Source organism: Oryzias latipes, chromosome 11 (genome assembly GCF_053564925.1).
Source record: "Oryzias latipes strain Hd-rR chromosome 11, Olatipes_Hd-rR_3.1".
In the NCBI taxonomy this organism is placed as follows: Eukaryota; Metazoa; Chordata; class Actinopteri; order Beloniformes; family Adrianichthyidae; genus Oryzias; species Oryzias latipes.
The window spans coordinates 17,519,172-17,591,260 of record NC_136247.1 but is presented as its reverse complement, the minus strand read 5'-3'; the positions used below and the strand labels follow the sequence as shown (position 1 = coordinate 17,591,260).

At 39.3% G+C, this 72,089-nt stretch overlaps 1 long non-coding RNA gene and 1 pseudogene across 4 annotated transcripts; one reads left to right on the top strand and one right to left on the bottom strand.

The window, feature by feature from the left end:
- The first annotated feature begins 18,965 nt into the window (after positions 1-18,965).
- LOC144995554 (general transcription factor II-I repeat domain-containing protein 2B-like) lies at positions 18,966-22,788 on the top strand (annotated as a pseudogene).
- Positions 22,789-42,485: 19,697 nt separating this feature from the next.
- Positions 42,486-46,858, bottom strand: LOC144995301 (uncharacterized). Of its 4 annotated transcripts, XR_013658886.1 has the most exons (8): positions 46,773-46,835; positions 45,970-46,051; positions 45,687-45,769; positions 45,295-45,388; positions 44,837-44,948; positions 43,262-43,289; positions 43,036-43,155; positions 42,486-42,606 (listed from the first exon to the last, which is right to left on the bottom strand). It is a non-coding gene; the product is annotated as an uncharacterized LOC144995301 (long non-coding RNA). The 4 variants fall into 4 exon arrangements; XR_013658885.1 differs by lacking the exon at positions 45,970-46,051 and having other exon boundaries at positions 43,249-43,289; positions 46,773-46,858; XR_013658883.1 differs by lacking the exon at positions 45,970-46,051 and having other exon boundaries at positions 46,773-46,858.
- Between the last annotated feature and the right edge of the window lie 25,231 nt (positions 46,859-72,089).

Sequence of the window (72,089 nt, the reverse complement as noted above, 5' to 3'; positions counted from 1 at the left end):
ACTGTTCCCTTTTAACTTATCAAAATAAAAGCACTATGAATTTGCTTTGATAAACGCAACTTATATATGAGATACAGTTGCAGTGCTTAACATTATGATCGTTAAATAAACTGAATTTGACCATTTTATTACAGCGGAAGACATTAGAATGCAGGTACAGTTTTTTTCGAAGTCATATATAAAGAAAAAAAAAGAAAGAAAATATGTTTTGGTAAATTATCGGGATACGTATCGCGGGGCGCATATTGGGATACGTATCGTATCACCAGACTCTTGCCAATACACACCCCTACTAAATAACCAAAAATATGACTGTTGATATTTGACTATGCAGCTTTACAAACTGCATCCCATACAAATCAATAAAAACAATAATAAAATGAGGAGAAAAAAAAAAATTTCTACATTTAATGTGCAATGTTCCGCTCTCCCAGCAGTGTTATACTGGCTTAATGCACCAGGTACATGGACCTCCAGTTTCTGACAAGGTGAAAGCATGTGCTGCTTCCTGTTTGTTCGTGTGACTATGGGTAAATTGCCACTTCTAGGCTGTGGCAAACACAAAAACAGAAATAAAATGGCATTTCATACTACTTTTGAGCCAAGCCACAAAACTATTTTTCAAATCTGTCTTCTTGACTAGTAGAACAAACATGGACTATCAATAATCACAGTTTGAGTGCTTTGATCTCTTTTTTACTTTGTGTTTTTCTCTATTCTGTACAGCTCTAATTTGTTATGTTTTATTAAACGTACATTATTTGAATTCAAACTAGCCTGTTTAAAACTGGTTGTCTCAAAGCAAAACAAAAGGAAGGAAGCATCACACAGAGGTAAAAAAATGATAATTGTTTTAGTCCAGATCATTCCAAACCATTGAGATCAAATGGATTCTATATATGATATACATATAGTACTTTTTCAGTCTCTGGACCCCACCACTTCCTGGATAATGGAATCCTCCACCCTCCGATCTTATGACTAAAACATCACACATGCAGGTGTGCAAACATGAAGTGACTCCATATTCAGTTTTTTTTTTTTTTGGCTTGTATGTTTGTTTCCTTTTACATGTCACTGCTGGGTTTGTTCGAACACATTTGGCATTGATGCCAAGAGAAGACAATACCTCAACTGTCATTGTCTTAAAAAGAAAACAGCAGGTTCCACAACAGACTTTTTGCATTATGCCATGACACCTGTGGCTTCCAGTCAAGTTTTTTTTAACCAACCCCCCCCCCCCCCCCCCCCGTCTCTTCTTTCAGAGAACACCTCCAACTGAATCTCCTGCAGCGAAAAATGTGACAAACAGAAACTGTGGAGAGTCAGGATCCGTGTTGGCATGGCCTATAAAAATACCCCCAGTGTTCATGTTAAAATCAGTGTGTTTCAATAAATCGGTGGTGGTATATATATATACTGTCTGCTGATACTGTGAGGTTTTTGTTGTTGAAACGTACTATTAGGATTTTCAGTGGTGAATTTTAGTTTTAAATAGTTTTACCTTTGCTGTCATTTCTAAATGTGTAAGAAAGTGGGCGGTTTAAGACTAAAGTAAAATAAAAGTATGCAATTTTATTAAAATTTTTGCCCTTTTAATGTTTGTATGCTATGTTTACCAAATTTTAATGCCGCAGTTAATCTTTACCCTTAGTCACATACACCTATACGGGTGTATGTGTGCCTTTGGGGTGTATGGGCCCGTGGAGAGTCATAGAGGGGAGTGTATGGTGTCAATTCAGCACCTGATGTATTGCACATCACAACCGTAAAAACGTGAATCAAAACCCCAAATCCGCGAATCAAAATGCATAAATTGAGATTGACGTGTCGCTGATTTTATGTGTGCAGGTTTTAGAATTGAAACCTCTAAAAATAAAAACACGACGGTTTTGGGGTTTTGTTTCGTGTTTTCACAGTTTTGATGCGCAACACATTAGGCACTGAATTGACACCATAGGAGTGGCTGCCCTTGTGCTATCCTGTGGGGTCCAGATGACCTGATCCTTACATTGACGTGTTCTCCCTAGCATGACAAAGGTGAAGAGGATTTCATGTAATCCATAGACACCAGTGAAGATCACAAATCATTAAAGAAAAAAGGTTCAGCGCACTGTCTTGTGGGTCTAGAGCAGGGGTCGGCAACCCATGGCTCCGGAGCCACATGTGGCTCTTTCATCCATCTGTTGTGGCTCCCTGTGACTTTGGAAAATAATGAGTATTTTATAATAATTAAATTTTATTTTAGTTTTTTTTATTTTTCATGGCATTTCAAAGGCGCTGCTGGCTCTGCACGAAGCGCGAGCCACATGAGAAACAGCTTCGTAATGAGCTCGTATTTATCGGGCGAGACCTGCAGAGCTGATAGCAGGAGGACACACGCGGGGCGGCTTCAATAAACAGTCCGATCTTCTGCCGGGAACTTGACGTACCCCGGGGCAGAGACTGATGACAGACTGAGAGTTCGCGCCAGCGTTGCCAAATAGAGTCACAGGTTTCCAGCCGAAAAGTCATCTGAAAACTGCCAGACCCAGCCAAAAACCGCCCAACACAACTTTTGTTGATGTTTTTTTTCGTACTGGACTGATAAAATAAAAGAGTTTTATAAATAAAAATTAGTTCAGACTAATAATAAAATGTGTACAATATTGAATATTTCTTCAGCGGAGCGCCTTCTTCCATTCATTTGCTTAACCCGCTCTATCCCCTCTATAACCTGTGTCCGGCTCTTTCATCCTTGTGCGGTGCTGGAGCGCCCCGACTACCGTATTTTGCGCTCTCTGTGTAGGACACACTGAGGAGCACGGGGGAAACCAACTCTCAGCTGCAGAGGATGTGAACAGGTGAACAGGTAGAGAGGAAAAGCAGGTGGAGAGGCGGCAGGAGTTGAAGCAGAGACTTTCCCTGGGATGATTTTATGAACTCAAACATGGAAACATGCTTACCAAGTAGAACTCTTCAAAATAATAAACCTGATCTCTCCACATTCTCAGTGTCTACCATGCATTGATAAACACATCGCTCCATGCAGCGATCAGACCAGAACTAGTAAGTCCTCCCACACGCTGCCGCGGTATCATCCTTTAAAGAAAGTAATGTGCATTTGCAGCGACGTATGCTTCAGACGATTGCCCAATCTACATGTCAATCAAGTCCCGTACTTCTCAGTGAGGATTTTGATTGGCTGGTGGATTTTAAAGAAGTACTTTCTTTTTTTTTTTTTTATCTTTTCTGGCCCGCGATCTACACTCATGTCATTGAAGATCGACCCGTAGATCGCGATCACCTTTGAATAATATATACATACATAATATAAATAATGATGTCAAAACGGGTTGTGGCTCCGGGTGCTTTCTTTTTTATTAGGGGCGGTCCCAAATGGCTCTTTGAGTAAAAACGGTTGCCGACCCCTGGTCTAGATGACCCAACTCCTAATGTTAAAGTGCCTAGGATAGCACAAGGGTTAAAGAGAGCGCAGGTTTGTCTTGTTGTTCCCTTGAGGTTTTGCAACCACCTTAAGGGACGTCATGTAAATGGAACGTACCATTGTTGTGCGTGTTGTAAGTATAACATAAGGTATTTGTAAGGATATTGTAATTTACATGAGGTTAAGACATGCAGGTGAGGATGGAGTACGGTGCCCTCATGCCATATCTGTTGAGTTTAGTAAGATAGGAGTAAACACAAATGCTGCATGCACGTTATGTGCAGGTGGTAGGTGTTCATAGGATGCCCATACAAACTACCTACACAACCACGCTGCTGCCAGACCACCATGTCTGACACTCAGAACGCCTCGCAGGACCTCTGACCGCATCTGTACATTGACTTAACATTGCAAGTGGATGCCTCTGAGGCATGAAACATGTTCGGTGTGAATGGCTTATGACTTCAAATTAAATATGTTCAAGTGTCATTCAATACTTAGGGAATCTTTCAGCTGTTCCTTTTTTTAACAAGTAGTTTAGCAAGAAAAATGCTTTTAATTAAGGCTACTCTTTTATATGTACAATTTTGGATGTTCTTCAATCTTCTGCATGCTATTTTAATTTTCTTTTCAATGCAAGAACAAATAAAAGCTTTGCATTCTTGAATAACTTTAGGTTTAGCAAAACTTTGGGAAACCCAGACTTACTTTCCATTTAACAGAATTCTGTGCTGGTGGCAGTCAGGTTAGCTAATAAATATACAATAGATTTGAATGTGATCTGATTTCAAACTGGTACCTAATACCCAATTTAAAAAGCAAATGTCTCCCCCATCTCCTATCACAGATCAATGGTCACTAAGATGCTGACCTTTATTATACAGAAATGTAAAAATACATTTTTAACTCACAGCCTCTTTGAGATGGTTTTACTTCTTCTGAACTGATCAGAAGGAGAGTTTTTCTTTGCGAACCAAACACAAAGGACAGATGGAGCTGTTGAGAGAGCTCCAAAACAAGACCTTCACAGAAAAAAACTCAGTTTGGTTAGACAGGTGAGTCAAAGGATAACCAGCTCAAGCATAAGAACACAAACTTCTCCACAGGACTCCCAAAAGACCCGCTCTCTACTCAGCTGAATGTACAGCAGGAGGAAAAAAGGAGGTGTGTGGACAAGCTCGCGTGTGGGGATCTTTCCTCACACAGTCATGTTTCGCGGTTTCCCACTCGGGGAGACGACATTTTCTTCCATACTTGGACTTTCACAAGCTCGGCCATGACTGTCCTGTCACAGCACACGCTCGCTTCCTCGCTCTAACAGAATCTCGTTTCCTCCATGTCTGCAGAAGCTCTCCCTGTAACTTTTACTGGGTCAGACCCTTAAGGTTGGCCTCAACTTCTGCTTCAGAATGCATATTTCTAGATCTTTGCAGTCTAATTAGGTAAAGAACAAAAAGACCATTCTCTCTTGTACCTAGCGTTTCTAATTAGAGGAAATACCTAATTTTTCCCTCATACCTATTCATGACTAAAATAGACATCTAAGAGGAAATAACGCCTTAAAGTACAAAGCAAAAAGTAATCTGCCTCAAGTGATTCGTCTCTGCCCAGGGGCCTGGGCCCACTCACTCTTAAGGACTATAAAAGATTTTTACTCACTTTCACAGTCATTTTTATACTTCTGTCTGTTATCCTTAAATAGAAGTCGGGATAAGAAAGGAAAAAAAAAAGATTTTATCTCTTGAGCCACTGCAGCGATTTTTTTTTTTTTTTTGGACAATCAATTTTGTCGCTCATTTAGCAGAAACGTGAAGTGGGTCCAATGTCTGGGAAACATCACACTGACTAAAGGGTGAGCCAGAACCTTTGGGGCACTTTGATTAGTACTTTTAGGGACCAGAAATGTTTAACTAGGAAGTTCTAGTGGCTCGGAGTACAGCTACGTTCACATTGCCATCGGCAAGGACCGTTCAAGCGAGACGGACGCTGGCTGCAGACAAGAGGGCGTCTGATATCATCGGCAGGAAGTGAAAATTGTACAACTAACCCCAACCAGAGTTATATACAAAAAAAATATTAAAGCTTAAAAGAGGAAAAACCGCAACTGCTAAGGTCAGCAGTTAAAGTAAAGCTTTTTTCACGCAATACGGGAGGACTTCAAGTTCTGGCTGATACCTGCAGCCAGGTCCTCTTGGTTCAAGTGGCCATTTCCAATGAAAAGTCTATGTTGATATGTTTTGGGCTTCTGCGTTCCAAACTCACTTTTACGTATAGCTAAGTTTCCATAACCGTTTTCGGGCTCTACGTACAAAACATACAGCCATTGAACGCACGTTAAAAGTTAAACCAGGTCGAACTTTGACAAATCAGGGACACAGTTTTGGTAGTGATGAATAAATGGCATCCCTTTTTATTCACAGAAGTGCCAACTGTTTGAAAATTGATCATGGAGGAGAAATGAATAATTGCAGTTTGAATTCTACGATACCGAGGCTGTGAAAGAAGAAGCCTGGACCAAAATTCGCAAGATTTGCACAACTTCCACATTTCACACCAAGCCTCTTACAGCTGTAGGTGGCGGACATGTGCTAGTAAACAGTAGAAAAGAAAGAAGACCCTCCTTACTTGTCCAGTGTGAACAACATGGGCTAAACGAGTGTTACATGCCCGTTGTGTTCGTAGCTAGACAGATAGCAAGTAAAAGTTAGAGGTGAGGTCTGGGGCCACAGAATGTGTCAAGAGAAGGATAAATAAGTACCGTTGTGACAGAAATCCCCTGACATTATCTCACCAGAGAACAAAGGGTAATGTATTGGACAGATCTGAGAATCACTCTCTCTCAAAGACAGCAGCACTGATTCAGAGCTGGAACAATGCTCGACTAATAATGAGCCTGAGCCAGAGAGGCTGCCTCTGGTGATGCTTCTCACTGCGATCCACCTCCTATATGCCTCCAACACCCAACTCCCTAATGTTTACCTTCTAATCAAATCCTGTTGTGGAACTGACAGTGTTGCTATTTTCACTGAAATCTATTTACTTTGCTTCACCCTCTGTTCATTTCTCACCCAGAAGTTTTAGTTACAGGCAAGGTGAAAGTGAAAGCAACTGGCTTTCCAGAAAATGATTTTCCAAATCCAAAGAAGTTTCAGGCCGGATAATTCAATCTAATTTGCTGCCTTTCGGTGTGAGCCGGAGTTTGTGATTTTGTGAAGATCCACTTTTGTAACAGGACAAACAAAACCTATTTATTTTAATTTCAGAATGGCAGGGTGCTATAAGAAAATCAATATGTAATGTGTTTTTAGAGGATAGGACTATTTTTGTTATAATTTTTTTCAAAAATAAATTAAGCCAAACCCTTTTTTTAATCAATATGCATATGAAAATGAAATGCTGATGGTTTTTGTTCCTGTTAAGTCTGTGTTCACAAAAAACAGCAAGCTACTAAAGAAACAACAAAGGGAGAACAACACAAACAGCAAGGTTTTCGAGCAGATTTCAGCTCCAAGCGTCAGGAGTGGAGATATCGACTCGTCTGATCTTTCTTTCACCTATGCAGCTGATATGAAACACCTGAGATCAAAATGAGCAGAGAGCACAGCAGAGTGGCAGGCTTGATGTAAGTGATGTCTCGCAAAAGCGCCGCCAATACATTTGATACAGAATTCAAGCAAAAACTAATTTGTGAAATCTATCCTGAGTCCTCAGTACTTCTGTGAGCTAAAAGCACCATTTATGCAGGAAGAAATACCAAAGGAAAGAAAGAATTTGATGTTTCTGCTGAAAACATACATCTTATTTCCCCAATTACTTCTGATCTGATCTGTTCATAAGACATAAATCAAATATTGGAAAAATTCTACTTGGCTGGGAAAGAGGTGGGGGAATGAATAAAAACCTATTAAGAAAGCAAGGCTTCAGTTTTATAGTTATGAAGGACTTGTGTCTTTCTTGGTGTGGTGGACGAACCACTCTCCATCAATCAGGTGTTAGTATTTTATGTCCTGCAGCAGTTGTGGACACCAAGGACCAGACTGTTTTCACAATTCTTCTTTCTAAAATGCAAAAACTAAGCAATATTTGTGTTACTCTTTAACACACAACTCCGTACTGTTATTTCATATTCATATAGTTTATTTTCTTTTGTTGAGTACCGATGATTTTTATGTGGACAATGATCGTATGTTGACAAAGAATCTCTTTTTATTCATTAAAAAATGATTTTAAGTCTTAAATTAGTGAGATATAATCACGTAAATTTAGGACTTAAAATCTCGTAATTTACCAGTTATGACTTTCTTACTCGTAAATTTACGATTTAAAAGTCGTAATTAAAAAAAAATATTTTTTGTAAACTGGCCCTAATGCTCCATCGTAAACCACAATTATCATTAGATATAGACAATATTGGCAAATTTCTGCGTTCTAGTTTTTACATGGCAGCACAAAGACAGACCCACATGTAATTTTTCAGATGCCACGTGTTGTTAAACTCCAGGCCAAGGTTTAAAAAAGGGGGAATCATTGATGAGCGGATGGGATAACTAGCTCCTGTTGATGCAATGAATTCTGAAATGTTAAGTTTGAAAAGAGAGAGGGGAGCAAGTTCCCCTTAAAACACAAGCCTGTTTAAATTAATCACATCTCACACAAAAATATGCTGCAGCACCTTGTATTTCTAACATTTTATTATTTTTCCTCCATGTCCAGCATGGGTCTATGTTCACATGCAACCTTTTGGAGAGGAAAAGAAAAAAGTCAGAGACACAAAGTTTAGCTTCATTAGATGGGTTCAAGCAGCAAATCATCTTCAAATGTTTAAAATAAAAGCTTGCATCATCGACTATAAATAAAAACGTTTATTTTCCCTTGTGTGTGAAAGATGAATCAGTTCTAGAAAGAAAAGATAGACATAAAGGACAGACACTTTGAACGGAAAACAAAAGCTAAAAATGATGCAAGAGGTATCACTGAAGACAAAACCGGCTCCCTAAGAAGAAGGGGCAAAATTACCCAATAAAAGACGACAAGATGGGAATCTTTAGAGCGAGGATAGGAGGTTGGAGATTCGACTTAAGTAATAAGACAACAGCTCCATTCTCCTGGGAGCCGCTGCCTCCACAGGAAACGCAGAAATCGTGTGCTTCAAAAGCGCTTCCCTCTAAAGTTCCCCGACTCTAAGGAATTAATTAATAACAGTCTTGTTAAATAATCCCATACTTCCTCTCAAATACAGGAAAAAAGACTGTTTGTTTTAATGCTTTCTCAAGAAGCTTGATTGCAGAAAGACTGGTCGTTTCCTGCTTGTGCTTTCATCAAACTATTCCATTTTTTTCGTTGCTAAACTTGAAAAACTTTTGAAAGCCTTTTCAGATCCTCTTTATTTACAGTTTATTTATTTTATCTATTATATTTTTATGGCTCGCAGCAGTCAAGGACTGCAAGGTCCACACTAATTTCAGAATTAAATAAACATGACCAGTGTGTAGTAAAACAAAAAATACACACTGAGACAGTCAGTCCTAACAGCAAAAACATCTTTATTTTTTATACTTTGTTTAATTATTATGGCCTGTAGCAGTCATGACTGCAAGGACCATATTTCTGCGGCTTTGAGCGACATTCTGACCCCCGCCACATGAACGAAAAGTCACAAAAGTTACCACCCTGCAAAAATGACTGTTCAGCATAGTGAACGACCCCCCCAGACGATAATATCGCAGCGATACCTTGACGCAGAGTAATGGGCTGAAAATTGCTTATGGAGCCAACAGATAAAAACATTTAAATTCAAAAAGCAGCAATGGCACCAAAACACACGTGTTGGTTACTGTATATCCAAAGAAAGTTTTGAAGTTTTGATGGCCAAACGACCTACGGCTAGCACTTTTAGCCACATTAGCATAACTAGCATAATGGCCGCTCAGCAGGTAAGGTCGGATCAAAGGTGGGTGTTGAGAGCGGCGGTTGCGCCCAGACCCAGGTGGAAAGGGCAGCACTGGTGAATAGAGGTGGGCAGCGAGGGCAGGTGGGGTGTAAAGGAGGGTAGCAAGGGCGATAGTGCCTGCAGGCCTTACAATGCCACCCGTGACCTTAATTCTCTATGATTCTAAAACATTTTCAGAATGCGAGTCACTTTTGAAATAACCGGCTCCAAAGGCTCTTCATGTTGTTAATATATGATTTGAATTTTTCCTATTTATGTACTCAGATACACAAGCAGTTGGATGGCTCAGTTGGCTGCATGCAGGAGTGGCGCATGGGAAACCAGGGTTTGAGCTGAATCCATGTTTGTGTCCTTAGGCAAGACCCTTTACATAACTGCTTAACGATGGGGGCCCAAGTCTGGATCCCCCTGTGCCGGTCCCCAGCCCAGATGAAATACAGAGTTGTGTTGGGCAGGGCATCCTGCATAAAAATCTCTGCCAAACCACCTTTGCGAATCCTGTGGTGCAGAAAGAAACAAAAAACATGTACTTATGTACACAGACTAATTTTAATAAGCATTTTAAAGTGAATTAAACTGTTTTTTTAATTAAAAGTTAATACATTTAGATGAATATGTGAGATTAAAACATGATAAAAAGTTCCTTTGTCACTTTTTTTTTAACAGGTTGTTAAATTGAACCTGTGTGTTTACAGTCGTGATGTCTGTGTGTGTGTTCTGTTCGCGGTTCTGTTTGAGCCACTGATATGGGGCGAGTCAAGAAAGAAAAAGGTACATCAGAAGCTACATCCACAGCTAGGAGTATGAAGCTGAATGCTCACACCTCTCTGAAGATGAGGAGGCAGAAAAACTCCTTACCTCTTTGGAAGAGTGTAGCGCTCAGTATAGTTTAACACATGTCCAGTTGCTCACAATCAATGCATTGGGTTCTGCAGTAAAAGATGCAGAATAGCTCCAGTGAGGAAGACAGCTTGGGCCTATCGGGGATTTACTTCTCTCAGCAAATGAGTAAAGTTTCAGGTTTGGCTGTGTTTTGCTTGCTGTGATACAGGCGGAACAATAAATGGATTCTCAGAACACTGTAGTTCAGAGAGCACACCCCATTAAAGTTGCTGATGAATCAACTCTTTACATCTTGCCATTAGCAGCTTGGGAAATCAATCCTCTGCTAGGACATCTGTAACTTTTGACAGTTTTGTTTCTTCAAAGTCAGCAAAGTTAACCCATTCAGTTATTGTCAATGTGGCCCCATTGATTTTTTTTTTTTTTTTGTTCCTTTACAACCAGTTTTGTTGGAACACTTTTCTACAACAGCCGGCAGAACATTTTGTAAAAAAAGTGATTGCAACAAATAATCTGACTGTAACGGCTGGAAAGGAGGTATTAGGGGACAAAACAGGGAAAAAAGACAGGGATAAAAGCCAAAGATCACGGATGAGTGGAAGCAGAATGACACTCCACGGTCCGTTTTCAGGAAGAGGCATTGAATGGGAAGACCGAAGTGAGCTGATTCAGGCTGGATGAGAAAGGAAGCTGATTATCCACCATCCTTTTGTCTGTGGGATCAGGATCAGTAGCCAAATCCTCCACCCAGAGAGCAGACAGAAGCATTGAAGGAGGAGTGACAGGTGAAGAAAACAATGAACAAGGAGGAATATAATCCATCTTTCATTTTGAATTTGTTTTTCTTTTTTTAAGCTAAACCTTAGCAATGAGAATGTTGTTCTTAAACTATATTAAAACACAATTTTAGGTCTAAAAACCATAATATTTAATCAGTATGCTTTATTGATTTAAAAAAAGTTTAACAATACAAGCACACAAAAATACAGAAAACATGTTAAGAATTGGCTGACTGCAACAAATAAACACTGTGATCAGGTCTAGCTTTTTTTTCAGATGCGATGTCTGACTAGGATTAAATCTTTTATATCAACTACAAACCTTGAAATTGTCACCCAGACTAAATTATTGCAGCTCTTTGTATTCTGGGACACCCATGGCTTCAATAGCCAGGCTGCAGCTGATCCAAAATACAGCAGCCAGATTTTTTTGTGGGGCAAAGCAGTTTTACCAAATAACACAAATCTTGGTCTCTTTGAACTGGCTGCAAGTGCATTACTTGCTTTTTATTAAAATGCTGGCCCTTACTTTTAAGTCCCTAGGAGGTACTGCACCTTCTTACCTCTCTAGTCTGCTTATAAAATCTTCTTCTTCCTCTTTCGGCTTCTCCCATCAGGGGTTGCCACAGCGAACAAGTCGCATGGTAAACTTGGCAATGTTTTACGCCGGATGCCCTTCCTGACGCAACCTTCTCAAACCGGGCTTGGAACCGGCACAGGGGTAGAGAAGGGAACAGGGAGCAGCCCGGAGTCGAACCCTGGTTTCACGGACGGAAGGCGCCGCAAACCAGCATGAGCTAAACCGGCTTATAAAATATTCTCCCCTAAAGTCCTTATGCTCCTCTAACCAGTTTGTGTTAATGATTCCCAGAACCAAACGTAGGATTTTGTGGGAATCCTGCGTTTGCTGTGTTGGCTCCTAAATTATGGAATCCATTGCCACCGGCTATTAGAGGAGCCACGCTCTTAAAGAGTTTAAAAAAATTATTTTTCCTCAATTTTAGCGCCTTAGCATCAGCCCTGATTATAATCTCTTTTAAATTGGTTTCATGCTTTTTGTTTTTTTCTATTGACGTCTCTACAATGTTTTAATTTGGTTTCATGCTTTTAATTCGTTGATGTTATGTTCTCCTTGTATACAGCACTTTGGGTCTCTAAATGATGAGGATGATGGTGGTTAAAAGTGTAAATTCACTAAAAAGTGTTCAGGAATGTCACAGAGAGCTTTTCTCAGCATTTTGTATTGACCCTGGAAAAAACAACAGGACTATTAAAAGCTGTGAAGTTAGGCAACAACTTTACCCTCTTGCTTGAATTTATTTCCAATCACCAATAAAATAAATATAACCTGCAATGTCTTTTTCTTTCAAGGTGAGGCTAAATTAAGTGAAGTCTGGGATTAAACAACACGGTTTGAATTAGTGACATATGGTGTAAGTTAGTGATATGCGGTGAAGAGGTTAGGGGTTAAAGGGTAACTAAACAGTAAATTAACTTTTTTCACCTGTTTACCTGTAGAAATTGGGCTTTAAAAGTGCTGACTATTGGTTCTTGCCAAATTTTTATTTACAGTCTAAAACTGTCTTTGTGCTGCCCCGTACAGGTCAAAATTAGGTAAAAAACTTGTACTTTGTGATTCATTTACCGATGGAAGTCCCATGTTATTTAAGAAGTTTCATGCTCTGCAGCTCCGATCTAAAAGCCCCGCCGATCTTTGAACCATGAGCGCCTGATCGGTAGAAGGTGGAGGAGAAAAATTCTCCTTTCAATTCCCGCACGGTAGCAGATAGAGAAAAACCTTCTGCAGGGAAATCACATCCGCCACCCAGGCCAGGGCCAGCAGGACTGCCACAGGGGCCCCCAATGCCAGAGAGCAGGGAGGCATAGGGGGACAGCTCCAGCCCAACCAGAACAGCAGCCCCCCACCATGCCCGGAGGGTCCAACGCAGGGTCCTTCCCCGGGAGAGCACCCCCAGCCCCAGACAAGCACCTCACCACCACCCAGCAGTTTTGAGCTTCCCCCCACCCCAACCCCAGGCATGAGCCAGGGCCCCCTAAGAGAAACCCGCCAAACGCTCCAGGCAGCCATCCACCCAGCCCACAGTTGGTCCAGGAGAGAGCAAGGCAGGGGCCGACCACCCCCGCCCAGGAGGAGGACGCCAGAGAAAATTGGGGGTCCACAAGAGTGTTACAAACATGGCCCGACCAGCCAAACCCACAGTTGGAATTTTGGAGAAGGCCGGCGCTTTAGGGCAAGGACCAGAACCCACACTGCAGGGACACGGACACCCCCAGGCTCAGATGTGATGTGATCCCTGGCTCATGGTCTTGTCAGAGAACTCAGGGATCCCTCTCCCCGCGTGGAGTGAGGTCTGCAGGGCCCAGGAAGCCAGCCCCCAAGGGACACGCCTGCCGTTGCCGAGGGCCCGGCACCCCCTGCCTGGGATGAGGTAGGGTACAGAAGATCAGAGGTCCCTTCTTCCTTGTGTATTGTATGTGTGTTTATGAGAATGTGTGCGTGTGTGTGTATGGGTGTGTGTCTTGGAGTGTATTTTTTTTTTGTGGGGTAAAGGGTGTGTACTAAAGGGTGCAGTTAAAATTGTCGGGAAGGGCGCTGAGAGGACATCTTCTGCTCGCTGGCAGTGATATACAAGCAATCCCCCCATACCAAGAATCCTACATGTCTAAGGTGTTAAGGTGCTAGGTGTAAGGTGTTAAAAAGAAAAAATAAACAAATATGTGGTGTCTTGCAAATCACTTAGTGGTTATGGGCTTTCCCACTGGAATAAACACAGTTGCTGGTGAAGTGGCGCTCACAAGTTACAACACACAACAACACAGGCAAAATCTTGTCAATGATAACAACATGGTGGTTTGTGTTATAAATTACTTCCAATTTCTACAAAGTGATAAAAGAGGATGTGACGGAAATTCCAGAAGGTTCCGAACTTCTGACCGGCCAGGCCACATGAATCCGACCCATACGCCATTGATACGCTACAAACATCATAAGTCTGCATTGAAATAGGCGGAACTAGAACATAAACAACAACCACGGCAGACGATGCAGCTGAGACCAGTCAGTGGAAGAGAAGCAAAGTCACCGATTGGATTAATATTTGGGGTGACAGCTCTATTCAGGCCAAACTCAAGGGCTCTTATCACAACAGGGCGTTTTTTTTTAAATTTACAGCGAAATGGCCGAGCGTGGTGTTGAACCTTTCCTGTGATGACTTTTTTTTTTCTCCCTTTCCGACCGTGGTCAGAAGCACGGGGGACCCAAGGCAGATCGTCCTTCGGGGTTCACTTCCCCGTTCTGAACCTTAGGTTCTCCAGAACGGGTTAATAAAGAGTCAATAGCATTTATTCTGGGGGAAGCCTTCTTTAATTATCGTTCTCCGTCCTCCCTAACACACAACATGAATGCGCGCCCACACTGCCCCCCTCATTCTCTACCTTGCTGCACGCGCGCGCGCGGCCCCAGCACATTCACATCCCCATTCCACAACAGTGGGTCCAGACGATCCCGGCTCCAATGCCTTCTTAAAATGAGAAGATTGTAATTGTGCTGGCTCCTTCGTGAAAATAAACGTATTAATGCAAAAAGAGCTCCGCTGTTGAGAACACTGTTGTTGACATCCATTGTCAACGTTAGCTACTTACGCAAACAACAGTGACGTCGTTCACCGTGGAGTACTCTTTTGCGCATGCGGGTCACTTCTGGGTCATTTCACGGTCACACAGGAGATCACAAAAATTCGCATTTAGTTGGAAATGTGAAAGCTTTGCAAAAAACAAATTGTATATTTTCAAAAAATCGGAATTGAGCATTGAGCCCTGCAGTGTGAACGTAGCCTAAGGAGAACCTTTATACCTTTTATCAGAAATGGCACTTCAAAATTGCTTTCATTTGTGCACCAATTTTTAAGATTACAATTAACAACATTTTGTGAAATACAAATTTCTTTTTCTTCGGTTTTCTTCCTGCCTTTAAGTCTGATAATTAGGTGACTAGAAAACTAGAAAAAGCTCCAGTATTGCTTGTCACTAAGGTTTCAAGAGTTGCCAAACTAATTGCATGTCCTCCTGGATTTACCAACGATCCTGACTTGTAAAGGGTTTTTGGATTTTGTTGAAGCTCGCATTACTTAAAAAAAAAAAAAAACATTTTTGTAGGAGTTCCTTCCCTGATGCCTCTATGTCTGCCAGACATCTTGGACGACTTCCCACCTGCAGCAACACTGGACCCATTAGAAAGAGAGAGTGGTGAGAGGAAGCTGTTTTCATTAAAAATACATTTAGTGAGGATTGGGAACTTCAAGCTAACATGAAGTGAGAGGCAAAACCCAGGCATAGTCTATGAAGGAGGGTTACAATGGGGGTAAAGAGAAAAAAAAAATGAAAAAACAAAAAGGCAAATGAAAGCAAGCCACAGTTTAAACCCAATTTCATAACATATTGACACGTTCACTACTGAAGTTGACAAACCTGAAATTACTTCAGAATCACAGTAAGGCGGCGGTGCGCAACCTTAACGCTCCATGGCCCGAAACAATGGCAAACAATGTAGTCACAGTCCAGCTTTAAGGACCCACTCTAATGAAAATTGTGTTTTGGGGTCTTTTTTTAGGTTGGAGTGGTGACGGGCTGTAAACTAGTGGAATTGTATGTAAACTCAGTTATGGGTGACAGGAAGGGGGTTTAGGCTTGCTCTGAGCAAACAGTTCTTCCCACAACTCAGGTGAATTTATAAAAAAAAAATGTGTTTGTTTTTTTTTTTGGCTAAAAACGGCATTATCATAACTGAAAGAGAGGAAAAAAGAGTAAGATTATTGGAGTGGGACTTTGGGGTATATATAACACATTAAACTGATATGATAGTCAAAAAACTAGAATTTTTTTAAAATACAGTATTACATGTGAATCTATGGTTTCTGCAACTTTACTAACAGCATCTTCGCAACATCAGAGAGCCAGTTGCAGCACAATATGCCAAGAAGCCTTGATAACCTGTCAAAATAAGTATTCGACATTGTAATGTTCTTACAGGAACTGGTATTCTTTACTTCCCGTAAATTTACATTTTTTTAAAAATGGGGGTCCATGTTTTTTAAATTACTACTTTTTAGTTTGTTAAAAGACGAAAAGACAGAATTAGTATTGAATAAGCTATTTATTACCTGAAGGATTGGGTATCTTAAGCATAAGAATTACAAAACACACAATTTTGTAGAAACAGTTACATCTGGTTCAGTTCAATTACCCCTAAAATTCAAAAACCTTGTTTACATTTCAGATTTGGAAAAGCTATATGCCCAAAACATGACATAAACAAGTCCACTGATGGTCCTCTACTGTAGTAGATCTGTTTGTCAACACACCGGACAGATCAAAGTTGAGTTGTGCTTTTCAGCACTGAGTTAGATTTGTGGAGAACTTATCTGCAGTCACCATCAAATTTATGAGGAGAAAATTATTTACAGGCCCTGAGGCAAGTGGAAGAAAAATCTGTTCCAATATGGAACAAGAAGACATGACCTAGAATGATAAACATCTCCTGATCAAAACACAAGAGAAGTATCAAATGCATTTAGGAAAAGTATAAGTCAATACTTAGACATCTAGGAGACTATCCTGATCATTTTGGCAATTTTTCCGTCAATTGTCATTGTTAGTCTGTCCTCAGAATATCTGCACATTTTTAGTCCACTGATTGCTCAAATTTCTTTGAGGAATTAGCATGTTCTTGTCATGTATCTTTGATTTTCTGTAGGTATTGGCTATAAGCCTGTCCGAAAAGGAATGTTTTAAGCCTAACTTTGAATGTAAAAAGTGCCAAAAGTACTTAATAGGTTATTTGATATCTCTAAGAAGTCCCTATGTGAATGTGAGTGTGTGCCCTGCAACAGACTGGCAGCCTGTTCAAGGTGTACCCCACCTTTGCCCAACAGTAGCTAGTTTGGGTTGAGTGGACCCCTGTGACCCCAACTTTTAGTGGGTTCTGAAAAGGGATGGATGGACAGACTCACTGTCCGTCTGGTTTCTTGTTACCTTACCTGACTGGTTTCCCTCCACCTAAGGATGGCTAGCATTTGTGATGCCAGAGCAGTACCTCTTTGTGCTAGAGGGTTTCATACTTAATGAGGGCTCGAGCGTCCAGTGCAGGGACCTCCCACAGCAGCACACGTTGTATGTGCTAAGCAGCAATGGGTGGACAGCATGGCAACATAAATGCTGTGAGATGTTCTCACAGCATTTACAACGGCTTTCCTCTGTTCTTTATCCACCACTACAATGTCTGGTTGGTTTGCCATTACCATCCTATCAGTCTGGATCTGGAAGTCCCACAGGATCTTTTCCCTCTCATTTTCTACCACTTTCTGAGGTGTTACCCAATTTGTTTTTTTTTTTTAACTTGTCCTGTCCAACAGCTAGGCAGACAGATGAGAGCTGAGGGCCTCTTGGGTTGGACATATTTTACTTTAACAAGAGGGGTTATTAATCTTCAGACAATCCAAAGGTATGTCTGAATAAACCCCTTTTGTAATTGAGGCCAAACTTTATTAATTTCAAACATGTCTGAAAATCTTTGGTGTTGGACCGGACGGAAAAGGAAAGAGGGGAAGAAGAGAGAGGGACGTTAGAGAGAGGGGGGGTAGGGGGTGATAATAGGAGGGGAAGGGGGATAAGACCATGAAGCAGCATAAAGCAACAAGTTTACTGGTTGTTAATCATTATGGTAAGGTTCAAATGTAAAAAAAAACAAAAAAAAGGGCGGAACCTGTCCACACACACACTCAAATGTTATAAACACACCTGTTAGTTGCAAAAATGTCCACCTGTCGACATGTACACAAAACAGATAGTGTTCACACGCATACTTATGCCTTAAAACCAACTAGTGTGAAATATTTCAGTCATTCAGTCTGTTGAGCTAACACCTGTGCTCAGGTGAGTGTTTATGTTCTTCTAAAATGGATGGTGGAACGTGAAAAGAAGGAGGGAGAGTGCCCAGCCATCCCCACCCCAAGACCCCCACCGCACCAGCAGCGGCAGCCGGAATCCCCCCAACGCCACACGGGAACCGGCAGGGAACAACCGCCGCCCGGGCGACCAAGCCCGCCACCCAGGCCAGGGCCAGCAGGGCCGCCGCAAGGCCCCCAGAGCCAGAGAGCAGGGAGGCACGGAGGGAAAGAGGGCGCCGCCCCAGCCCAACCAGGAGAGCAGCCCCCCCGCCGCGCCGGGAGAACCCAACGCAGGGCCCCACCGGAGAAGGACGCCCACAGCCCCAGACGAGCACCCCACCACCACCCAGGAGTTCCGGGCATCCCCCCGCCCCAACCCCAGGTACGAGCCAGGACCCCCCAAGGGAGACCCACTCCGCACTCCAGGCAGTCATCCGCCCGGCCCACGGTTGGTCCAGGGAGGAGCGAGGCAGGGGCCCGCCGCCCCCGCCCAGAAGGGGGGAACCCCGGGGAAAAAAGAGGGCCCACAAGGGGTGTTGTAAATATGGCCCGACCAGGCTCGGCCACAGTTGGAAATTTGGCGGGGCCCAGCACTCAGGAGCAAGGACCCAGTTTGACTTACCCATTCCAGCCACTTGATTTTGGCACTGCATGTATGCTTTCCCTGCCAACATCTTACATGGATTGTTTCAGGCGCCTCTATGCACAGCCTACACCTCGGGTCTTGTCTGGTGTGGTAGATCTGAGCCTCTATCGCTCTGCTCAGGGCTTGTTCCTGAGGTGCCAGTGCTTCAGTGGTGTCCTGCAGGCCAGCCCTTTCTAGCCACTGGTAGGACTTCTTGATATCCGCCACTTCAGTTTTGGTCCGGTGATATATCCCATGCAGGGGCTTGTGTATACCTTGAATATTCAGTTTACCTGAAACCGTCTGTCTGAAAAATGTACATAAGTTATCTTATCTTTGCTTTTTTGTATTACCTAGCTACATAGGTAATATAATCATGCATCCAGAAGTGTTCGTGTCCAAGTTCTGTTTCACAGGAAGGTGAAACTCTTTGGAGGAAACTGACTGTCTTAGCATCTTCCCAACACCAACATATTATCTGTTTCCAGACCGGAATCAAAGGACACTCTGTGTCAGTGATCCATGAGAAAAGTGCAATTAATGTTTTTTCTGATAGCACTGCAGCTGTGTTTTATCCGTTTCCCCTCCTTAGAGCTCGGCGCATATGTAAATTAGGGAATACACAACAAACTTAACAAAAGAGGAGGCGACAGAATGTGCGCCAGAGTGGGGAGAGATTGTTGCTGGGTATGATCTCTGTTCGCTCTACTCGTTTAAAGGTACCTTTGGTCTGTTGTTTTTCTTTCCTTATGTAGTTATTCTGATGTTGCAGGTTGTTTTAACCCAACACCGTTGTATAATCTGTCAATGTGTTTTTGTTAATCATGTCAAGAGTCTCATAAGCAGGGAGCCTAAACAACCATAGTGCAATCATATTGGCGGCTCTTATAAAAACACATTTTACCTTAAGTCACATTGCAAGGTTTATTCAAATTCATATTTATTTGTTGAGCACCTTTCCTGCAACAAAACCAAGTGGGTGTTTAAGGAGTGAATAATGAATCATGAGATTTTTTTTTTTTAAGTTCTTGTGAAATTTCTTCTCGTAAATAAGAAAAAAAAATATTCCTCAGATATTCAAAGAATTTCCAGAAAAGGCTTTGTACAGTAAAAACATATGTTTATTAGAGTGGAAATTCTTCGCTGTGCATTAAATCAAATGTTTTATTGATTACATTTTTTTTTTTAAATAGTTATTTAGTTTTCTTAGGGGGTTTGAATTTATTACCAACACTGTTTTCTTCCTTGCCAAGTTGAAATGACTCCTAGTACAAAAGAAAAATCAATCTAAGAATCCAGAAGATATTTATAAAATCCTGTTGAACTGAAGGTGTATTGTGGAGTCTCAGCCTCAGGTCAAAACATGTTTTGTGAATTGGATATGCCGTAATTTCCTTTTCAGCAGTAAATTCACGTTTCAGAGAGGGTATGTACCCCCATAATTTAATCTGCACTCTCTGCCCCCAGGCCAGAGACAACATTACAGATTTATTTTATTAGCAAAGGTTCCATTTAAAAAGACACCAATGATGAGGGGAAATATTACCAACTTAAACCGGATTTCAGCCAGTTCAAACACATCAACAATGGTAATATTTCTTAATAAAACAATAGGACAACAAAAGAGGCTTTCCTGATGTATTACAAGGATTTTAATTTTACTCAAACACATCGTACACAGACATTTATTCACTTGGTGTTTGTATGTTGAGACTCTGACCTTGCAAGTAAACCAAAAATCAAACACATCATATGGTCTAAAAAAACTTAGATTTTCGTGATTTCGAAAGTTCAATGTAGTTCCATCAAGCAACTGTTTTTTTCTGTCATTTTTTAAGTCCCTTCACTTATTCAGGAAACTTCTATATTTTATCTCTATACCTTCCCTCAATTGCATGATGCAACATGTAGTGCTGTTGGTGTAACTCTAACAGCATGTCACCACCATAGTCCTTATGAATTAATTTCAAAATGAAAACAAATTTCCATATAATAGTAACCATGCGAGTTTCATCAGGCCCTGAATGTATGCGCCTGAAGAATCCCGTCTCTTGCTGCTTTTGTCAGCTCATTTGTTCTCTTGTCCATTGTGTCTCTGTGGTCTGCTCTGTTAACCCATCCTGTCAGATTTTTCTGTTCCTCTCCCATTCCAAGTCATGCTATTCCCTGGATAACCTTGGATTTCTTTCTGCTTGTGTTGCATCTTCAGTTTTTGCTTATTTTGTGATCCTACCATCCTAAAGCCCACTACATTTTTTCTCCTCGCTATGACAAGATTATTTTTTGCAAAATTTATACATTTACTTTTTGGTTTCTGGGTCATGAAGCTTTTTACAGGCTCCTATATATCTGTGGGGACAAGCCTAAAGCTGTAGATAAGTTTTTTTTTTCCCCAGACCACCTTCATGAAAAACAAAAGTTTCATTTGTAATGTCTTTCAAAGGGGGACACTACATTCAACCCGAAAGACCTTGTTGTAGAGCTGGAACACACACACACACACACACACACACACACACACACACACACACACACACCCACACAAACACACCTAGATATATATTCAATACACACACACACACAGTCTTTGATGAGGCTTTACTCTTTCGGATATAATTAAATAAGATGTATATAACTTTTAATATTTTAATGAATTTGGTTTTAAAACATCCAAATCAAGGAAGGTCATCTCCACCACAGAAATCATAGCAGCTCCTTTTATTTTTTTTGTGTTAATTTAATGTGTTTTCAACAGATAATATAAATTCAACTGTTTAAAAATATAGATTTCATCACGCAATTCATCAAATCTTATGGTGCTAAAAAACACACAAAAGGCTTTTATTTCTACAACCAGATTAGGTTTGGTCAGTACAGTATGTTCGAAAATAAAACAAACAATAATTGAATAATAGAAAAAATATATTAATAAAGTAAATCAGGTGAATATTTGTGTTTACCATATTGGTAAATTTATAAAAAAAAAAAAGGCTGAAATAATAAATAAAATTATTGCTTCCCAAAAAATTATTTTATCAAATATTATTTAATGTGTCAGCTTTAATTTTCATCCATTGGATTAGGAATCTGACAGTTGAGAAATGTATGTCTGCCAAAATAAATGTCTAATAACATGCATTCATTTGATATATTCTTTTTTTTTAATTTGCCTTTTAATTTTTACTCGCCCACATATTCTTCAATTCCTTATTTATCACTGAATGTCATGGAAGCTATTTGATTTACAGATTTTTGCTAGTTCCTAATCAAGCCCCCCCCCCACTTAGATTTTTAATTTTTACTGTGTCACTTTTAGCTTGATAGTTTTTAGACCATACCTGGGCATTGCACGGCCCCCGGGCCACATACGGCCCTTTGGGTAACTAAATTGGAAATTACAAAATGAACACGTTTTCTCATTTCACCATACTCATATTTGTCTGTGGGATAACAGAATTCAAGATTATGGATGAGCTTGCAGCAATGCGGCCCATCAAAGGAACGACAACAGGGATTTATTTACGGAGGTAAATGGCTGTATAGATACCCTTGGGGTTAAAGTGGGACAAACTGGCAGGTGTCGCAACGGACGTTTTTTCCAAATCTTAGAGGTAAAAATGTCAGACTTTTGAAACGTATGCAAGATAAAGTGACTGAAATTGATGCAGATTAAAAGTTGGTATTTTTCCATTTTATTAAACGCCAACATGTGTTGTGCAGGTCAGTGCTAAAAATTTCCCATGTTATTGATGTAAACTTCATCAGGGCACTGGCATTGAATCCAAGACAGTTTGTTGCACTTTTAGAGGAGCATGAGTCTGAGTATAGTGACATCAGCTGACACCCAGCTGTCAGATGGCTCGGCCTGGGCAAAGTGCTAAAAAGAGTTTGGGACATGAAGGCAGAGATCCGAGAATTCTGTGGGGAAAAAAAGGCAAAGACATCCCAGAGCTTTCAGATGAGGACTGGTTGGCAGATTTTGCATTTGTTGTCGATGTGACTGCACTGATGAATGACCTGAACACCAAACTGCGAGGCAAGGGCCTTTTCTTCATCAAATGCATAGCCTGGTGAAGGCTTTCATGAGAAAGCTGCAGTTTCTTTCAAGCCAACTGGAGAGCAACACTCACACTCATTTGGAAACCCTGAAGAAGACACACCTTCAGCTGATCACCTCTGCAGGTACTCATCCATGCTAGGAGCATTGCATGGTGAGTTTTCAAGGCAATTTGAAGATCTTAGAACAATCGAGGAGGAAATTCACATGATATCCTCTCCGTTTGCCTGCAGTGTGCATAATGCACCCAGTGATGTTCAGGTGGAGCTCATTAACCTGCAGTCTGATGCAGTACTGGCAGAGCCCTTTAAGTCAGGATCTCTCCTGTATTTCTACTCTTCTCTTGAGGAGGAGAACTTTCCAAACATGAGGAGACATGCTCAATAGAAGTTGGTTCTCTTTGGCTCTACCTACATATGTGAACAAACATTCTCCGTGATGAAGTTTACAAAATCCACAAACGGGAGCTCTCTCTCTGATGATCATCTGTCAGCTGTGCTTCGCATCTAGACCTCAAAAATTGAACCTGACTTTGATGCACTGGTTAAAGCCCAGCAGAGACTAGATTTCACTCACTGAACAACAAAAAAACAACAAGAAAAAAACAGCTTAAAAACACCAAATTGGGTGGCTAACCTACAAATGTAGGTGTGTAAAGCCACTGACTAGCAGTGGACTGGGATACTTTCTTTGGAAGCCTTTTTCTCAAAATCACAGTTTAGTGATGTTCAAAGACTTATAATATGATGTGTCTTGCTTAATGTTTGGAGCACAAAGACACTATTGTGATGTCCTTATAATGCTAAAAACCTCTTTCCAACAGTATTTGAAACTCAGAATGTATTTTGGAGTGTGTGTGACGGAAAATGTTCACTAATATAAATCATAAATAGTTATAAAAAGAAAAGTTCATATTTTGTTTGCCATTGGTTTGGGAAATTTTCTTAAATAAAGGATTATTTTTTGTAAGGTAACGTAGCTTTTTCATTGCTTAATTATAGCATATAGCCTACTCATACTAGCTAGTCATAACAATGCTATTTATTGCATATTATAAAAAAAATACAATTACCGTAATTTATATTTATATAGAGTGCACCTGATTATAAGCCGCACCCGTTACATTTTTAAAGGATAAAACATTTTGTACATACATAAGCCGCATCGGTCTATAAGCCGCAAGTGCCTACATTGAAACATGTGCTGTAGAATGAGGACGTGTATGTGCTGAAATGGATATGGAGGGAGGGGACGTGCAGCGCAAGAGGGAGCGCTCTCACTCACTCACTTGCTCTGCTCACGCACAGCTCGCTGACACACATACTCATTCTACAACACCTGTACACTGTAGTTTGTTCATTAGTTAGATAGTTAGTTGTTATTGTTATTTGTTAATAAAGAATAGTGCGTCATAATTATTAACTTTACCGTATTCATTTGTGACGCGGCCACCAGGGGATTGTGTGTTTGGAGGAGTTGCGACACCGCAACTCCTGCTGCTTCATCACTGCGGTGATCAAAAATCCCACACCGTATCAGCTCTATTCCAATCAGTGCATGTGACGTGGCAGTAACACGGCAGCATTATGGTAGTAACAGCACTAACAGGGCTGGTTAAAAAAACATACCGGTAAAAGTCACTGAGAGAGAAAAAAAAAAGGTCACTGAGAGCAGCAGTAACTTATAGGCGCGCTTCCTGTGCATTGAAACCATGGAAGTCTTCCTCCTCAGTGTCAGATTGGAATAGCGTCAGATATTTCTCACCACACACTCTCTCCTTCGTTGTCGCTGTCAGTGTCACTCTCATCTTGAGGCAAATTCTCTCCTGAGCTTGCGCTGTTCTCTCCGTCACGCAGCAAACCGTCTTTTCCAAACCTGTTGGTGATGGTGGATTTTTTTCACATTACTTTTAACGACTGCTTTTAACTTGAAAGCTGCGTCATATGCATTTCTTCTTGCATTTTCCATGTTGAGGGTCTGTTCGTGCTATTCATTTACAAAGCAGGAATTTACATCAAACTTGAGTCTTCCTCGACACATATACCGTATTCCCCCTGTGTCACTCTTACCCTTTCTGCTCGAGCGCCCCTAGCGGTCATTAGAAAAAATGCATAAATTAGCCGCATCACTGAATCAGGCACAGGGTTGAAAACGTGTGATAAAGGTAGCGCATTATAATCCGGAAAATATAGTAATAATATGGAGAATTGAATTCAGCCTTTGGACCGGCCCTCTACAATATTCTCTGTCTCTTATGTGGCCCCATGGAAAAGATAATTGGCCACCCCTTTTTTAGATCATAGTTTTCTTTGTTTTATCATCCATTTGGATTTTATAAGATCTCCAGTTTGTGTATTTTTAGGGATTTTAGTTTTTGTCTGGCATGTGGGTGAACCCCCCAGTGTATTTTAAGTCCATGCAATAAATATCAGCAGAAGTTAAATAAGTATGAGTTTGAATTACCAAATAGTATGCAGACCAAGGCCGAATCTGAATACTTCCACTACCCCTACGGCTTCTCCCCACCCCTACATTTAGCCCTCCAATCAGAGAATAACAGAAAAATAGTGTCCTCTTATTCACATTAATCTCTCACTCCATGACATCATCAATAGTCGCTAGTCATCCACGTTAGTACGTAGCTGCCAGCGCTCGGAAAATGCATAACAACATCAGTTTTGTAACTTTAAAAAGTCATGCGTAAACAAAAAATGCGTTGCTTACATCTACAAACAAACGTCTGTGCTCTAGAGCACACCCACATGAAAAAAATGCACACAACGCAGCTACAAGTGTTTCCCCTTCAAAAACTATTTCGGACAACCCTACCCCTCCAAATGCACCTACAATTGGAGACATAGGGAGAAGCTGAAGGGGTAGGGGAAGAATTCGGATTCGGCCCAATACTTGTACTTCCATATGAAATTGATTTTTCGCATTAAGTTTCATGGTGGTAAATATTGAAATTTCAATCTGAGCCATTTCTTGTGGACTTTGCTTGCGTTCATGTATGTGTGTGCTTCCTCTTTCAGTTTATAAATATGCATGTTTCTTGGTTGGGGATTCCAGCCTGCACTTAATCATGAGCAGGTGGGGTTGTTTGTCTGTGTGGTCCTGTGCTGGACCGGCCACCTGTCTGGTGTGGATGCTGCCTCTCGCTGGAGGATGGCTGGGATCGGTTCCAGCACACTTCTTTGGGCCTAAACAGGGAAAAAAAGCAGGCAGGGAAAACGAATCGTTCCATATGAGGCCTCATTATCTCATGAGGAAGTTTTTGTTTGGTAAATTACAGACCATCCTTGTTTTACCCTCTTTTCTCTTCTACTTTGTCATCCTGATCTTACATCACATCTTTCCATGACCTCCTCACCAAGTTATATACATATGAGAGCATAACAGTAGATCCTCACAGGCATCATCTTGCTACACTAAATCTGTTTCTATGGTATTCATGATTGGGATTTGGGAATGTGATCTGCTATAGGTTGTAAAATTCTTAAGTCCTTTATCACATGGTGTCACTTGCTAAGGCAGGAAGTGGCTGTCTTTGTATGCACACCAACTTACAAAAACTGAACCACCTTGCATCCAAAAGAAGAATGTCTGATAGTTGTTGCTTCATTGGAAGCAGACATCTCTGAGGAGTCATGCTAGGACTTCTTTTTTTTTTTCTAGAGAATTGCGTCTGAAATAAAAATTAAAAAAAAATATTGGTTGTGGTTTTGCATATTTCAAACGACAAGCGGCCCCAGAGGGGAACCAGAAAACACTCGCATTTGTATTGAGCACTTTGTCAACAGTTGAAGGATGTTTTTCATTTTTTTCTGTTTGCTGACAGTTGCTGTATAATACTTTTTGGATATTTTTCATTGTACTTAACTAAAATGATGTACACTGAACATAAACTGGATGTTGGCTGGAGCTCCTCTGGATACTGGAATACAAAGAGATTATTTGAAAATTTTTCCTGCCAAAACATTACCTCATTTAACATTACCTCAAGAAGTAACAACAGATAAGATCTCTCGTCTTCACTTTTGTAATAAGGATTTATTTTTTTCCTTTTTACCGTATTTTTGGACCATAAGTTGATCCTGAGCGTAAATCTCAGCAGCCATATAATGCTTAAGAAATTAAGAAAAAAATAAAAATTTGGTTGCTTCCACGAAGTGCGTTAATGCTGATCATGGACACTTCAAAGGCCTTAAACCACTTATACCAGGGTCACTTACAAAAGAAATAAATATTTAAACAGCTTTTAGTCCTTTATTTTTGTTATTTTATGGCTTGGATCACTTTTTCACGAGAAGTGGACTATTTGTTACGTGGTGTCGCGCATTGTCACGGTCATGTTACCGTGCCATACCACCGCTACAGTCAAGGTCTGGCGATATAAAATGATATATACTGTTCGCCACGATGGGTTTAATGAAGCATCAGTTCAGAGAGAAAGTTCAGTTTCAGCTTGTTTTTGTCCAGATGATGAAGCTAAAGTTTGTTTTAAAGAAGCCAGCGCAGTGATACAGAACATTTAAACTACGTGACCGGAACTTCTTTTTTAGCCGTGTGGTTAACACTATGGTATTTCACTTTTTAATGCACACCCAGCAGCCGATCAGAATTAAGTATTCACCCGGACCATGGTATAAACTCTTTATATTACATCAAATCACTAAATTCTTTGAATTCTTCATCTCCTGTTTCACTTTGGACCAATTCTGTGAAGCCCGGGGTAAGTCAGAGCGACGCTTCTTTTTCAGTGTTGCTATCAGTAGCAAATACTAATACACACACCAACAATGCCCTCTAGTGTTTGTTGCTACTTATTTTTAAGTTGCATCTGAGTATAGGTCCCACCCTTGGCCAAACTATGCAAAAAACATGCTTCATACTCCACAAATTACAGTATCTGTACAAATTATTGAGTATTGTTGACCCATTAGGAATTAGAAACAATTGTCTGTATTGTGCTCTGTTGTGTAAAGTGAGGCTAACTCGACCATGTAGACATAGATATGCTGAAGTTCCGCTCTGGAAGTGACTTTGCCGTTGGAAAAAAACGGTTCTGCGGGTGTTAGAAATGGATCACTGGAACCCAAAACTCACAACCTTTCATATTTTTTTCTTTTTGTTGCTTTTTTAGAAGAAACTCAATAAACGAAACTGCTGGAAAACTGACCCTATGCTGTATTCTGTAGCACAAAGTCTAGTGCAAACCACCATCTTGGATTGCTATTTTGCCCTCCAGGCAGCTGCGTGGGTCATGTGACTGAAAATAGTCTTTCTTTCTTTTGATCAGACAACCAAAAAGGATATTAAGAGGAGTCACGGATGCGTGTGTTTGGGGACTGGTATCGGTTGGATGGGTGATCAGAGTGGTACACATCACTAGCTCAAGGCATCAGGCCCACTTAAAAGGAGGTAGCTCACACAGGGCCACTGATCCACAAGAGCAAAGAGAAAAACAAAGCAGTATGTTATCACACAAGAGGGGAACAGGAGTCCTCTTTTGCCCTTTCTGATCTCCTCATCGTCCGCTGTCTCTCTCTAAATCTCCTCATCTCCTGCTTGACTGATGAAAAAAACTCCATTGCCAGGTTTATTTTGACATTATCCATCACATTTCAGATCAGTTACAGCTTATTTTTCTTTATCATGCAGTGAAAAAAAAGAATAATGCAACAGATATTGCAGCAGTCTTTGATTTGAATTTTGTTTCTTTCAGTTTTATTTCTGTCACTGTTTTTTATTCTGAAAGTCAAAATTTATCTGCCTTTGTTCAGTAAGTTTGAAGTATGTCTGCAAGAAATGTAAAACATTCTGTAGCAAAAATCGTTTTCTTTCACCATAATCACAGGGTCTGAAGTTGGACTATCTTATCTGACAGCGAAATTTATGCTGCATTGACTCTATTATAACAACCTATTAAAGCCACCATAAAATAACAAGAGCAACTATGAGAGTAAAGTCAAAAAAATACAATTTTGAGAAAAAAGTCAAAATTTTATGAGAATGAAGTCATAAAATTATAAGAAATAGCTGTATTATTTTAAAAAAATAAACAATTTACCAGAATAAAGTTGTAAATTTATGCTTAAGAAAGTCATACATTTACAGGGAAAAAGCTATTTAAAACCTAAGGCTACATTTAGTTTTTAAATTGTTTAATCAAAGACAATTGAACACACCTGTTTAGCTAATAGCTGGTAATTCAGAGAAATCGGGTGGATATCGCACTACTAAATCTATTTTATCTTACTTGTTTTTTAAATGTACAACTCTTTTGCATGAAATTACAACTTTGCTTTTAAAAAAAAACAGAACTTCTTTCTTGTAAAATTATGACTTAATTTAATAATAAATTTAATAATGAATTTAATAATAAATTTAAAATATTCTAATGAAAGGTTTTGTTTTAATTTTTTTTTACTCTATTCTTAGACATTCTTTACTGATATTATTAATTTAACTTTTCTTATTATCATTTTTTAACATTACTTTCATAAACACGTGACTTTTTATTTAATCGTATAACTTTTTTTTACATCATCATCAAGTTATTCTCACAAAATTTTGTTCTTTTTCCTTGTCTTGTACAAATTTTTTCATTAAATTTACCCCCCCCAAAAGAAAAAGTAGATTTTGTCCCTCATAATTTCACGACGTTATTCACATAGAAATTTTATTTCTTTCTAACAAATTCATGACTTTTTTTTCTCTGAATTTTACTTTATTCCCATAAAATGTTTGACTTTTTCTCATCATTTTATAACAAAAATTATTATAATTATTCATATAAAATGTTGTCTCCTACATTTTTTTGGACATTTTTCTCATAATTTAATCCTTTTTTCTCACCTTTTTTCATTTCATGGTGGCCCTTATACTCTGTCGTACTCATTAAAATATGAAATAAAGACTATTTGTGTTCTGTGCATGAAGTTGTTTAATATTATATTTCATTCTTGAAAATCTGCTTGAGTACTGTGATGCTTAGGGTTTTACTAAAGAATTTGAAGAAGCACAAACTTGAATTATGGTGTTAAGGTCTTGTTCAAGGTCTGCAGAAAAGATGCTAAGCATTTGCAGTTTGACAGTTTGATGTTTTAAACACGTTTTTTAATTAGTTTGTTGCATGCTTCAGAAACATGGCTTCGGGCTAACTTTCAGATAAGTTTTTGTTGGTTATAATTACACATCTTGAAAATAGTAGAGCTTCTTCGGGCTTTATTATAAATTTAAATACGTGTTTTTCTCCTTTTATTCCACATTCATTAATACTAATTGTAAAAAAAATCAATATGGCTCCAAGATAGGGCATACTTTTCTTATTGTAGGCTTATTTTTTACTTCATAGGATCCCTTGAAAAGTTAAATTATAAAGGTGGAATGAAACCGAGATAGAGTTTTTATTTTTTGCTGAAATGAGTCCTTGCCATGAGGCCCAACCTTTGTGCCCTCCCCATTTTCCCTTTGACCTGTTCCATCCTCCATATCGCTGCCACTCTCACACAGTCTGCCGCCCAGTTCTCTGCTCATTCCTCCATCTCATCAAGTAATGTGAGGACGCCTCCTCCAGAGGAATGTTATTTCCTCTGTGAATGTTGCCAGTGCTCTAAGCCTTTTCTTCTCACACAATCTCACTCACAAGTGTTTTTCATCTTTCTGCCTTTCTCTTATCTCCCAGGAGGAGGAAAAAAGGAAAAGGGCCGCCAAGCAGGAACAAAAGATGGGATGTGCACTCCGTTTTCTGTGTGCTTTGTTGGTTTACCCCAATGTCCTTGACTGCCTGACCTGACGCCCCCCTTGCTCCATGTTTTTGCCCATTTTTTGTCCTCTTCAAAGAGAAGAATAATTAGCAGAACTGTTGTGTACTTGCACAGGTGACTGAGCTCATTTTTTCAAATTATGGCTAAAAGCAACAACTTCTTTGGAACAGTTCCGAGGGCCATTGTATTAACCCTTTACCGTCCTTCTTCCTTCATCGCCTTTGGATAACTGCACAATGATTTCCCCAAAAGGTAATTCCAGAGATTACAGTCAGGCCCCCTCTTTTGCAGTTGTTAGAAAAAAGGAGTGCTTATAAACCAACAGCATGTTGTCAGCATTCGTTTAGCATCCTCGCCTCGGTGAAATTGAGCAAGGAAAAGGAAGCATATTAGCTGCATGATTGAGATGAGAAAGGTAAATGCGCCTGTGGGAAGTTGATTGATCAAGCGGATAGTGTAATATCCGCTGTGATTGCACACGCGTATAGTTGTGCGTCGAAAGAGCGGGAAGGTGGTTGATACGGCCCTGCGAGGAAGGCCAGATGTTTCCACTATTAAAAGTTTGAAGGATATTAGGGTCACAGAGTTTCTTCCGCTGAAGAGGAAGCTTTTCATTATATGGCAAGTAGTAGGTCAGCCCAAGTCACCGCACAGCTAATCACTCACACACACAATCAAATGGTCGGTGGTTGGCAGAATCCCAGAGAAGCTCACAGCTTTTATCCTCTCATTAGGTTTAATCAACAAGTGATCGATGGGGTTACATGGCATGATAACGCAGCAAACAGTTAATTTAAAACGCCAAAGAACTTTGGGTGATGATCAATGTTTTCAGTGTTTGCTGACTGGGTTTTAATGTTTGCTTATTAAACCCTGAGCATTTTCTTTTTTCTTTTACTTTCACGTGTATTTTTAATTTGATTTTTTCATGTTCCTGTTGGGGCGTCGTGTCACTCTGAGCAGAGCAAATTCTCGTCCTGACTGTGAATTAGGGCAGCACAGAAGATCACATGAGAAATGACAATCCGCAGCATGAATTGTGACTTTGTCTTTTCTTCTTCTTGTCTGTTTAGAACATTTCAAGTTTTTCTAATCATTCCAACAGCAGAAAGTGACATACTCGTTTCAAATTTAAATGCCACATTTTGCATGATCTTTAGTGAATAACACGCAAAATAAATGACACTGTTATTTCAATACTGGAAATTCTAAACCTGTAATATTAGTAACTGAAAAAGACTTGCTTTACAGATGTACAAAAGAAAACAAACACAATCTTTACATTTTTTAACTAAAAAATATTGTAATTTGTCTTTGAATCATAAACGTTTTTCCATGCTAATGTTCTGCAGTGGGCTTAAAGACCCACTCAGAACATCTGTGGATCTATTTTTAAAAGCGTGCCAAGGTCTTTTAATTAGGATTATGCCATTTTTCAGCCCAAATGTTTTCAAACACTGTCTTTTTATCAGGACATAGTTTCTGCAGAGCCACAAGAGTCATTCAGAATTTTTTCTCTGAGTTGTGGGGCAGGACTGCTGGGGCGAAAATAAGCTTTCACTTATTTCCCTTGATCCCTTTGTTTACACCAGGGGTCACCAACCTTTTTGAAACTGAGAGTTACTTCATGGTTAAAGTCCAAATGAAGGGCAACCACTTTGATAGACTCTCCTGAAACAACACAGTAGCTCAGTTTGCTTTTATTTATGTAATAGTTAATGATACTCATAAAAGTGAAACGATGAATCACTTTAATAATTTCTCACAATAACTAATTAGTAGGCGGGAAACAGATATCAATATTCATTCATAAATTCATTCAAACTTCCAAAATAAGTGAAACCGGAATGTGCACACATATATATATTTTTTATTTCAAGAATTTTTTTTCATGTTATTTTATGTAATAACACTTTCTTTTGAAAATAGTCTATAGTATTCACTTGGAGAACTGCAACAATTTGAGGGCCGGTCAGAATTTTGGAACATAATGATGTGGGTTGATCCAGATGAATGCAGAAGCTGCCATATTGGAGCCAGAAGACGTCAGTAAGCAGTGATTGGTCTGAATCGATCAGAGTCACAGTTTCTATGGCAGCCATTCTTACAAATGCGTGGGTTTTCTTCCGGGACACCGGTTTCCTCCCACTGTCCAAAAACATTCTTCATAGGTTAAGTGGTTACTCTGAATTGTTCATAGGTGTGAATATGAGAGTGCACGAGTTTGTGATTTTGGCCCTGTCCAGGGTGTCCCCAGCCATCACCTGCAAGTGGCCGGGATAGGCTCCCATGACCCAGAAAGGGAATAATCGAATTAGAAAATGAGTTAATGAGTATTTAATTTTGATTTCTAGAATTTTTTTATTTTTTTTATGTTTTTTCATTTTTGTTTTTTAGGTTTTGGTTTTCGGCGCACGGTCCAGTTTTCTTATGAAGTCAATGCGCCAAACATCATGATCACATGATTCCAGTGACTTCATGTTTATGTTGGGATTCAGTTAGCGGTTTTTGTTTTTCAAAGTCTCAAGTAGAGCAAGAAAGGTGCTTCAGTTTATTCGTGAAGACAAATGAAAATGTTGGGGAAACATCTCCAAACATTTTTATACTTCACCATTTAGATTAGAGGACATTTGATAAACTGTTGTGTTAAATTCATGTTGCTAAAATTTATCATTTTAAAGTCATTACATGTTTTTGTTGCTGTTTGCATTTATTTATTGTTTTTAACATGAGCCTAATAAATAAACAAAACAATTTAGAAAGTTTTTCTTTTTTTGCAGTTTCTGGCATTTTCACTCCTAAAATCTGTTCAGTTCATGTGTGCTTCTGTGTGTTAATGTGGGTGAGAGTGTGTTTAGGTAAGTACATGTGGACATGTACACATGTGTGCATCTGTGTAAATGTGTGTGTTTTAGTAGGTGAGTGTCAATGTGTGTGTATCTTTGTGCGTTAAGGTGGTTTGATTGTTTTGCAAAGGTGTATTTGGTTGTGTGTCTGTGTGTGCTTCTTTACCCTAAAAATAGATTTGAGGTAAAAACAATAAGTAACCCCTAAAAGACCCCTCCCCCATTTCAAACCAGCATTTCTGTACGTATCACATCACCAATTATGCAATTGATACATAGAATAAATAAATAATACAATAAAATATAATAAATAGTAAATAAAACTTTTTAACCACAGGGTTTTATCCAGGGGGGTTATACAGGAAGCATGTTTAAACTACCCTGATTTTAACCCTGAACTCTGGCTGAAATCCGTCTGAACTTGCTTACTCTGGGTATGTAGGTTCCAAAAGACCGGATATGAGTTGGCGTAATTACGCTCGACTTGGTAACCCTGAGTTAATACTCGTGCACAGCAAGTACATGAAGACATTCTCAATAGATCGCCGATTTCCGGAAGCACCATGGAAACGTGTGGTGAAAAAAAAAGAAAGCGCTGTACTTCAGTGAAACGGAGTGTGAGGTTTTCATGACGGCGTATGAAGATTATACGTCCATCAAAAAAGTAACACGGCTGCATCATCTTCAAAAGAAAGAGTTTCTGCTTGTAGTAGAAGAACAGACAAAGTAAACACACGAGTTTCTGATCTTGTTTCCATTTTCCTTGTGACGCATATATATATATATATATATATATACCTTATCCAATTTTGCCAACTTAAATGAATTACTTCTATTGGTAACAAATAAGTGAGTTAAATTTATTCATCCTAATTTTTTTTACATCTATAAAACTCAATAATTGTTTATACAACTCAAATTTACGTATTACTGAAAAAATGCACAGAGTGCATGTACATGCACAATGATGGGAAATTCATAAAAGAATTTCCCATCATTGTCTTTGCAACAAGTAAAAGTAGGGGTGCCATATGAACTTATCATCCTGGCCCTCCCTCTCACTCATGGTGCAGAGACTTAAGCATAATAGGACAAAATAACTGGGCAAAACACAGTAAAACAGTTAAATAACTAAACACATTTGGTCAATAACCCACACCGAAAGCTGAGGTTATCAACTTCCTTAGTCTCAAATTTACCGTGGGAGCTAGCATAACCTTCTTTCTAGAACACCCCCCAGGTGCTCTGGTTTCTCCCTCTGTCCAAAAAATAAAAAAATAAAATAAACCCTAAACTTAAGTCCCCTAATACTTAGAATAAATAGATAAATAAAATTAAATAAAACAAATAAAACTGTCCAATAAAATCCCTCAAATTATATAACCCCTAATTCTTAAAAGTAATATTAGAAAGCAATAAAACAGACAAAAATATTCCCCCTCCTAGAATTGCCACTTTATTGCGGTGCGGTTTGGGTGCCCAAGAAATTCCCCATTTAATAGCCCCTCTCTGGGTCTATTGATGCCAAAGGATGGGCCAGACTAAGAGCAATTCACATAAAGAAAGAACAAGAGATTGAGACATTATCAAGGTTGATGTTTACTCTGTCTAAAGAGTTACCAAAGCCTTACACTAAAACAAAACCTCATTGAGCCCCTACAAAATCACAAGGTAGTAGACTAGTTGCGAGTAGTTGTAGAGTACTTGCTCAGATAAACTGAGCGAGTGCATTCATGAACTGAGTGAGCGAACCTTACAACTGCCCAAACGCGACGCTAACTGAGTGACCCCGCATTTACGACTGCACAGTTGCAATCCTAACTGCATGCTCGTTCGATTTGCGAGCAATGTTCAGGGGGTGTGTTTGTCACTTGTCAACCTTTCTGGTTGATCTGATTGGCCGGAATCTGCAGGTCAAAACCGGGGAGGCAATGGGGCGGGACTTTCATTTTTTAGAGGCTTTAACAGAAAAATACGTGTCAGATGTAACATGAATTAAATTTTTAACGAACGGCCAAGAAGAAGGTAAGAAAGTGCAGCGGGCTTTTTGTGCTGTAAGTTTTTCTCATGTGGAAAATCACTTTATTAGGTAAATTTACATATACATTTTATACATTTGTGAGATGCTGCTCTATTGTTAGCATTTGTTAACCACATGCTAATGCACGCTTCCTATACTTTGAGTTGCGTAGTAGCTCTGTCTCTGGCTAACTATAAAGGTTACAAATAAATGTACCTAAAAAGTATCTTGCTCTTGGCCGTTGGTTAACGTTTTAATCCATGTTACATCTGACGTTTTTCTTTCTATTACAGCCATTTAAAAGTTGCAAATTTTGGCCAATCAAATCAACCAGAAAGGTTACCGCCCCCAAGTGACAAACACACCCCCTGAACACTGCTCCCAAACCGAGCGAGCACGCAGGAGCGCAGTTGATACAGAAACATTTTTAAGATCGCGACAATAAAAAAAAAAAATACACAAATGTTAAAAAGCAATGTTGAACAAAACAAAATTTCACAAACCAAAACTTAAAAAACAAAAATGAAAAATAATAATAATAATAATAATTTCCAGACCACAAAATGAAATATTAAAAATTAAAACATTTAAGAAACCAAAATGAAATGTTAAAAAATTTCAGAAACCGGAAGAAGTACATACTATGGGACAACATTTATTGGATGATGACGTTTGTCCGTCATTTGAACTGAAAGTTATTTTAGATAAATGAAGCGACGCTGGATATTATCATCCAAACAACAATGTTCCATAATAATCCATGTATTTGCCATTTACATATCAAATAAAAAATGGAGCAAATGGATAATGAACATTTAAATTCCTTTTTTAATATTTTGTCTGAAGCAGAGGGGTCACCCAGAAGTTGTTTGTTGTGGGTGACGTCCTTTCTGCAGGTAAACAATAAAAAAGGACGAAAGGATAAAACGTTAAATTAATCTTTAATCGTGGAATATTTAGCAGATGTAGTGACAGAGAACACACAGAAATATCAACACCAACTGTTTACAAATGTTCCAAAATGTCTGTGAGGGGATTCTGTATGAAGCAGCAGCTGTGAAGAAACGGGCGTTAAAGACGCACATCAGGAAATGCAGTCCTGTCATCCACAGATAAGGTATGGAGGGACATTTTTTATTGAATAAAGCAGTTATGCAGCGTAAACGTGATTTCTAGGTGGGTGTTTACAGACAGGTCCATCCTTCAGTCATAAGTAAATGACAGGTTACCTGTCATTAGTTGACAAAGCTGTCAGATAAACTGCAGCAGTTTGTGTTTCAGAAAAACTAATAACATTTAATGAATGTTTTATGAATGTTTCTTATTCACAATTATTAAGATCTGGGCAGGGGTCCCCAAACCTTTTGCAGTGGGGGCCACATGACGTTTCCATCCTCTGATTGGGAGCCAGGGTCAGTTTGAAACAGAAAAAGTGTGACGATCGCAGGGGTGTCTAAATATAAACATTTATTGTTTCCCAGAAAGCCAGATAAAACCAAATATAACTAATCCAATCTGATATCAAATAATCCTCTCTGGGTTGTTCACCTAAAAAAAAAAAAATGATAAAAAATAATAATAATCAGCAAATATATAATAACACTTTTTCTGTAATCAATAACAAAAACAAATAACCCTCTCTGGGTTCTTTACATAAAAAGTCAGGAAATATGTAGTAACACAGTCTGCTGAGCTAACAGTCCACTTTTTAGCTTAGAGAGTTTGTCTGCTCGTATTTTCCCTTGCAAGCTATAATATTTCTTTTTGTGACGAGGTTCATAATGTCAGTGTAGATTATATTCTTTCAATACCGCCACCGTCTCTTGGAAGATGAGACAAACAGCCTTTTCTGTATGTTGAACAAAAAAATACTTGTTTGTCCACAACAGGTTAAATACCTGAATCAAAATTTCTCTTCCTTAACCTTTTTTTCAATTTTCCAATCTGATGGGGGGTCACGTTCAAGTTCTATGACTGGGGCAAAGTGAGGTACGTTGCAGTAGAAACATTTTTAGGTTGGTTAACATTTCAATTCAAATAAGCTTTATTGACGAGAGGAAAAAAATTTAGGGATTCTGTTGGGCAGAAATAAAAAAATAAAAGAATCTCTTTCTGGTATCGTTCAGGGTGCCGGGTTGAATGCGTGGGTGGGCCGGGTCTGGAGACCCCTGCCTTAGATGAATGCAAACAAGAATGTTCTGCACAGACATGTGAAATCAGATCTGTGAATACATTTGTCTCATAAATTGCAGTGTGTCTTTCCCACACTCTGTTTCTATATGAGTATTTGAACAGCTATATTTGGGCAATGTAATGGTGATCCACCTTGTTGTTGTTGCGCAGATGAGACAGGTTTGTGCCTGCGGTGTCGTTGGCTTGATGGATGTCAGCAGCATGAGTTAAAATGTGTTTCCACTGCTGTCCTTGGGGTAGTTCCACTTTGCGATGAGCTGAGCACAAAGTCCTGGCCAGGAGGCACCATTACTGCCGCTGTTGTGTGGGAGAGTCGTCACAAACGTACCTGGATAAGATGAACAGCAGGCCCACAGACACAAGACTCCTCTTTCTTTTTCCAGGTTTTACTCTGATCCTGAAAACTTCCTGTTTTTCACAAAAGGAGATCTGATGCATAAAACAAAGACAAATGGAATGATTTCTGATATGGAAGGATCATGAAGGGAGCAGTGTTGTTTTCTCACTGCATTCAGATAAGTCAAAGCCCTTAAAGGCACTGGATGCAATAAATGACACGTCTCATAGTCGAGTGAAGGTGCAAGATTTAAGGCATCAGACACGACACCTGTTTTGTGTTGGTGAAATCTTATTACTTTAACATCTGTTTTGATGTTTCCCTCAGCTTTTAACTACATAAATCTCATAAACCTCACTACATATAATTTTGAAGCAGACAGTATTGTTTTCTTATCTTCTGTTCTGGCTGTTTGTAATTATGGCAACTTTTCCTTTGACAACAGTTTTTTTTTTTGGGGCTTTAGAAAAATGATTTAAAAGACATTTCAGTCAGACAACTCAAGCAGTAGAGAATGCTTTATTTTCCATGTTTCTTTCAGTTTGGCATAAGGCTCCGTTCAGATACATAAAACAAAGATCTCGATAGAAAACTTTTGGTATCAAACTACCCTTAACAGAGCTGGTGGAAGCTGGGGAGGAGGGTGGGGTGACAAACGCAGCGCTTGCGGAAATGAATGAAGAGGGCGTAGAGCGCACACCTGGTTCTTAAGTAGAACTCGGAACAGGTGAGTTAATTGGGCTGAACCGCCCGCAGAGAGGAGTAACCAGCTAAATGCACTGCTGAGCTGCCTGCCTGGAATTCTCCCAGGGTTGTTCATTTCAGTTTAAACAGTCACTTATTTTTGTGCAGTCAAAAAACTGAAGAATGTTCAATCAGCAACCTAAGTAACTGGTGTAGTGCTATAGATTACTTACTCTTACAGGTAAGGTTTTTTCCAGTTTCTCCTTCAAATCATACTATACCCTTTGACGTACCGTACCTCCATACATGATGAATCAGCTGATTCGCAGGTAGAAGTGGTTTTGCGCCGGTATGCTTCTTTTCACTGATATGCAACACACTAATTATATTAAGTGTAGCATACCGGCCGAAGCCGCTTTTGTCCACGATGGAATAAGCTGAATCACATTGATCGCGTTAGGGGTTAAAAAGTCACAGTTGTCAAAGGAATGTAAACAATGGACCGGTGTAGAAAGGATTCAAATTCAAATTAATTTTATTTATAGCACCTTTCATGCCCAAAACAGCTCAAGGTGCTGTACATAAAAATCAAAACAAGAATGCAGAAAACACCAATTCCAATGCATGCAATATAATAATTAAATAAGCCCTGCACAATAAAATACACAAAAACTCACATAAGTAAAAGAGAAATGACTAAAGAAAAAAAAAACTAAAGAAGAGAAAACCCAGAAGGTGCCGTCTGCCCTGTCCTCCTATTGGCCGGGTTATCAGTATAGACACAAACACCCCAGCCAAGGGTGAGGAAACACTCGTAGACAGTCTAATTTGGCTAATAGACATGAAACAAATAAATATGTGTTAAAATTTCAAACAAAATATGAGAGCAAAAAATTTCTCGATTAAACAAATGTGTATGTGCTAAAATATCATAAAAAAGAAGAGTAAAAAAAAACTGAGTAAATGATGTGATAAAACATATAAAGAATAAAGAATAATAAAGATATGACCAAATCTAATTGAAGGCTGATTTAAAAAGGTGTGTCTTTAATTTATTTTTAAAACCTCACAGTGACTCTCTACTGTCAATGAGAGTCTGTGTCATACCGTCGAGGCGATGAAACAAGTCTTGCTGAGTGGACGCTATTTGGGTAAGAGCGTCCGCTTGGCGTCCAAGCATGATTCCTTGTTGAGTAACGGCGAGACTAAGACCTTCCAGGTCAGCTGGGTCTGGAGTTAGGCCAGTTCGTTCTATCATAGCTTGCTTAGCGAAACAGACCCAAATGCTGGAACCCGCAAGGAACACGAAGCTGAGTATGAAGGTGAGTAAAGATTTATTTCTCTTGTCAGCGGGTTTGTAGCTTTGTCTTGGCTGGTGACAGGACTGTGGCTCATGGCGTGACTGGATCGTGGCGTGACTGGATTGTGGCTCGTGGCTTGATTGGAGTTCGATACTGGTTTGTGGTTTGACAGAGGAGGCCTCGGGATTCTTTGAGGAGCTCTTGTTCCGTAAGACTGGATACTCAGGCGACAACTCGTGGTTAGACTATCCTGGAGATGAGGCATAGAATGAGGTTAGGCAAGGCATAAACACTTGGACTAAGAACTTAGTTTGACCAGACTAAGCACCATCAGGGGCAACGAACTGGCGATGAATGCTGGCACTGGATCTCCTTATGAAGGGCTGGAGGTTGATAAGAACAGTGGGAGCAGCTGGTAGAGTCCGGAACAGAGGAGAGAGGGGAGGGGGAGGAGAGCTGACAGAGGCCCCATGACACATTGTTTTAGAACTGAGACAATCATATTAAGGTGATTATACCATGTAAGCAAATGATTATTACCTAACTTTAACACTCTTAATTACTTACGATTATGCTGTTTTTAGTCAGAGTGAAGAGAAAATGGTGTCTGGGATAGGGATGGATACCGATCCCCGGTATTGAACGAGCCCCGGGGCAACATTCTTCAAGACTGCAGTATCATTAAGATCTGACCTCAACGGTTCTGCTATCGGTATTGGAGAAGTTTTTTTTGTGTCCCATAAGAAATAAATATTATCTGCCATATTTAACTCACCAAGTCAGTCAATTTTCCGTTAATAAATGATATTAATTTTGCTATTCTCTGTGAGGAGTAGAGGTCTGTCTGGCTACTTCTGTGCACGGGGGGCGGGGCTGTTGTTCAGACAGTATGTGGCGCGCATGCGAAATTAATGAAATCTGCGCTGGACCGCCCCGACTATCATGTCAACCTGCTGCAATGATGACCATATTTTGCGTTCTCTGTGTAGAACACACTGAGGAGCGCAGGAAAAAACTACTCGCTGCTGCAGAGGATGTGGACAGGTAGAGAGGAAAAGCAGGTAGAAAGGCGGGGGAGGGGCTTTGGCTTCAAACTGTCAGAGAGATGGAAACACGTGCGTCAGATTTAGACACATCTTTCACTGCGGTAGTTGAAGCAGAGACTTTCTCTGGGATGATTTTATGAACTTAAACATTTATTTAATTTGTTTTATATTTACATCATGGCAGCAATATATGGAGTTAATTCAGTCTCAATAATCAGAAATGCACACAACCGGTTTTACAAATGCACACGCTCCGATTCACAAATGTCATTTTATGCAAACGTGAAAAATAAATTCGGAAATACACACCCTGTGTTTCACAAACACACAGATTGTGTTTCACAAATGCACAATAAGTGTTTCTCACAAATGTGCACACTGTGTTTCACAAAAAACATTTTAGAAATTCACAATAAATGTATCAGAAATACACAGTAGGTGCTTCACAAACATGATTTTTAGGTACACATGTGATGTGAACTCACAGATCATTCGAACTGCAGACTGTGCATTCAAAATCCCGTTCTCGTTTGTGAATCTCCCCGTGTGTGTGAGAGATTTTTCTACGGTGAATATTGAGACTCATCTGACGGAGCGGGTCGACTAATCTCACCATTGGCTAGTGAATCTGTCAATCAAACTCATCGGGAATTGCAGGCGGGTTCGCTTTTGGCCAATCGTATGGCCCCTTACACTTTCTCTACGCTTTCTGCGGGTGGCAAAAGCCCCGCCCATATTTGATTCTGTACCAGTCGGTCGTTAGCGTGTTAGCCTTAGCATGGCTTGTCGGTTTATTGCCTTCGGTTGTCAAAAATTACTGGCTTGTGCAACTTTTCAGTGGACCTGGAAGCAAGGCAACAGTGGTTGAATGCATTTGACATTGAATCCATCGAACTCTGTACTGGTCATGAGATTTAAAATGAATGTTTCACTCGGGATTGTTTGTACGTTATTCTCTTAGCTTTCATGCTAGCGTCATTTCAACACTCAGACACGGTTTTGATCATATGAAGGTGGAGGAGAAAAATCTTCAACTTCCACAGGTTTTGGCATCACTTTGCTCCGTACCACGCAGTGGGACTACATTACCTCAAGTTCATCTCACTGTCAATCACAGACGCCCAATATACACTTCCCCTGCTCAGCCCGAAGTCACTTTGCTTGACCTTAATTTTATTTTTTTAATAACTCAAATGTCATTGATTTTATATTGTAACCATATACATATACACCTCTTGGCCAGGTCACCCTTGCAAAAAAGATCCTCATCTCTCTGGGTTTTATAGCTGGTTAAATACTACACAACAAAAGATGGTCATAGAACAACAAAGTGCAAACATTCACCCTTTATTGCAGAGTAAAAGTGAAAACATGGACAGATTAAAACATCAAAATTTAAGCAAATGTGGGATCTCTACTGATTTGAATTTTATTTAAACTGGAACTAATTTTCATAACATCCTTACATACAATGAAGTCCCTTGAACAATACAGCAGTATTTATTTGAACTCTGTCTTGCTCCCCTCAGTCTCTCTTCTTCTGTATGTAATTATGTCGCCTAAATTAAGTTCTAAACAAACGGGACAGTAAAGATTTAGGTCCACTCCCAAACGGTCTGAATTAAACAATGGGTTGATGTCGTCTTGCAGTTACAACATTTGTGGACCCAAAAGGGGACTGTCCCATACCGGGACATTGATCCCAAGATGAGGTTCAGCCATGGATCCACTCTCCTCCCATTCAATCTCTGGAACCAGCATACCCTGACAAAAAAAAAAAAAAAGATACTGTTTATGAACAGCACTGTTTTTTTTGTGTTTTAGATTATGTAGGAACAGTGACCGACTAATAATAACTTATATTGTTGCTGGCAGGCAGACCTCATATCTCCATAACTGTTTATAATTTGCAAATAAGTGAACCTTAACAAAGTAGTGACATTAGTACATCTGATAGCTCATAATGCCATGCATTGTGATGCATTTTGAACTTGCAGATGTGCTATTCTTCCTACAAACAAACAATTTAGGGAAATTGTTTGCACCACACAACAATAATCCTTTTCATTAATTTTCGATGAAAATTCACTGTAGTCATTATGATTTCATGATACTCTTCTTGATACTTTCCACTTTAGTCAAACTGCACACAAATCAGTTGTCCAGTACAGTGAGATTAAATAAAGCATTTACCCGGGGATCAGAAACAGGGTTCTGGGTCAAGCCCAACTGCCACAGCTGATTTGGTGTCATGCTTTGCTCCGTCCTGATTGGATGGCTGTCCCACGCGTCACTAAAGACATCCAAACTGGCCTGAATGCGTGGTAGAAAAATGTAATGGCAGCAGAATACGTGATGTGACTGATATTGAGCAAGTCTTGGTCCTCAGGAGATTGTAATATAAACCAGTAACACTCACGAAGACATCACACCAGAGGAGCTCAATCCTGTATTTGGAAAAAAGCAAAAAGAAATATTATATTGTCAGATTTATTTTTAATACATCATTCACTTTTATGTATCAGGGCTCCAGACTAACTTTTTTCACTAGGAGCATAGTGGCCCCTAACTGCAAATTTTAGGGGCACAACCAGAAAATTTAGGGGCGCATACCGTAAATCAACATTCTAACCAAATCTACTAATTTCCACTGTATTACAAATAAATACTTTAATAATAGATGCAGAAATTACAATGTGCTGTTTCTAATTCAGTGTCATATTTTATTCTGCACTTTTGAAGATGCAACAAGAAGGTAAACTGACAGCACCATCGCTGTCACGACAGTACAACTAAGTAAAAAAAATACCATACTTTTAGAATAAAAAAAAGTTTTTAGTAACAAGTGATTACCGTAGTAACCTTTCGTAATTTCACAGTTTCAAACAATACTTAAATGTATGTAAATATTAGAGGATGGAAATTCATGTTGGTGACACCAAATAGGTTCAGCCAAGATGCACAATAAGCGTGTTTGAGATCACCCAGATGGACGCAACACTGCACAGATCACCTGGTGTGTGACGTATATTTTTGTTTTTGCTCCAACATCACCTGTCAATCAAAACAAAAATATCACGAGAAAGGGGTGAGAGCAAGACACCAATAAGAGCGAACGCAGCTGGAAATTTAGTATTGAACTGACTAAAAGCTGCCCTACAGACTAAAAAACAATGCATTATGGGACATGCGTCCTGATGGGTTTTTTGTAGTTCACTGATCAATTAAAATAATTTAAAATACCAACTGATTAAAAAAAAGGCTACATCCATTACAAAACATTAAAATAATTATAAAAGATGTAATATCACAGCTCATACTTAGGGGGAGAGGCATATTAAAACGAAATTGAATGTTAAGGACAACTCCTAATTCCTGGTCTCTTTCAGTCTCGCTGCAGCTTCGATTTCATGCGAGTTTGAGACCCCTGCTGTACACTCTGTCACTGGTACACTAGCTGCAGGTCGGAAGAACGAATCAATAGTTCGCTTGCTCATAGCTCAGACGCACATATCAGGTTGTGATGATATTTGTCTCCGTTTCCTTCCCACGGATGTTTACGCGCGCTCGATTATCTCTAGGCCCCGCCCCTCCACATATTTTAGCCACTTGCAGTGACTTTCCCTATTCTTCTCAGACGCATTGGCCGCCTCAGGCATCACTCAATGAAACGCGAGTGTGTGCTCGCGTGTGCTCGCGTGTGCTCCAGTCTCATGAGTATTCGCGCGAGTGTGTGTGTCTGCCTGCGTGCGTGTGCGCTCGCGTCTCATTGATGATTTCATCTCTCATTTCATCGATCATTGACGTGCTCCTTTCATGTTTAATGTATAAAAAATACGGAGGGTGGAGGAGGCAAATTTACTGGTAGCACATGTGCGACTGGGTGTAAAATTCAGTTGCACACTCTCAAATTTTGGTCGCAAAATGCGACCAAATGGACGCAGTCTGGAGCCCTGTGTATATATTAAAGCTTCTGAAACTAGGTTCAACTCACCGTTGATTGTGTGTACACTTTTCCCACAATGAAGCCGTTTGTGTCAGTTGTACGTACTGTGAGCATTAACTCGGCTATGCCCACATTTTCTCCTCCGTGATCTCCTCTCACCCTGACAATAACATGAAAATCATGTCTCAAACACATAATTACAAATGCATCGCCAATACGGTACACATCAGTTTAAAATGTAATGTTCTTATGTATGATGCCAATAAGTAGAATTTCTAGGTTAAAAAAATTGCAGGAGTGGGTTACATGTATCACTGGGGAAAAAATGAGGTGAGAGACTGAGGGGGGGGGGGGTAAAATGTTATTCATGAGGGGAAAGAGTTTTAGAGTTGCCTTTGTTTATGGAGAGGAGTCTAAAAAAAGTAATTTTATTTTTGTACAAAAAACCAAGTACTTATACTGCCTGATATGTGAATAAAATATTTCTTTATGAATGACATGAATACCTCAGAGGAAAGCCATAAACGTTCACAGCGTCACTGAAGAAGGCCAAGTGGGTGTCTGCACAGTTGTTCTCTGCTATCTTCTCAGGTACAAGATCTATGGAATACAAGTACAAATACTTTCAACTGACAGATGTTTACGGCGGCAAAAATGCTAAATTCCCAATTGACAGGTAAAACAGTAATACAATAGGATGATAAAATATGAAATAGAATAGAATAGAAGGGTATTTAATAATCCCTGAGGAAATTTTTTTAAAATGGCCATCTTAAAAAAACACATAAGTGTTTATGCGTTTTTACATGCATTACAAATAGAAATATCACAAAATAAAAAGATTGATAAAAAAAGGTAAATAATTGGAAAATCAGTGGGTAAAATTAAAAGAAATTACTTGTAAGATGCCCTGCCAGAGAGTTGTATTGCCTGATGGCACGAGGAACAAAAGATTGTCACGCTGTCACGCTTCAGTAATTCCTAGAGAATAAATAAAAACACAACAAACATGGATTAGATAATTTAGCTGTCTGATCTTAAATTACATAATTTTCAAATATATGAAAGGGGAATTTTTTAAAACACTCTTGCTATGATAACTTGAGCTTGTAGTAAAGAACACCTTTAAAAAAAATCAGAGACAAGACACTGATCACAGGAAGCCTGTGTGTAATACTTACAGTAACTTCTACTCTAATCACTGTTGACAGCTGATTTCTCCCATCCACCCTTTCTGTGACTACTTATCGACTACAAAACAGCCTAAAAACATAATGTTTGGGATTCTTGTCATTTCGTCATTGGAAGTAAAGAGATACGGGGATTTTAGTGGCTGTCACTCTGACACAATCTCACAGGGCTGGTCATCACAATGAATACGGGTTCTAACGTTAGAAACTTAATGAGGCTTCTTTCATTCAACAGTGGATTCATGTATGTTATATTTAAAAAATGCCGTTTTCATGAATGTCATATGAATTAACTTTGTTGCACAGTCCACCCCGTCTTAAAGTCTGGGTTGTGAAAATGCTGTGTCTAACTTTAACCCGGATCGCGTTTACATAAAGGCAGCACACGGAACAACTAGCTAGTTAGCATAGCATAGCATCAGTGTTTAAACAAATCGCCGTCTCCAAATCAATACTTTTTACTAAACTTTCTTTGCTGCTGTAAATCCGGCATGTTTTCCCCTTAGTTCCTTATGAATCATGTTAAGAACCTACAGATCATTGGCTATAGACGCTAGCTTGAACCGACACCGGCTTGAACTTCACTCACACTCACACAGGCAGCCACAACTTGCACAGGCTAAGCAAAACAAAGCTAAGCTAATTTGCGGTGGGGGTACTCTGCAAACGACTCGGCTGCAGTGTTCATAAAGCATTCACACATGTCACTTGGCAAAGGAGACCGCTTCAACTTAGTATTCAATAACATTACAGGACGTACAACGAGGGAATGATCAAATAAATGCATTACTTACGGGCTGAGACTGATCCCGTTCAGAAGACCTCTCCGCCATGTTTGCCGCCCGCGTCCTTTCAACTGCTGAGCTGAACAGCTCCCTCCCTCGTCACTTTGAAAGTGAGGAGTGTAAGGGGCCATTCGATTGGCTAAAAGCGAACCCGCCTGCTTTCCCGATGAGTTTGATTGACAGATTCACTAGCCAATGGTGAGATTAGTCGACCCGCTCCGTCAGATGAGTCTCAATATTCACCGTAGAAAAATCTCTCACACACACGGGGAGATTCACAAACGAGAACGGGATTTTGAATGCACAGTCTGCAATTCGAATGATCTGTGAGTTCACATCACATGTGTACCTAAAAACCATGTTTGTGAAGCACCTACTGTGCATTTCTGATACATTTATTGTGAATTTCTAAAATGTTTTTGTGAAAAACAGTGTGCACATTTGTGAGAAACACTTATTGTGCATTTGTAAAACATTTAGTGTGCATGTGTGAAACACAATCTGTGTGTTTGTGAAACACAGGGTGTGTATTTCCGAATTTATTTTTCACGTTTGCATAAAATGACATTTGTGAATCGGAGCGTGTGCATTTGTAAAACCGGTTGTGTGCATTTCTGATTATTGAGACTGAATTAACTCCATAGCAATATGTCAAAACATTGCTGTTTGCGGGACCCTGAGCCCCCTTATTGTTGAGAGCTCTCTGCTCACATGCTCTCTCCTGCTATAACTTACAGCCCATCACACCCACAACTTAACATTACCTGTACGAAGACGTACATGGATCTTGTCTAAGTGGATCCATAAGAATGGAACGGAGCAGGAACCTTATGGTGTGCTGATTGTTTTATGTAGCAACAATGTTTTTTAAACTGCATTTTTTCTTCTGTTTGTAATTTACATCAATTTGAATAAAGAACGGTGATCCCTTGCTATAACGCAGTTTACTTTTCACGGTTTCGCTACTTCACGGATTTGCATTGTGCATTGTGTTCTGCATCCTGATTGCCTAAAAAGTCACTCCCTTTCTTCTCTACCTGTGCGTCAATAACGTTGCAGTTTAACATGTACACGTACGTAAAACAGCTTGCCAAATTTACAACACGTACGTGCAAATTCTCTTGCAATTTCGAGTTTCTCTTAAACCCATAGAAAAAAGAGCGACAACAACAACTGCCTGTCACTATTATTCTTCTCCCGAACAAACACACCTGCACTGCGGGCTTCACAAGAACATGTTAAAATCACCGAACACATGATCGGAGTGGGTTTTTAATAACATATAATAACTAAGGGTGTCTCAAATGTTTGTAAAACAAAAACTGTATACTTCTATGTTTCTAACAGAGCAGATGACTTTAAACAAAACCACATAACTACATAAACTTAACATTGTTTCCAGACTGTGAGCTCTCCAATCCAGCAGCCGTCCTTCTGTCTATAAATTGAAACAATACAAGAAAGTCTTTCCCTGGTTAATTATATGCACTTGTTCTCTATAGAATTGCGTTTTCAGAAACTACAGGTCATCTTAGTTTTGTGCACTAATGTTTATCAGATGTTGCCTATTTTTTAAAAAAGCTCAAAGCTTTTGAAGCATAGCATTGGTTATGGTTTAAAACCCATTTTTCTGACTCCATTTTGTTGAGCCACTCTGACCCATGTGGACTGCAAAGAGGTAAACCAAAGAAAGAAAGTAAATGAAAAAAAACATTCTTCAATGCACAAGACTTCAATAAAAGTATACATTTCTTAGTGGTCTGAAACGTTGGCTTTTTGTACAAACTTTTTACAGCATAGTTTCAATAAAAAAAAAATGTATATATGACTCAAAGGTCATTTTGGACCCAGACTGTCATTTTTAACATGCATGATCCTTTTTCTTGATGGAAAAACAAATTACTAGAAGCCATTGCTTCTGAGATGACCCCAAACTTGCATTGAGGTGTTCTCCCTACCATGACAAAGGTGGATAAAGGTGGAAAGATTTCATGTAATCCATGTACGCCAGTGAATATCACAAATCATTGAAGAAAAAAGGTTCAGAGCACTGTCTGGTGGGTCTAGATGACCCAACTCCCAATGTTAAAGTGCCTAGGATAGCACAAGGGATACATTGGTGACAGAATGAGTATCTGTGATAACTAAACTGTGGTCCTGCTTTCTCCCCTTTAGTGTGAAAAGAAAGTGTTTTACTTCTGTGATGGGGTTTGTCGAAAAACACAACAGTTTGAATCCAGGAGCAGTCTGAAGAATTTATGAAAGCAAAACAAAAGGATGAAAACGGAGCCAGTCAATCTTGAGCAGAGAAATTCACACACGTTTCAGTCAACAGATGAGCAGAAATAACTGGTAAGATACCTAAGCAAATGTGACTTTATTTTGAAAAATAGGGCTTTAGTTTACGTTCTGTTTTTTATGTCAGGACAGGTAAGAGTTGGCTGATAAATACATTACAAAAGTTAGTCTTCTTCAAACTAAGTTCTGGAAGGTCTTGTAAAACTAAAACGTCAGTCTTTGAAATTCTAGAAAGAAAGAAAAAAGTATTAAAATGTCAGAGTTATCTAATCACAGTCAAATTCCATTCAAAATTACAGTCATTTGCACATCATTTTGGTAAATGGAAATAATTTCACTAAAGAGGAGAAACCAACTTAAAGCAGCTTCAATTTCAGTTCTGTAAAGTTTTATCCTGCTGTAAAAAAGAGCATGAAAGACAAGATTCCAGAAAAGAGGGGTAAAAAGTCAGTGAAGCAATCAAACAACTGATCGCTTCACTGACCTTCAGTATACAATAAAAATGTAGGAAAATAGGAGAAGAATACTAGACAGAAGGTGTTTTAAACACAAGACAAACACAAGAAAAAAAAGAAAACAACTCAGTTTCGGATGTCAAGCCTTATTGTTACGCCCCCTTCTATGTCTAGGGGGGCATAACATAAAAAAGTAAAGTTTTGGCTAATAAATGAACTGCAACAAAAAAGCACCAAACGAATGTCTCCATAAAATAACCAAATTTATTTACAAATAAACAATCCAACAATAACTAAAAGTGAAGCTAAAAGGCTTCAGGGTGAACCAAGGCCAAAATAACAAACAAAACCCCAACTAACTGAAACATGTAATCTTACCTGTAAATGAAAGGAAAGGGAAATAAATGACAAAACTCTAACCTCCCTAACCTAACAAAAACAGGAGAAAACATGTACTAAACAAAATGGCGGTTCCCCCCTACAGCTTCACTTAAATAACTATAAACCAAAAGACTAATCAGAGTGGGTGCAGACAAAACTACAAAGGACTACGAATACAAAATACTAAAGTGCAACACACAAATAAACAAGAGGTGAAATCAAAAACAAAATGGAGAAGCGGCCCAAGCTGCAGTGGAGACTGTTGCAGCAAGGCTCCCTTCCCACAGTGTGGAAGTCCATGGGGTGATTTAAGGCTGCCTCCTCCAGCTTTGGTCCAATTGGAGGCCACACCTTCATGAACCACACCTGCAAATAATAACAAACTAGCAGAAACAAAGATGCACAAAAAAACAGAAGTCCCACTCTGATACAAAAATACACAAAACACAGAACAAACAAACAAAACAAAATCAAATACGGCCACAGCCGCAACACTTATGATGTGCTGTAATCTGAAGAGTTAGCAAAAATATTTGAAGAAATTATGTATTTGAATGTGAACTTTCTATTATCATCTTTCAGAGCAATTTATTATCACAACAGATCTACTGTATTTAGATAGAAATGCAAACTGATATGAGAAAATACAACACCAGCATTTTGCTGCTAATTAAAAAGTCAAAATTAATAGTGTTTATAATAGTTATTGAAACTTTTTCCAACGTAGCTATCAAGTCCAGATTGTATTTATTTTTCCTCCCTGTCTACGATTTTTTGACAAAAAAATTATTTTTCCTTCTCAATAAAGCATTATTTACTTTTTGAGGATTATTATCTGCCATTATAGTAATAGATTGTGAAATTGCTACTTTATTTAGTTTTACTGTTTCTGAAATGATGTATATTAAATCTCTCTGGGTTACAATAGTCTTTTTGACGTTGTAAGAATGTTTTTAAAATTAAGTTTAATAAAGTTATTAAGGATTTCTGTTTTTTGACGAACTGATTAATAGCACAGTCTTGCAAAATTATTTACCCTCAGTAAACAGTGTAATTAATACTTTCCAAATATATTATTGTTTACAGTTTATTATAGTTTATTATTTCTTTACCTGTGAAAGGTAAGACAGCAATATGAATGGAGCTTTGTTAAAAAAAAAATCAATAAACAAAACTCAATTGATATTTATTTTCAAAAATAACATCACTGTGTCAATTCAGTGAAATTATTAATTCATTCATTTTCTAATCAATTTATTCCCTTTTGGGGTCACGCGAAGGCTGGGGAGATCCTGGACAGGTTGCCAGTCTGTTGCAGTAAAATTATTTTAAAAGTATTTTTTGTTTTATTTTGGGTTAAAAAAGAATTTAAATATATTTATTCATAAATTACAAAAATGAAATTTACACTTTTTTGAGTTTATATCACTAGTTAGGTAAAAAAAAAATTGATGTTGAGTGAAAATTTAAAAGAAGAAAATTTGAATTTTAAATTCAAAAGATGAACTGTTAAGCCTATTTCTAAAAAAAGTGGAATTTGGACTTGAACAAAAAGAACCATAAATGAATGCACTTATCTTTTAAAAATGTGTTCATCTTATCTAAGAGTCATGGGGCTGTGAGGCAACTACAAGTAACCTTAATAATCTGGACCAGAAAAGGGATAACTATCCTGTCGAGTCTGGACACCCCCTAAGGCTGGAGCAAAGAAGGAAGATGAGAAATAAAGTGAGCACCATCACTAGCAACATGTCCCTGTGCCGGCTCTGTGGGAAGGTGGGAGACTGAGGACAACCCTGAGGTGTTACAATGTATACTCCAGGCTCCTCTTTCTGTCACAGGGGTTGTAAAGCGGTACATCTCATGATAAAACAGAATATAAAAGGAGTAACCCTTGTGCTATCCTAGGCACTTTAACATTGGGAGTTGGGTCATCTAGACCCACTACGGTGCGCTGAACCTTTTTTCTTCAATGATTTGTGATCTTCACTGGTGTCCATGGATTACATGAAATCTTTCCACCTTTATCCACCTTTGTCATGGTAGGAATAACACGTCAATGTAAGGGTGGGGTCATCTAAGATAACACAAGGGTTAACCGAAATGCTGGAGTGAGCAAGAATTTTTCTGATCATCCTGATCTGAATGATATTTAAGTACCGTAGGCGAAAGGTGCAAGACACATTTACATTTAAGATATAACAAACAACAAATCCCGGTACAAACTAACATAATAACATAATCATGAAGCACTAAAAACAATCTCCGAACAAATGAACAATTACTGAAACACAACAGCAAGTCACGGAACAAATTAGAGAGTCCTGAAACACAAAAGAAAAAATTACAACAATGTTTAGCAAGGTAAGGTTTTTGCGTCACTTCGGGTATTGACCCTCATGCTATCTTGTTGGGTCCAGATGACCCCACCCTTACATTGACTTGTTCTCCCTACCATGACAAAGGTGGATAAAGGTAAAGAGGATTTCATGTAATCCATGGACACCAGTGAAGATCACAAATTACTGAAGAAAAACGTTCAGGGCACTGTCTAGTGGGTCTAGTTGACCCCACTCCCAATGCTAAAGTGCCTATGATAGCACAAGGGTTATGGGTATTCCCTTTCCGTTGAGCAAACACAACAGCAGAAGAAGGAGAAAAAAACAACAGAAGGGAGCAGCTGCTAAAGGAGAGGGAAAACCCTCACTACCGGATGTGATGCAAAAACTTTGCTGTAATTTTTATTGTAGTAATACAAAAAAAAATGCTTGTGGACTGTTTCATGTATTTAAAATGTCCACATAGAGAAAACTAAAAAATAATTTTAAAAAATCAAACACGATTGGTTTTATATTATGTCCCTTTCTGTTAGAAGCCGTGTCTCTGCTTTCATTGTTGTATTTCTGGTTTTGGGGATTTGTAACAGTGTTGTTTTTTGTTTTTTTTTGTTTTCTTTTGGTAATAACCTGGATTTGCTTTTGTGTTTCAGGACTCTGTAATTTGCTTTGTGATTTGCTGTTGTGTTTCTTGATTTGCTGTTGTGTTTCATGATTTGCTGTTGTTGTATCCTAAATGTAAGCGTGTCTTGTACCTCCTGTTCACCGTAAATCAGTCACCTGTTGCCATGTAGGAATGACCATGTGACCGACCATGCATGTTCTGTAAAGGCTAAGCTTTACAGCACATGCAACTCCCTTGTTGTTAGGATGCAAATTACAACAACTAAGCAGGTGTTTTTTTGGCCCTGATCCGACTCTGAGTCATTTTGACAATCTGTTGATACCGACCCCCGACCTGATACTCATCCAACACATTTAAAAAATAAAGACATTTCATCAACAGATGCAGGTTTTTCCCAAATTTTATTTTCTTCACCTTCTTTTATTTTTAAACAGAGCACTTCTGCTTTATGGAAGCATATCTGTAGCATAATTAAAAATAAAAGTCAAAACCAGAAATGCTTTTTCATTTTCAAAATGAAACTGGATTTTTTGAGTCAAAATTAAAAAGAAAAGCAATCCGCCAAACCAATTTCTCTTTTTCTTCTTTAGTCTTCATCATTTTGTCACTTAATTAAAATGATATTTGACACTTCACTTTCAAAAAGTTATTTAGTAAATGTGTTGCAACTAACATGGATTAACAGAAATGTTTTTTTTTTTCATTTTTACAATGTAGCTTCTTTAAATGACTCAAAACTAAAATGAAAAATCAATCCTCCAAAATGCTTTTTCATTTCTTATTCCGCACTACATATTCTGTGACATAATTATAGCAAAAATGGAAAGAGGGAAATGCATTTTCGTTTTCTCATCGACCACACAAAAAGTGTTGCCTAATTCAATTCCAGTCAGCATTTCTAGGAGGGAGGCGGGGCGATGACGTCATTGATCACTCAGTGTGGACGGCTGCTAAGGCACACAGACATGTCAGGGAGCAGTGCGGCTCGTAGCTTCATGTTAGCGGCAGTGCAGGGTGCTGCTGTGCGCTTCTGATTGTTAAGTTTCTCAGGACTTAGTAGCAGCATTTCTGCCTTCTGCAGTCTGGAGCTGCGGACCGCGGTGCGTCTGTTTGAAGCTTCCCCTGGATTGGCTTTGTCTTTGAACGGAGCGAACACCATATCAAAGCACCCTCCCCGGCCCGCTTGACCGAAGGCGACTGAAGGCGAAAATGCTGCCACGTAGACCTGACAATCATGTGAGTTTGTGTTTCCAGTGGTGTCCAGACAAAATAAAGGCTGATGTTATTCCCACATATTTATATCCAAGATGCTCATTGCGGCATTGCCTGCACGGAGTTTAAGTTAATCCGCGTATTAGCCTAATACAAACCCTTCTTCCGGGTCCTTGCAGCCAAGCACCAGCTGCTCGGATTTTAAAAAATATGAGCGAACATGCCCATAATAATAACAGTAATAAGCACATTTAGAAGATCATCACCTGCTGCTTTCCACTGGTTTTGCTGTTCGAGGACAGCTGCGGCCCCATCAACAGCTCTAGGACAGATTTTGCCATGTTAAACTTTGGCCATTTGCTGATAGGACCAACAACGCACTGACGTCATCGCTCCGCCTCCCTCCTGAAAATGCTAACTGGAAGTGAATTATGCAACACTTTTCGCACGGTGGGTGTGAAAACAAAAATGCAAAACCATCTTTGCATTTTCGCAGAATAAGTGGTGTTGAAGAAGGAAATGAAAAAAGCATTTTGGACGATTAATTTTTTTATTTTATTTTTGAGTAATCTGATGCAGTTATATTGTGAAAAGGAAAAAGGATTTTTGTTGTGAAATTGTTGAACATACCAAAGTGGAATGGTTTTGGACCAAAAAGCGTCCAAGTCTCACAATCTTCCTATTTATAGATAAAATAAAGATTGCAACTGATTGGCAAAAAGCTGGAAAAAGTATCAATTTCAGTTCTTAAAAGGATGCAGAAGCCACAGATGTGGCTGCTTTGCTTGAGTTTGTTATTGTGAAGACGCCAACAATCGACTTGTTCGCTCAGCTCCAACAAGGAAAATCGAATTAAAGTTGCAATATTCCTTCACTTATCAAATGAAAGCTTTGTTCAGACTGTCTGGGCTGTTTAAATTGCCAAGAATGCTAGGCTACAGAATTTGTTTACCTAAAATATAGATTATTTATCTCTTTGAAATATTGACAGAAGTTATGCCCTGCTTGCTTTGCAGGTGGTGAATTGATGTTTTGATTATTTTGTGTTTTTTTTTTTTTTTTTTTTTTTTGTCAAATAAGCATTGTAAATGCTGCTTGTTGGGGCCAGCAGTTTTTTTCTTTTTGCCTAAACCCCCAGAGACAAAAGCAGCCCCCTCATGGGGAAATCTTCAAGAAGGGAACCGTTTTAAATGTTGCACAGAACCTACTTGGAACATGCAAAGTGAAGTCACCATTAAAACACATCTTTTTATGGTTTATGTAAGGAATTAAAGCTGTGCCATGAATTTATTCCAACAGCTTTAACACACAAAGGGTGAGCTGTATAAACACTTGTAAATATGTATGAGTGTTGTATTAATGTTTTCTCCAGAACAAAAGTTCCAGTCCTCAAAATGGTGATGTATGAGTTGTGTACAGTTTGTGTGTGTGTGTGTGCGTGTATTGTCTGTTTGTTTATGCATGACTGAGTCACAGTGACAGGGCTGCTCGTGAGGCAGGCGCTCTGGCACTATGACAGAATGAGGTCGCCCCACTGCTGAATGACACGCTCACCATGTCAGCCTGCTTTTGCACAGACACACACAACCACACATTCACACACAAAAACAACAACAACAACACACAAAGCACATCATGGCCACAAATAAGTCAGCTTGAATATTGCTAAAGCCTTTGGCTGTGAATCACTGTCCCACTATTAAAAACACACATAAAACGCAAAGGAGAGCATGTATGGCCACACAAAATGGTGATGTGATTACGCCTGTGGTGTAGTTACGGCACAGTGAAGACTTTAGCCCCACTCAGACACTCAAAGCGCCTCTAATGGGGTGCTAAATGAACTTGTCAGAACAAAATGAGCATTTCAGTACATCCTGTTGATGCTTTCCAAGATATACTTCATAGTTCTGGAGTGTAAGTGTGCATGGCGGCACAAGTTACAGTGAGCCGGACGCCACCTGGGGTCATTACACTAGGAATTCAATAATGCCAGGTTATAGAGTTCTTTTCAATGTTGTGGTAGATGCAGAAGTCTTGTTGATCAAAATATTTTTTTTATGTAACTCAATGATAAGTTAAAAAAATTATACAAATAAAATGGATATTTTAAATCAACTAGAACAACTCAAAGGTGCAGAAGTGGGAGCATACTGGTGATTGGACCAAAAGAGCAAGATAAACTCAAAAAGACTCCGGGAAAAGAAAGCCAGGAATGCATAACATAAGAAAAGAAAAACACTACAAGAAAGTAAATTGGTAAAAGGCATATACCATGCAAAATCAATTTTTTGAGCTATTAAGTGTATTGTAATGTTAATTCCTCAAGAAAAATCAACCCCAAAACGGTATTTTGATCCATTCACGCATTTCTGAGTATTACCTGCGCTCTGAGCACCAGCTGCTTCCAATCCACAAGAAAAGCGGGTTCTGACATTGTGACGTAGAACAGCCACTTCCAGGAAGAGTTATTGCTGCCTGCACCATCTATAACCCTTGTGCTATCCTATGACCCCACCCTTACATTGACGTGTTCTCCCTACCATGACAAAGGTGGATAAAGGTGGAAAGATTTCATGTAATCCTTGGACACCAGTGAAGATCACAAATCATTGAAGAAAAAAGGTTCAGCGCACTGTCTAGTGGGTCTAGATGACCCAACTCCCAATGTCAAAGTGCCTAGGATAGCACAAGGGTTACACTAACGCACAAACCCAATTTCTCTGTGGAGGCAGCAGTGATCGGCAAAACACTTTCCTTTAATATGCACAATACACACATCTATCTTTGCCAAATTTCAGATGGTTTTTTTCATGGGCGAAACACGCTGCCGAGGCCGGCTCTAGGTTTCATGAAATGGGCGGTACCCACACGGCGTGAAAGCCTGTGCCTTAGAGATCAAGTTGTCTTACTTCCATGTCGAAAAAAAAACAGCAAATGACTAATATTTGATTTGTTTAAAATTGTCTTAAGTGTGCCAAAGGTAGTAGATTATCATACGGATATAGTTTACGGTACTCTGAAAGGCTTTAGAAAAGCATGAAATAGCCCCTTTAAGATAATAATAAACCAAAAAAGACATACACAAACACAACAAACGAACACCACTGGTAAAAGAAAAAAAAAAACACTCAGTAACCTAAAGGTATGGAGCTCCACCAATAGCAATATCTATATTCTGTGCAATAACTTACTTTTCACCTGCCTATACACACAATAATTATTATGCTGCACTTTATTGCACTCCACTTTATTCTATTTTCTTTTTATACTTCTATTTAATTGTTGTACATATTTTGATTATTTAAAGTATATTTGACATTTCTTTTCTTTTTCTTACAACTCTAAGGCTACTACAATTTTCATTGTAAATATATGTACAATGACAATAAAGAATTCTGATTCTGATTCTCCACCAATTTCTATAATGACTTCCGGACCCATGAGTTAGGGTCCAGTGTATATTTCTAAAAAAACTGTTAAAAGTAAAAATGAAACCACACTGTTCAGACTGACTCTACTCTAGACACTTTGATTAAAAGGATTGTACCGCAATTTGGACACAACTTTAGCTGATAGCTCTGTTTTTGGAAAAGTCTGAACGCTTAAACTGTCTCAACCAATCATGCCTGGAAGGTTATATCAATACATCAAATTCATCAAATTTGGATATTTGCGTTTTTCGACGGGATTTATTAAGGAAACTTCTCCAACTGTTGTTTTACAAAGTTAACCAGGAAATAGGAGTCAATCCAAAATTGGATCCACTTTAGTCATATTGGCTGAACAGAAAGCTAAATAATGCCCAACAGCACAGTGACACTGTATAACTGCAGGTTTGTTTCCTGTCTAAATTTGTATTTTTATTTTGTCCTCCATAGTCGTCCCTGTCATTGCATGGACAGTGGGTCAGCCTGGTGTCAGTCATCTATGACTGATTGTCTGAACTATTGAAGGTTACCTTGCATTGTGACTGTGAGCTATGACACATGAATATTTTCAACTTTTTAAAAATCTTCCAAAAACTGTCGGCATATGCCATAAAATAGTTTTTCTTTTTTGGTTTATGTGACAGAATTTCTGAATTTGAACAAAGATGTACACTTCCAGGTCAGTGCTGAAGACATTTTGAATAGTGGAAATAGTTTGGTGTTGAGAAGCTGACTTTGGACCATCATAATCATTATTGTTTCTGTTTTATTTATGTTTAACCCCATATAAAGATGCAGTATAAGTTATTGTAAAAAGTTCAGTTGTGAAAGTCTCTAAATACTTCCAGAATCATTTTGGCTTATTTTGTACATGTAAGGAGTTTTCAGGTTTAAGTCTGACTGTTTTGCCAGCTACATTTTGAATTCTTGGCTCTTAGGAGTGTGCCAACTTGCTTTTGTTAGATCTTGCTGCTCTGCTCTTCAGGCCTGTTATCAAAGGGCACTGCTGAATAAAACATATGGCTGCTGATCTTCAGAAAACACCAAGGCAAAGGGGAAGAAATGACAACTATGCCCTTATTCTTTTTTGTTCTTGAACTTTTAGTTTGTAAATGTGTTTGTGTGAAGCGTGACTTGAAAATGTTTTGACATCATCTTCAATGGTTAGCTCTGTACCGTGAGCTTGGCCTTTGTTGGCTTACAAAAGCAGGAACAACTTCGCCAAGGCAAAGAATTTTTACCACTGGTTGGAAATGAGTGGCAAGCAATAGGACAGGAAGGGCTTGTGATGCCTGAATATACAAGTCCAAACATATTTTAGAAAAGTGGTGTAGTGGCCAACACGGAGGATCTGGTTTGAGTCCTGGTTGATACCTGCATGTGTATCACCTGCAGGATACTCGTAGGATGCCCACACTAATTACACCCCGATTGACTAATTTTTTTGTTTGTAACAGTCAGGCTGCACACAAGGAACACCCAAGATGGGTGTACCATTCCCTTGAACAGCACTAACAAGTTTCCTCCACAGTACACAGGGTTGGGGGGGTTGTGTTTGTACAACACATCTGTGTCTCACCCTCTTCACACTTACCGACCTTTACCTGTCGTTTCAATTTTCACTACAATCTGACACTTGTGCACACATCTTGCACGAATAATTGTTTTACGCATTAAAGTGCAAACACATTTAAAATTTTATAAACATTTTTCATGTTCTTATGCTGGATTGAAGTTCAAAAACATCTAAAAGTAATTGTTTTGAAAATTCTTTGTCAATGTACAAGTGTTCAAAATGAGCAGGGTGCAAATAATAGTACTTTACAGTACAACATTAAACTTAATATTATATATTTATTTGATGTGACATTTAAAATGCATGAGAACATTATTCATACATATAACATTATGAATTATGTGATCATTTTACTGGAACCACAAGCTTACAGTGCTCCAATAAATCTCTTTCTCACTGACTCACACTGGTTTCATATCTGCACCGACTGTGCTACTCAGTAATCTTTGATGCTGTTATTTGAGCTGCAGCAACAACTTGAAGACCTTACAATGTTCATCTTATGAATGAGAAGAAGAGGGCCTTCAGGTCGGGTGACAAGGAGTGGCTGAAAAGGGTGCAGCACCAGCTGAGAGACAAGTTGAGGGAATGTAAGAAAACCTACAAGGGAAAGCTGGAGGCAAAACTCCAGCAAAACAACATGAGAGAGGTGTGGTCTGGGATGAAAAGGATTACTGGATGCGGGGGGAGAAGCAGATTATGTGAGGGCGACAGAGAAAGAGCTAACGACCTGAACATCTTTTTCAATAGATTTAGCTCTCCTACTGCACAGGTCCACCCCACCCCCCCTCCGGCATCCTCACAACCACCCATCCCTCATTATGCAACCCCCCTTCAACCCCCCTCTCCCTCATCTTCCTTTTGTCTACCTGACCAGACTGAAACCACCCCCGACCTTACACCAACCCAGCCCCCCCAAATGACTGTGACGACCGACCAGGTGAGGAGACAGCTGGAAAAAATTAACCAACGGAAGGCTCCTGGCCCAGACGGCATCAGCCCCAGGATATTGAAGTCCTGCGCCGCCCAGCTTTCCACTGTTTTCCAGCACCTCTTTAACCTGAGCCTCAGTCAGATGAAGGTGCCGGACACCTGGAAAACAGCATGTCTGGTTCCTGTCCCCAAGAAGACTGCACCCTCTGGACCTAGTGATTACCGCCCTGTTGCCCTCACGTCCCATGCAGCTAAAGTTCTGGAAAGGATTTTGTTGTCCCACCTGAGACCTCTGGTGAAACCATCTCTCAACCCACTTCAGTTTGCCTACCAGCCACGATTGGGGGTGGAGGATGCTGTTATTCACCTGCTGCAGCGTGCTCACTCTCACCTGGATGGAGGGGGGGACACTGTGAGGGTCACATTCTTTGATTTCTCCAGTGCGTTCAACACCATCCAGCCCTGGTTACTGGGTGAGAAGCTGCAGCGGATGGGTGTGGGCGGCGCCTTAGTCTCCTGGATCATTGACTACTTGTCAGACAGGCCGCAGTTTGTCCGGCTGGGCGGTGTCCTGTCTGACGTGGTGACAAGCAGTGTGGGGGCCCGACAGGGAACTGTGCTCTCTCCCTTCCTGTTCACTTTATACACCAGTGACTTCCAGTACAACTCAGAGTCTTGCCATCTTCAGAAGTTCTCTGATGACTCTGCTGTTGTTGGCTGCATTAATGGTGGGCGGGAGGAGGAGTACAGGGATCTTGTGGATGAATTTGTGAGATGGTCTGGAGAAAGCAACCTGCAGCTGAATGTGGAAAAGACCAGAGAGATGGTGATGGATTTCAGGAAGAAACCACCAGCTTCCCAGCCTCTCAACATCCTTGGCAGAGATGTGGCAGAGGTAGAGGAGTACAAGTACTTGGGAGTAATCATCGACAACAGACTGAGCTGGAAGAGCAAAAGCACTGCTGTGTATAAGAAGGCCAGCAGCAGACTCCATTTCCTGAGGAGGCTGAGGTCCTTCAACGTGTGCAGCAAGATGCTTGAAATATTCTACCAGTCTGTTGTGGCCAGCACTCTGTTCTTCTCGGTGGTCTGCTGGGGGGGCAGCATATCTGCTAGGGACAGCAATAGACTGAACAAACTGATCCGAAGAGCGGGCTCTGTAATTGGTTGCAAAATGGACACGTTTGAATCTGTGATGGAGAGGAGGACTTTAAATAAACTGGTATCCATCATGGATAATCCTGAGCATCCTCTCCATCCTGTACTGGATGGTCAGCGGAGCTCCTTCTCCAACAGACTAAGGCAGCTTCGCTGTCACACAAACCGCTTCAGGAGATCTTTCATTCCTCACTCCATTGGACTCTATAACTTGTCATCCATGTGCAATAGATAAAGTCATTTATGGTCCGTCTATTTTCTCTCTCCTGAAGTGGCATGCAATACGACTGTGCTAATTCACTGATGTTTCTTTCCGATTGATTGTTTTGGTTCTCTGTCATCTATTGTGTGTAAGTTTGTATCTTGAGCCTAACGCCGACGCTGCAACAACTGAATTTCCCAAGCTGGGATCAATAAAGTATCTTTATCTTTATCTTATCTTTATCTTATCTCCTCCTGGAGCGTCAGCCTCCGATATATTGAAGGGAATTAGATGTGCAAGATACTGATGTAGTTTAATCACACAACCAGTGAGACGTGGGATTAGTGGACCAACACAGATACAAGTATGATGTTACTTTGAAAAAACATCTTATTCCACAATCAAACAACTAATACAATTTGAAAATGTTCCACATATGTTCAAAATTTAAGCTGTTTTAGTCATTTCTCCGAACTTCCAGGGAATTTTTTTCATTCATCTTTCTTTTATTTAGTTTCATGACATTTTGATGAAGCATAATTCAATTTTGGTATTTTGATTTTGCAGTTTTGTTGAAGCGTAAGCTAATTTGTTAGTCTAAAGCCCACATTTTGCGTCCCTGAAATTGAAAACAACAGGGAAAACTAAATGTTGCTGTTCCTTACATGTCCACTAGAGTGTTTAGAAATAAAATGATTTAATTCTCCTTTTGTATTAGAATAAAAATCATAATTTACACCTAAAATAAATGTATATTGTCTTGTTTTGGAAAGAAAACCTTTCTGCTTATTATTGCTTTATTTTTCTTATTTGAGGTCGAAAGCTTGCACATTTAGTGGTGTATTTTGGACTGGCAGACCGAGACAACTTTAGGTTTTTGAAACTAATCTTTCACATTACTTTGTCCTGACCGATGACCCATTTTTAAAACATTGTTTAGTTAGGTGGATTAAACTTTTGTCATTAAGGCTCCAACACTTGTAGCCAAATCTTGGCCCAATTAAAATACTTTGGATGGCGTCAGGAATTATCTGTCCAGCTTTTATGCATCTTTGGGGGTTACTGTGTGCAGATACACCTGTACAGAACTGCCAATAATATCCCTTCTTGTTCCCTTGAAATTAGTTAATGTTAGGTATTGTGAAGCCCACTGTCAGTTTGTTGCTATATGTAGGAACTGGTGTTGGTAACTAGAATCGGTTCAACTTTTCAATATAAAGCCAATCTTATTGGAATTATGTAGGGTTATTCCAGCCAATAAAACCAAATGTCGAGCCAAGCCAGAAATGTCTGTAATCAGTTAACAATTACAGTGTCTTTTTGTCCATCCATGTCCGACCAGCTTGCTGAGGCAGCAGCAAAGATGCACAGAAAACAGTCTACCTGAAGAACCTCCTAAAGCTTCTCTGGGGGAATGTTAAGGTGTTCCCAGGCCAACCAAGAGACGTTGTCTTTCCAACGTGCCCTGGGTCTTCCCCGAGGTACCTGGTGGAACACACTAGGAACACCTACCAGGGGAGGTCTACTCAAAGTTCTATCTGGGTGACCAAGCTACTCAATTTTTCTTGAAGGGAGCACCCAGCCACCCTAAGGAAACTCCTTTTATATCTGGGACCTCAGTCTTTCAGTTATAACCAGCAGCTCATGACCACAGGTAAGTATTAGAACAGTGTTTGGGGGATAAATTGAGAGCTTCACTTTCTGACTCCCTCATCACCCCAAAGGAATAGCACAGCAACCACATAATAGCTTAAGTTGCACCAATCAGCCTGTTATGCTCACTCAAAAAACCTGGGTCATTTTTAAGAACATAGTTTCTGCAAAGCAGCAGTAATTTCTCATAAATTTCACCTCTAAGCTGTGAGTTGGTGGTTGGTGGCTGTGAGTTGGTGGTAAGTAAGCCTGCGTTCATTTCCCATCATCCTTTTATTTACACTCTCTCCTGCTAGTTTACAGCCGCTCACAACCCCAACCTAGATTAGTGGCTTAACAAAAATGGTGAGAAATATTGAAGTTGTCCACCTTTGAGCCAGATGCCAGCTAAGACGAGGAAAACAACGATATACAAGTATCTATTTGTCTGCAAGTGGATGTGTCAGAATGTGTAATTTTCTTTTAGAAGTTACTTTCATAAGTATTCATTGTGTGTGGGGTCATGGGCCGTATGTGTTAATGGAGGGGAGTGGGAAGGGTAAGGGGCGTTTTAGGTTTTTATTGTAATATTGTGTATATTTTTTAGTTATAAAAGTTAAAGCGCTTCAAGTTGTGCAAGGCATGAGAAGCGCTTATTTTATAAATAAAGTTTGATTTTACTTCAATGGAGCAGAGCAGGAAGCTTGTAGCCTCCCGATTGTAGTTAGTACGCAGCAGCAACAAGTTTTTTCAAACTGCATTTTATTTAATCTCCTCCTTGGTCACAATGATTTTGGTAAAGAAATACTCAGAGAAGGAGTTTGAATCTCATTTTACTTAACATATGTCCTCCATCTTCAGAAAATGCCATAAGAATTTGTTAAAAACCCCAAAACACATTTTTCATCTGAATTGGTCTTTAAACTCCTCCACCAGGGGTAGGAGCACTCCATCCACCCAGACAAGACAAACTAGCTTTCTCCAGTTGGGAATATGACCTCAGACTTGGCTGTGCTGACCCTCATCCCAATGTCTTTACATATCTAAAGCATATCTAAAGCAAAACAAAATTTAGCTTATTTTTATCTTTCCTAAAAGTTTTTACTAACATAACCTAACATCATACATTAATAGACAATAGCCGGTCAACTGAGACATTTTGATTTCTGCCTTCTTTACTTGTTTTACCAGTTCTGCTAGAAAAAAAAAAGTAAGTTTTATCAGTTGGTTTACGCCAGTACCCACATCTTCCTAATGACTAGTGTGGCGTAACGACAGCAACACTTGTACGTCATAAGTGCGTGCAAGTTGCAATATCCTTACAAATACTCTACGAAAAACTTACAACACACACTACAATGGTACGCTCCATTTTCATATTGTCTCTCAAGGCGGCCCCAGGAGTTTCAAGGGAACTACAAGACACACCTGTGCTCCCCTTAAGATGTAGCCACTCTTATATTTAACCCTCTATGGGCCTGAACATCCCAAACACCCACGGCACCCATACGGGTCAAACCACTGTACGGAGGCATGCAACTAAGTCTATTAGATTTGCTTTTATATGTTGTTTTTGGCCAAATATAGACTGGTATGTAGGAACTATAAGCTACACCTGGATCCCATTTAATAAGGCAACAATGCTCCAAAGACTTTGTAGTTTGTATGACCAGTTCCAAGCTCTGCAGCAGAATTCCCTGTAGATAAGAGAAATGCATTTGTCCAGCTGTTCTGCAGAGCAGACCAAAGCTAAAATTCTGTTGCACTGATCTGCTTTTGTGGTAGATTCATTTTTACTGAACCACTATAAATTTAAACATGCAGTTTCAGCTCAGAGGATTTTAGATGTACTTCTTTGTTGCTCTGGACATGATCACATTCTTCTTTAAAGTGCCCAGTCTTTTTTCTGAGGCACAAACTGTGTCACATAAGGACACAGACAACTACTAATTATGGCTCTCTGCTTTAACTGGTGCCTCAGGATGCAGATGCCATGCTCCTCAGACATTTTAGAAAATTCAACAAATTAAATATGACTAAATGTCATGGAATGGGCTAAGTGACATTAAGCAAATAGTAGAAAACGTAGTAAAAAATACCAAATTGTCCCATTTGCACAGATTAGGAAGTCTTGCATGTAGTTAAATTGTTTTTTTTAATACCGTTTTTGGGCAAAGGTCAGAATATTACTTTATACTATGTGTTGCTGTTGCTAAACCTTCATTCCTATATTTTCCAGAATAAATCTCCACCTCTGTAGATTTTTCTTCGCCTGCTTTTACTACATGTCAACAACAAAGTAAACAACGCAATCCATAAAGATTCAGGTGTCACCTCCTCCATCAGCTAAAGCAAAAAAAAAAAAAAAAGACTCCGAGCTGATCTTTGATATACTTTCACCTCCGTCTCGAACTCTCCTGTCACACCTGCAGGACACCACATCACTGTCTTACAGCTCTCTTACATGTCCTGCGCCTCTCCAACATATTTTTTTGCCACTACGATCGTCAGGCTGTCATCCGCTTTCTCTAAATCTTCAAAGACCCAATCCTCCTGGTCTCACCTGCTCTCTTCCATCAGCACTCTCAAAGCAAAAGCCATTTATTCTTGGCACTGCACCATACACCTCCTCACAAATGCGAAGATTTTGGTTAGAATTTCTGTCTGTAAGTGTTCAATAGTATAAAAAGACCCGTTGAAGTAATCTACACTTCTGTGAAATGTACCGTACCAATGTACCACATACATTTAGGATTTAGATTACATTTTAGGATTTCTATTTGGTGGCAAGGGGAGAAGAAATCCACATCATTTCTATTAATTTCTATTCACTTGAAATGAATATAAATGACCTTTTTTAGGTAAAAAGAATGTTTTTTTAAGGAGTCCTTTCAGAATGTCAGTATAACTAGTGCTATCATAAATTAATCAAATGATTTTCATTCATTTTTTGAAGCAATTAATTATGAAATGTAATTAATTTTTCTATTTTAATTTAACTCAATAAATGCTGTAAAACCGCTCATTTTGGAGTATTTTCATTTAAGTGTTACATTGTGGCACAATGAATGATCTAAATACAAAATTACACCACCAACAGGGATTTTCAAACTTTAACAATTAAGAAAAACAGAACAAAACAAAAAATGAATAAACATGGTGTTCAAAGTGTTCTTAATTTAAACATAAAAAACAGGAACACTTTTTCTGAGCAGTGAACAATATTGACTACAAACTTCTTATTCATACCATATTATGCAGTGTGTTGACCTGCAGTTAATCACAACAGCAAGATAGCCCAAAGTCACGACTGATGACATGATTTTATGGTTTCCTTTAACCTTTTTGGTGAATTTGATAATTTTGAAGACTTGGATAAAGCAGAAAAGAAAAGGAGAAGAGAATCTCAGAAGGAGGAGATGAGACATGAGGAGATAACACGGGAGGAATTGAACGATTTAGAATTTAAGCTTGGCATCTTGCTTGGACAAAACAAGTTGTTAAAAGGTGAACCTTTCCTCTAAAGCGATGCTTTGTTTAACTTCTCAGGATGTTTAGAACGTATACCACTTTCTTCCGTTTCTGTAGAGCAAGGTTGGTGCAGGCGCTGAAGCCGTATCCATGACAACCCGTCGCAGCGCATTTTAAATAGTCAATTTTTTGTGAAGACAATTTAAACTTAAGAAATAACAAGATTAAAATACTTATAATTGTTTTTAATATTCATTTATTTCATAAGTGACCTAATGCCCTTTGACTTGTCCATAATCAGAAATTATTGCTGAAGTAACAGATCAGGCCTCCATCGTAATTAATTTCCATTAATACCCTCTCAGCAATGATCCTTACTACAATATATCATAGTTTAAGATGAAAAATTAACACATAAAATCTAAAAACTTAACAGACTATTCGATCTGTAATTAATTAATCAATATTGATAAAATCAACAATTTGACACCCATAGGTATAACCATTTTTACAAAAAATGTGTTATGTTTTTCCATTTGCTTGCTATAGCATCACTTTAGAAGGCTCTATAGACTCTATAGCAGCTACACCTTATTTATAATGACATTTGTTTTATTTTTATAACCAACAACTTTTAGGAGAAGGCTGATTTGCTCCTACAAATATGATTATAATTTGTTAGCTTAACCTTCACTGACAACAGAAAAAGCTTGTGTTTTGCTTTCATTGTTACTCAGTACATGAGTTTTTCCCTTATGGTTGGTTACCTCAAGAAAATGGCAAAGACAAAGAAAAACAAACAGAATTCTTCACACAGCTCACAGTTGCATAAGCCCTGCACAAGTCCTAAGGCTGTACACACCAATTAACTTCAATGAGAGAGGCTTTTTAGGAGTTTACTCCTAAATATAGATGACCAAAAGGGGAAGAGTACAAGGAATGTCACTAAAGATGGTTTAGTATGAGGCTCTATAAATAATGAAAAACTGTTTGCTTGTCTTTTTTATTTCTTGACTGCTGCTCTGTTTTTATTACATTTGAATCGAATTTTTAGCGTACAACGCAGGTAGCTTTATTCTCAGCTTTGTTTGATGTTTAACATAAACTGAAGGCCCAACAAATCCCCAATGCATTGTGGGATTCCCTTTATTTAAAGTTTATTCCCACTTTTTTCAAAGCTCTCCTATTTAAATGGATTTCAGGCACATCATCTGCTTGCACAACACTAGGACCTATATGAAAGCTAAGACTGATTGAAATTAAGCATTTAATCATTTGCTTCTAAGCTCAATATTGAGGACAGTTGAAACTAAAATGACAAGAGGCAGCCAATAAAACCTGCAGATATTTTATTTTTTTATTATTATTATTTTTTTTTATGTCAGGGGACTTTAATTTACATATTGCATTTTTAAATAACTGTTTTTGGCTGATATGCTGATTTAATGCCAACCCTTAGCTTGCATGGAGACTGGACATAGGTGGGCTTTTACAGGAAAAGCCAACGATATTAGCTAACAATAATTGCAACCAATTTTTTTTTTTTTTTAATAAAACACAAAAAAATTACACAAAGAACTTAATTTAATGTAACATATTTTCTTGACCATAGGGAGCACTGGATTATTCGGCACAGTTTCAGTTATGTGTGATTTTTCGGTATTTGACACCTACAAAAAGCGAACTGGGTTTTAAGGCGCTGACACGTTAACACATACCAGTAAACCATGCATGCTAGTGTGTGTTTAAAAAAAGAATGGAGCAAAACTGAGTTGATTGTGATTTATTTTATTTTTTTCAAGTCATCAATCAACATCCAATAATCCATCAAAGTCCTCATCTTCTGTATCTAAAATGAACAGCCGGGGTAATTTCTATCAAACACGCCAGGTTCACTTTGGTCATCGTCAGAGTCTGTCTCGTTGCCGTGCGGCTCCTCATGAATGATGCCGGCTTTTGCGAAAACTTGAACAACAGTGCAAGCAGACACGTTAGCCCAAGTTTCTACTATCCATTTACAGATTGTGGCGTAACCCGCCCAGCGCTGCCTTCCAGTCTTAGTAAAACTGTGTCCGCCATTCGACAGTGTGGCTCACCGGGATGTCAAAAGTGAGCAGCACCTCGTCCATGTTGGTGATGTGGCTGGTCTGGATTTGTTTGCCGGCAATATTGTTTACTGCAGTATGAGCGGAAGATGGGCAGCTTTTCGTTGTAATCCGCTAAAGCTGCTGCGCCACCATAGTCCTTGCCCAGATTGAAAGATGACACTGTTTCATAAAACGAAAGCCACTAAGACGAACTTCCTTGAAGATGTTCAATTTTCATTTCCTCTGCAAGCGTTACTGCCTTCAGTCAAATGATAACTGTAGAGATTCTTCTCCCAGCTGTTCTCTGATCGTTAATCCATCGCTCGAGTCGCTCCTTTTCCAGCTTCCTCCACTTGCGAACCATGCATTTATTAATCTTGAATTCTCTGGCAGCTGCTCGATTCCCATGTTTCTCCGCGTAGCTGATAGCTTGCAGTGTAACCCTTGTGCTATCCTAGGCACTTTAACATTGGGAGTTGGGTCATCTAGACCCACTAGACAGTGCGCTGAACCTTTTTTCTTCATTGATTTGTGATCTTCACTGGTGTCCATGGATTACATGAAATCTTTCCACCTTTATCATTGTAGGGAGAACATGTCAATGTGAGGGTGGGGTCATCTAAGATAGCACAAGGGTTAAACTGTGCTTCATAGGGTTGCCAAAATGACGTTGTTCTGCATAATGCACATACCTGCACTAAAGTTCAGATTTTTTAACTTTGACGCACCACAACGCCCAGGACGCACTGCTGCTAGTTTGCTGCGCCAAGTTCAATGCCCAAAATGTGCCACAGAAATTCTGATCTAATCGGTACATTGACTTAACAATAAAACTGGAAACCTCTGATGCGCAAATCACGTCCAGTATGAAAGCAGCTTTAGTTGAAGGTTCTTATGGATCCTGTTGATTCCGAAGTCATTCCTTTTGTTGGTCCCAATCCATTATTTTTTGCGGATAAAAGTAAATAAAGTCATTCCATTTTGATAGTCAAATGGCAAAGCTAAGTTTAAGAGAAGCGCTACATCCTTCTTTCCTCAGTTTGCTTCTTTTCATCCACAGATCTTATGCAGGCGCTGCATAATCTTTGCCATCGAGTGAGAAAAGTTGGGTTTTTAATGAGAAACAAACTTGGACAAAATGTTGATTGCTTTAATCACAAGGTGAATCAGTACTGGTAAATGTAGCAGGAACTCCACATTCTCTTCTACAAAGACAGTTTCAGTGACTTTGGTGAAGAAGCTGAAAATTAAAAAGTAACAGGGTTGGTATGTACCTGAAAATTTAAACTTCTCCCAGTGCACACAATAACAGTTTGCCAGCTTCGTAACATCATTCCTTTATCAAGATATCACGTTTGTAACTGTACAAGGAAAAAAAAAAAGCATGGTTCTTATTTGGTCTTAATGTACTACTGAGAATCTTTCTTGCTCAACATAATCCACGTCTTCCACAGTGTTACAACATGGCTGTGGAAAACTTTAGGTGGTTGCTCCTCCCACACAATTCATGTGTAAAAGAAGGAATAGCAGCGAATATGAAATGCATCAAAACAGAGGCGGCAGATGCGGATCGCATTTGGTGTGATAGCAATAAAGACTTTGATGGTTTGTGGTGAGTCATTTTTCCTTTCATTGGAAGGACATATCATCTTCAAGACAATTATTAAGCAAAATTTTACTCATGAATATCATGGTTCAAATATTAACTCAAAACTGTGCATTATATTACAGGTTTCTTTCTTTCTTAGTGTTAATTTTCTCAGATGTTCAAGAATTCAGTGTTTGATGTAAGAACTCCACTGGGAATTCTACCAAAGCTTTCAATCCAAGGACTTTCAAGCATTCTGTGTTTGCAACTTCAGTTTTCTTTGCTGTTTTGGTGGCAAGAGTCCAGAAGTACAGTTTCTGGAGTGTTTTCTTGTGGAACCAACAGTCTCAAAGCAGATTAACTTTGTCCACATCCATGAAAGTATTTTTTTTTGTTTCAAAGATACCCAAAATATTAGTAAATGTTGTCTTTACTTGTATTTTTCAGAAAACACTGGTTTCTGACTAAATTGGAAAAAAATCAGGTTACTATTTTTCTTTAAATAGTGTCCTTTGACTTTGGTTCTTAAATGTGACCCAAAAAAGTGTTTTAAAATGCACATGCTCACTTGATGCAAATCTCCGTCGCCTCAACCATTTCTTTATTTTGAGGAGAAAAATTTCAAGGTTCCTAAGGAAAATCACAGGAGGCCTAAGGACTGATTGTGCTGTTGAATAGTAGCTTATTACAATCAATCCATAGCTGGCAATGCAGACAAATTACTGATAGGAAGTCTCAAAAAGAAGAAGAAAACAGCAGAAAAGATACCATCAGACTCTATCAGCAGGCCTGCCACCACGATTGAGTACTTTTAATTTGTTCAAATTGTCATGGCTGGCTGTGCTTTCATATTTATTGTTGCAGAAAATGTATTTTGAGTCCTTCCGATCGCTTAAACATTAATTTGAGAGCATTTGACTCTCCTTTCAGTCGCTTATCGACTCCATGGTGTACCATAGCAGTTATTCCAATGTATATCCACAGAGTATGTGTGTTATGAAAAAGAAAGGATGGGAAAAATTGGGCTGTCTGGCAGCATTATAGGGGCTATCAAACCTTGCTGCAGCAGCAGTGCTCATAATCAGAGCGGTGGAGGCAAATTGACTGCTGAATGGATTGTCAAAATGCCCTGTCAAAACTGAATAGAATCATAGCTGGAAGCTTGTGACATTGCATTTTTCCTGTGAAAATGATTCACTTGTAATGAGGTGGTGGACCTTTGACACCGTAGGAATGTGTCATTCTTTCACGCTAATGTCCTCCACCAGAGTCTGTGCTCAGTCTGAGAAAGTAGGGAGGCAGGGATGAAATAAATTCGGTACCTCATTTGACATTAACAGCTTTGGGGGACACTGCCATTAAAACAAATTTGTTTTAACAATTGCAACACGGCTAATGTGTGTCAGTAAGGGTTGGGAGCAACTCTGCTCTGTGGTGGCACTCCTATGGGTCCTCTGGTAATTAAATACCTTAGCTGCAGCCAAATAAAATCACCACATACAATATTTTCATGATCATGAACAGGAATTTGGTTAAGAAAAAGCTCAAAAAATGTGTTTTAGTCAAAAACTCAGTATTTGGAACCCTGCTTTCCGTGCCAGCATAACTAAATCAAAGCATCCTGTAAGTGTTTTTCCACTGTGTCAGAAGTTTTTACTCTCTACCATATTCATTCAGTGGACATAGTTTGCTCCGTCGAGCACTGTCACTTGGTCAAAAAACACCTGACTGGACCCGTTAAATGCTCAGTCATTTGTATTAAATTTGGCAGGTTAAACTCAGGTTGATTCTGAGTAGCCCTAATTTCTCTGGATGACAGTTTTGCTTTTCCACCTTGGTAAGCTGTTGCTGTTTGGGCCAGGGAGACGACCTGCCACAGGACATTTTGGGTAATAAAGCATTGGCATTGTGCCAACTCAAAGTGGATCTGACAGTGAGGCC